Source organism: Helianthus annuus, chromosome 6 (genome assembly GCF_002127325.2).
Source record: "Helianthus annuus cultivar XRQ/B chromosome 6, HanXRQr2.0-SUNRISE, whole genome shotgun sequence".
NCBI lineage: Eukaryota > Viridiplantae > Streptophyta > Magnoliopsida > Asterales > Asteraceae > Helianthus > Helianthus annuus.
In genome coordinates, this window is record NC_035438.2 from 101458477 (window position 1) to 101530565 (window position 72089).

Here is a 72089-nt window from a genome sequence, read left to right on the forward strand (position 1 = left end):
CTTTCAATGTTGACGCTTTTAACCCCTCACATACGAATTTGATCATAACTTTCTCATTTTATAACGGAACTTTATGAAATTTACATCGTGCATTCTAGTGAGCATATTTTACCGTTACAAAGCCTTGGGTTTGTTAAACGGTCACTCAGAGGTATAACTTAAACATGTTGACACATTTAACCCCTGTAGTTTGTAATCTCTCACTTTCTTCCACATTTCGTTCCGTATGATCCATGATTTATTCGTTCGAAGGTACGAGCATCATGCAGGGTTATTGTAAAGTATATTTATCCCTTGTTGACATTTTGAATCCTTGAATTCACATATTTCTATGTTTGTCAACTTTTAGTCCCTCTGTAGTATTTATTATCACGTGCAAACTTATGACATGTGTCAATACATTATAGGACGCAAATTTTCGAGGTGTTACACTTACAGACTGTAAGCAGTGAGGACCATACGGTCCGTAAACATGTGCCAGTAACAGATTCCATGTTTAACCATTTCTTGACACCTAGCTCGAATTTGCCATCTTCCTTCTAGTTGAGACACCTCACTAAACACTTGTTATGATCTTACAACACACCCTAACACTTAGCATGATCTCATTTCTCCTCCTCAAGTGTAAATAGCCATCAAGTTCAACCTCATTTCCTTGATCATTTCTAATTCTTTCTCTCTATCATTCATTCCTGGAGTTTACTTCTTCTTAGAGGCCTCCTACTGAGTTCCAAGTCTTTCTAGAACACAAGGAAGTGTTCTTCCTTAGTCTATTTATTTGTTTTGGCTATTTACGAGCCAAAAGTCAAACAATTTGACTTTCTCTTTGACTTTCGGTTCTGACCATTTTGGTCAAGTCAAAGTTCAAACTGAACTTTGTAACGTGATCGTAATCACTAAGGTAATAATCCCTTGCGATTGCACCTTCTGATTACCACGTTTTTTAGGCGAAATGACAAGTCAAAGTATTAAGATTTAAAACTAAAAAATGCATAAAAATGCATTTTACGAAGAAGTGTTTTTGGGTATTAAAACTTAAAGTTTTGACACCAGATAAGTTTTATAACATTATTAGACAGGTTCCAACATGTCTAACTCGTCATTTCTAGTTTAGCACTTATTTTCTTAGTCGAAAGTCTAAACTGAAGATAGTTGAGACCTACAAAAAACTGGAAGAACTTAGAGCTGAAGATCCAATGTTCCTAAAAATGCAGTTTATCCTACAACTGCTGCTCTGTATCAAAAGATCCATACTCTCAAAAACCTTCTCTCATCCTCTTCTTTATTTAATTCCATTGCAAATTTAGTTGGCAGACCACAATCATCAAACTTATCTTCAATAATTCTTTTCTCAAGAAAACCAGCTGATCCAAAAATAGTAAAGTGGAAGTCATGCTCAAAAACCCAAGTATTGACTTTGATCAGATCAGATGGTAGTGTTGAAGAGATTAAAATGGATAGTGCATACAATCTGAATGCATACGATCTCCAAGATTTGTTAGACCTTCAACTTGAAAGGGATGGTGAAGAAGACATGTTCTCCATGGACTTTGAACTACAATTCAAAGGAAAAATCAGGGATATGTTGATGAGAAATAAAAATCAGTAATAAAGAAGGGTTTTGGTATCATCTGTTGTATAGGGAGATTGTTGGATCAACAGCTGTGACATTGTCTCCAATAGCATATTTAACCAGGACACAACATGTAGCAAAGGAGATGTTGCTGCGTAATACACTCTTGATTGAGCTTTGATGAAAGTTGTTGAGGCAGGTGATCGTGTGTTCGTAGTTAATGTTTGTTGAAACTTAAGTTGTATTCGAATTCTATTAAGTTTGTTAGACATCTTTTATATGTACTTATGTTATATAGTGGAGGGTTCAAATGAGAAGAATTTTTTTAAGAAGAAAAAAGAAGAAGTTTCAACCAATAAGAATGCTCCATTTTACTTCATTTAACATTTGCATTTAATTTTAATATAAGGGTATATTGGTAAACTTACAAAAATCATTAATTTGTATTCTTCCCCTTTAATAACTAACTAAATTAAATTTGTAACTCCTTTTTTCAAAATATATATTTTTTCCAAATTAAAAACCAACTTAATTTAAAGTGTAGAATAAATTACTAGTTGTGTATGATAAATTACGAGTTGTGTAGAATGTATTTCGAGGTGTGTAGGTTAAATTTCGACTATGTAGGATAAAATTCTATAATGTGTAGGCAATATGTATGAAAATTTTGATATGTGTAGGTTTTGTAGATTATATGTAGGATAATTAATGATTAGTTGACTAATTAATTAAAGAGTTAAAAATTAATGATATGAGTTATAAATGAAATAAAACTTTAGTAATATGCCATTTCTTCTTTTTCTTCTCACATTAAATTTCTTCTCAAATGAACCTTCCCCTATGTCTATAAACAGTTTTCATTATCAATGGGTGGATACTCCCTTTTTTCGATAGGAGAATGTAAATAGTCGTATGTAACTGATATATTAACCGATGATCTATGTTTATAGTTATCTTTTAGCTATAATAGATAACACGTTTTGGTAATATCTATACTTTCTATTAAAATATATTAGGCATAATTTTCTATAAAAACCATCCACAAAGTGCAAACTCAATTGAAGTGAAACGTGTAACAATGTGGACCACTAAAAAAATAGCAAACGTGAATGGATGCGAGACAATTGAAACATAATAACTAAATCAGATCTATCTAAAACCAAGTTTTGCACACGTGTCATTCATAGAACGTATTCTCAAATCTATATTTATCTTATATTAACTAAATAAATAATAAATTAATATTAAATATTATGATACTTTAATAAAATATTATCATCAAATCTAAATTATTAATTTAATATATTTTTAAAATAAATACCTCTCTTTCCTACTTATCTTATATTAAATATATAAATAATAAATTAATATTAAATGTTATTCTAATTTATTAAAAGTATATTTTTTTATTAATTGGTATACAAAACTATATTTATTCAACTCGTGTAAAACGCGGGGTTTATAAAAATATAACTTTTTTATTATTTACTATACAAAGTTACATTTATATAACACGTGTAATACACGAAGTTTTTAAAGATATAACTTTTTATCATTTGCTATGTAAAATTAGATTTATTCAACACGTGTAATACATGGGGCTTTTAAGGATACAATTTTTTTTTTATTATTTGGTAGATTTTCAACCCGACTATACACGGGTGTTTGAAAGATACGACGTTTTTAGTATTTAATATACAAAATTACCTTTATTTAATATGTGTAATACACATGGTTTTTAAAAATATAACTATTTTTTAGATCTATTCAACACGTGTAACATACGGTGTTTTTAAGGATGTAGTATTTTTATTATTTGGTAGATTTATTCAACCCGATTGTATACGGGTTTTTTAAAGATACGACGTTTTTAGTATTTAGTATACAAAATTACATTTATTTAATCTGTGTAATACACATGGTTTTTAAAGATATAACTATTTTTTGTTATTTGATATATAAAATTACATTTATTTAACCCATACAATATACGGGGTTCATAAAGATATAATTCATATATATGTATTAATTTGAAACATAACCGAAGAATAGTGAATTCACGGTAACGGCGTTTACAACATTTTGGGGGGTATTTTTGGAATTCTCACTATAAATGCCATGCGTCCCTGTCTTCTTCACCGATCTGGCTACACTGCCATCAACATAAACACATCGGTGGAGATTTCTTGAACCAGTACCAGCAACTACTACCTTGACTCATCTGAACCGCCACCACCAACGACATATCTGGTCGGAGAGAGAGGCGGTCGAGTGTGGCCAGTGGATCTTTGGTTCAACTTCCGTAGAGCAGCCTGATGGACTCACCACCATGAATCAGCTTGATAGGGTCCTGATCTACCTCATATAAGGACCCTCGGATTGCCGGTGTTACAAACAGAATAGCAATCAGGTGCTACAGTCGCACCGACATCAGACAGGTTGCTTGAGGATGAGATGAACAGGTGGGGGTGGGTTTAAAATGGTACCATTTGTGGTGGATGGGTAGTCGGCAGGTGGTGGTGGCGGAGTGTGGCCGACTATGGCATTGAGAACTAGGGCAGATAGTTGACTCAGATGATGACTCGGAAGAGAAGCACGAGGGAGAAAATTGTCATTTTCCCTGTCGACCTACCACAGCTTTAAGTAGAAAGAGATTTTGATGGAATATGAATGAAAATTAGTAGTTAAATGAAAAGGAATGAAAATTAGTAACTAAATGATAAAATGAAGAGGTGGGAAAAGAAAGTTGTCAGATAGAGATAAAACAATTTATTATGTTTCGGTGGTTGAGAAATTAATAACTTGAAGGTATTCTTTTCTAAATTGTTTTTTTATATATTCATATTTAAATAAACCGATGATGTCTTGGTACTTGAGAAATTAATAAGTTCAAGGTATTTTTTCTAATTTTTTTTATATATATTCATATTTAAACCGAGCAGGCGGTAAAAGATTTGTTGAACGCAGAGTTGTATTCGTAATAACGACTAAACAACACCAGTACCGATACCAGTATTTGTTTTTTATGGCTTTAATGGATACAAAACACATGTTGAGTAATATGTCGAGTTCCGGTATCATATTGGTACTATAATTAATTGAATGAATACAGACTGAAGACTGAAGGCCCGTCGCGAAGCGGCGAAGGGATCCTACTAGTTTTTATTATTTAATATATAAAATTACATTTATTTAACACGTGTATTACACTACACGGGGTTCTAACCTAGTAAATATACTAAAATAAAATAAATGAAACACAATAACTAAATAAATAGAGTAAACTGCCATTTTGGTCCCTGTAATTTGGGCACTTTTGCCATTTTAGTCCAAATCTCAAACTTTTTATATCTGGGTCCATGTGGTTTGCATTTTGTTGCCATTTTAGTCCAAAACTCAAAATCTCTGATTTTTGACTGTTTTAATATCCCTTTTTTGTCTTTATCTGGAGGGGTAGTTTGGTCATTTAATTTTCATTAAAGCAATTCATTTAATAAAAAACCCCCAAATATAAAACCCCCCCAGATCATCATCATCTTCAACCTCAACCCCCTGATCATCATCATCTTCAACCTCATCATCTTCAACCACCACCACCCCCCTCTCGCCGCCAAGCACCACCACCTGCCACCACCCTCTCGCACCCCCTGCAACCACCGCCCAACTACCCAACCCCACCCCCACCCCTTTTTCTTCTCCGACTTCACTTTTCAATTCTATTTGGTCTGCTTCTTCATCCCTCCTTCCTTCCCTAAACTGCTTCTCTCTCCTAACTCTCTCTCTCTCTCCATCACTTCTCTCTCTGAGTTCAAAACCTAAAATCAACAACAAAAAAAACCCTTTCTCTCCTCACTCTCTTTCCATCGCCTCTCTATCTCTTTATCTAAACCTAAAATCAAACAATTCAGACAACACATGACCTGCATCTTTCTATTAACCTCGTTAAAAGGCCGATTTACAAATAATTCAAATCCTTTATCTGCCTTTTTCCATCTCAAATGAATCCAAATTCGTTAAAATCAAGAAACAGAAAACTAATTTGATAACTGAAACCTTAACCTTGATTCTTAAATCATCATCTTTCTGCACCTGAATCGATACTAATCGCATCAAATCCATCTCAAAACAATCTGATCTCGTGTAAAAGGCCGATCTGTAAACAGTACCTTAACCTTGATTCTTAAATCATCATCTTTCTGCACCTGAATCTATACTAATCGCATCAAATCCATCTCAAAACAATCTAATCTCGTGTAAAAGGCCGATTTGTAAACAGTATCCTTCATCGAGGTTTTATAAACAATAATTAAGGGCCGGAGCTTCTGTGATTTTGGCATGATTCGATGATGAATATGTGTTGAATCCTTTTAGTTTCTGTGATTTTGAAGCACTTATGTAGTGAATCTATCAGTTGTTTGTTTGATCTAGAGAGAGAAGAAACGTGGTGGCTGGCGATTCTTAAACAGGTTGACGGTTAGGGTTTGGAGGTGGATGATGCGGCGGTGGGTGAATGGGTGGTGATGGTGGAAATAGGTGGTTGTGGAAGGAGGTTATGGCGGTGGTGGTGCTATAGAGAGAGAGAAGAAAGAGAAGGAGGAGGTGGCGGTGGTGGTGGTGCTATAGAGAGAGAGAGAAGAGAGAGAGAGAGAGAGAGAGAGAGAGGAGAGAGAGCGCTTGATCGAATGGTTGAGGAATTAAACTGCCATTTAATTTAATTTGGGGTTTGTTTTGTTTTTGTGAATGATTAATATACACACATACATATACAACAAATGAAATTTAAAAAAATGACCAAAATGTCCCTGCACTAAAGGACAAAATAATCAGTTTTCAACAGTCAAAATAGAGGGCTTTTGGACTAAAATGACAACAAAATGCAAACCACAGAGACCCAAATGTAAAAAGTTTGAGATTTAGACTAAAATAGCAAAAATACTCAAACCACAGAGACCAAAATGAAAGTTTACTCAAATAAATATACTAAAATAAATGCATGTGGAGAGACGCATGAGTTGCAGCAACTATCATCATCTTGAATTCAGATGTAAAGCTATGTGTTAACCATGGAGGGGCGCTATCGCTTATCTGGAGCGTGAGGTGGGATGCTGACCAACGATGGCAGCAAGGAGGAGGGGCCGAGGGGCACCTACCATTACAAGGCTTGGAGATACCGTGATGCCTACTTTACTTAGCGCACTTTTTGACATATACCACAATACAAATGGGGCAACCGAACCCGTGATTAGAAGTAAATTTGATTCTGAATACTGAATACGAAAATTATATTTTCTATTTTTATTTTATGAATGAAAAAGATGAGTTCACAGGTTCTTACAATATCATGTTCTTGACATGTTGGTAGTTGGTGAGATTGTGGCACCAAGGGTGTGTTACAACAACAAATTCGCAAGTCTTTTGAATATATAGGTTTGATATTGGTATGTTTTAGTTGAAACAATTCAGATGTAAAAACCAGATTAAACAACACACAATTGTATGATTGATTGTTTCTGCTTCACAATGGATTTCAGGAGCCAAGACGAAATCGAGGACTTGTCGACTTCATCCCCTGCGCCAATCGGCAGCAACGGGTTTGTTCGTAGCTTTGATTTGAATGCCCCGACTTACCATATAAACTCTCAGATTGATATACCAGATGATCACTTGAAAGACCGTCCACTCCCCATTTTCCTCAAGGTGTTTGATGAAATGCCTCAATGAATTTTGATAACACAAACACATGTCATTTGTTATATGAAGTTTCTTGTTTTATAATAATGCAGTTTGAAGATATAGAGTTTAAGGTGAAAATGAGCAAAGCAACACCTGGGAATCCGGTTAAAGCGGTTATGTCAAAGGTGGTTTCCCAACCAAAAACTGAACAAGACAACTATAAGCAGATTTTGAAGGGCATAACTGGAAGCATTGGCCCGGGTGAGATCCTTGCGTTGATGGGTCCTTCCGGTAGTGGTAAAACAACACTATTGAAAGTCATTGGGGGACGATTACGAGACAATATTAAAGGAACCATCACGTATAATGATGTTCCATATAGTCCAGCTCTTAAAAGAAGGTATATAACTTCATTAAAGCATATGATCAAGCTATATACTAACTACCGGTTGGCTTCATGTACAGGATTGGATTTGTTACACAAGATGATGTGCTCTACCCACAATTGACAGTTGAGGAGACTTTGATTTTTGCTGCATTTTTAAGGCTTCCGGGCAGCATGAGTCGAACACAGAAATATGAAAGAGTTGAGGTCATTATAAAGGAATTAGGTCTTGAAAGGTTTGTTAATAATCCTTGTATGAACTAGGGGTGCTAAACGGGTCGTGTTCGCGGGTTAGCGGGTTCAACCCGACCCGAACCCGAAAATTTTACACAAACCCGAACCCGACCCGAACCCGAAAATCGTATCATACATAAGAACCCGAACACGACCCGAAGTTTCGTGGGTTGACCCGAACACGACCCGTTCAACCCGAATTTTTTTATTTTTTTTAGAAATTAATATATTAAAATTAAAATTTACTAAAAAAACACAAATGTATATAATAATATCATATTTAAATTATAAAATCTATGTTAATTTCTCTTTTTAATTTATAATCATTGCATAAAATACACACCTCCATTTAATTTATCACATAAAATATATTGTAAAAAAATATAATATAGTATAAATGTGTTAAACGGGTCAACCCGCCAACCCGACCAGGTTGACCCGAACCCGACCCGTTAACCTAAACGGGTTCGCGGGTTCAACCTGAAACTGACCCGAACCCGTTTAGACTAAACCTAAACCCGCGAATTTCGTGTTAGGTTCGTGTCGGGTTTTCGGGTCGTGTCAGAAATTCACGCCCCTAGTATGAACTAATGTTTTTTTACTAGTTCCTTGTTCTTATCGTTTCGTTTGAAAAAAAAAAAAAAAAGATGCCGAAAAACACGAGTAGGAGGAGGATTCATTGGTGGGATATCCGGGGGCGAAAGAAAAAGAACCAGCATTGGATATGAGATTCTGGTTGATCCTTCGTTGTTGCTGCTTGATGAACCAACTTCAGGCCTTGATTCAACATCAGCAAACAAACTTATTGAGATTCTAAGAGAAAATGCTAAGGTGATATAAAATTACCTAATTACCCTTTGTTTTAATCCCATAATTTCACTAGAATGTCCTTTTTTAACATTTTAGATATTAATTGCATAAATAATCGTAATGTGTCTAACACTCAGCCAACTAACTATTTATCAGATTATTACAATTTCAAACAACAAAAACACATTTAAACATCATCTCTATAGTCTGCTCTTTTACCTTGGTTTATAAGGCGTCCCTGATGCACGAGGCGTTGAGGTAAACGCATCAGGGGCGATCATCGCTCATGTACTTTTGGGTCAAATTTAGTCAAAATTAGGGTACATAGGAGGTTTAAATGTAGAAACAACAACCTAAGACAAATGTTGTGGTTGTAAACAAAGTTTAGTTTGTTCTACAACCTCGGCTTTTGCGACCAAAAACCAAGTTTTCTACAATTGATTATTGAACTTTTTTTTATCCAAACACCCTCTATAAAAATGAATCGAAACTGTTTTAACGGGTGGTTTTTGTTCTGTTGATTCAGGCCGGGAGGACAATTATCACAACAATCCACCAACCGTCAAGTAAAGTGTTTCATATGTTTGACAAGATCTTACTGATATCCGAAGGCCACCCCGTGTACTATGGAAAGGCAAGGGAATCAATGAGCTATTTTACTTCTCTGAGGTTCATCCCTGATATAGCCATGAACCCCGCAGAGTTCTTGCTAGATTTAGCCACAGGTCAAGTAAACGACATTTCTGCCCCTGATGATATCGTGACTCCTAAAGGCACTTGTGAATATGAAAGGGCTGTCATCAAGGTAAAAACCTCTTGTATCCTCTCATTGTTTGAACTTATTGTGAATAATTTTGGTCTATATATCCTCCTATGCAAGTAGTATGTTCAACATAAGTATAAGATCGAACTTGATAGCAAAGAAAAAGAAGCAAATCATCAAATGGGAAATGCCCCGGAACATCTTCGGTTAGCAATTCAAGTGAAAAAGGATTGGACAATAAGTTGGTGGGATCAGTTTTTAATATTGTTTAAGAGAACTTACAGAGAAAGGTGGAGAGATTACTTTGATATCCTAAGAATCATTCAGTCTCTTGGAGTTGCACTCTTGTTAGGCCTTTTATGGTGGAAATCAAGCTACGCTACCGAGGCTCACCTTAGAGATCAGGTTAGATTTTACTCACAGGTCTTTTATCTCTAACCTGTCAACAAGTAAGATAAAAAGAATTAGATATGACGAAAAAAAGATTATACTTGTCAAAAACTTAAAATATTGTATATTAAAGAAACTAGATCACTACCGTTACAATCTAATCTTTGTAAACACACTAGTTATTTATAAATATATATTTATGAGATAATCTAACGAGTTAAACGGGTAAAAGAGTAAACATTCGCTACATAGAAAAAACGATAAATTTGTTGAAAACTTTCGATATTGTTTATTCAAGAAACTTGATTACTCATGAGATAAACTAATTTTGGTGATCATATTTGACACACTAATTATTTATAAAAAAAAAAAAAAAATAGTTCTTTTGGGAAATGGAAATGTTTTGAATCCCTTTAAACCGATATGCGACATGCTCGTTTTGCCAACTTTAGTGTAAACCATCCATTGTTAAAAAGAAGCTACATTTTAATATTTGTAACTACACAGATCGGCTTGTTATTCTACGTTTGTATCTTCTGGACGTCTTCATCAATATTTGGAGCCGTATACGTATTCCCGTTTGAGAAGTTTATGCTTGTAAAAGAAAGAAAAGCTGATATGTATAGGCTGAGTGCCTACTACGTGTGCAGCACGTTGTGCGACATGATTGCGCACGTTACATACCCAACTGTTTTCATGTCCATTTTATATTTCATGGTGGGGTTCAAGAAAAGCGTACAGTGCTTCTTCATGACAATGTCTGTGATCTTATTAATAGCCATAACCAGCCAAGTAAGTGTAACATGGTCCTACATGCATTTCGCAACATCTATCTATAGGAAATAAAGTAACAGGTCTGGGTTTTCCTAGGGTGCTGGTGAAATGTTTGGTGCTGCAGTGATGAGCATTAGAAGGGCTGGCATGGTTGCTTCTTTAATACTAATGATGTTTCTTCTTACTGGAGGCTACTATGTTCAGGTATTTACTTAAACCTAACAAATTGGTTGGCGTTGGACGTACAAATTGCTCATGTCAACTGTTTGTTGCAGAATATACCAAAATTCATGCAGTGGTTAAAGTATTTATCCTTCATGTACCACGGCTTTAGGCTGCTTCTAAAAGTACAGTACTCGGGTGATGAGTTATACGAGTGTGAAAGCATAGGAGGATGCAGACCGTTGCAGAGTTCGCCATCATTCGACACTGTAAATTTAAAAGGAGGGTGGAAAGAGGTCTGGATGCTGCTAGGAATGGGTCTGGGGTATCGTTTGTTGGCTTACATTTGCCTTCGTAGAAAGATTAGCCAATGCAATATTTGATTCGTATATTATGATATAACCTTTTATTCAAAGTTATCGTTGTGTTGTGTTGTGTTGTGTTGTGTCTGTGATTACACCCATAATATTACCTAATACACCCATTCATATAAAACTTTATTTTACTTTTCTTTAAACTTTAGTTTTATTTTTATCATAGATTTTTATTTAATATATAATAAGTTACCGCTGATCATCATTTTATCATAAACCGATACTAATATATTTTATCATAAACTAATATATTGAGGGTTTTATAATGTAATATATCTTTAAATTATACTAGTCTATCTGTTATGGGTTAACTAAAAAGTGTTAGCTAAAGTGTCACGTCATTGTCTTGTAGGCGGTAGAGATTTAACTGACCCATCCTTTAACAAGTGTGTTATGATTCAACTAAATTTCAGTTTTTTCCAGATTATTGTTTTCAATTTAATTCAAAATATATTATTTTACTTAAAAATAATAAAATTAAATGCTAACTATAAATGAAAGTTCCAGGAATCGATCACGGTAAAATGTTTAGAATGATGTAAACAAAATCTGTTACACAAATATAAGTGTGGAATACATATATATGGGTTTTGTATTCTCAGAGATACTAAATAAACTTTCTGATTAAAATTTGGCAGCACCACTATCACCTCCTTTACAAAAGCTTCAATCCCAAAGTTATGAAGTCCATGCGCATCACTACACTTTATATAGGCGTAGGACCCTGTGTACCGGTTTCAGACGCACGCACTACTCATGCGCTACGCAGGACTCTTGCGTGCGTATGAGTAGTTGTTTTACATTTTAATTCAAACAAAAACTTAAATGAAATGTACTGTCTAACAAAATGACAATTACAAAAGGTGACATTAGACATTACTGTACTAACAAACACCCCCATTCCAAAAACTCTCTTTCGATACTCTTTCATGTGCTCTTCAAAACTCTTTTTTGAGTTTGATCGGTCTTCGGAGGTCTTCGAAATTGGTATCTTGATGTAACACCCGATCACGTGGAAATTGTGGCGGAAACGTCGGGGAGTCAGATTACAAATTGTTCGCAACACATGATACTAATGTTTTGTTATATTGATTACATTGTTTTACAAACACAAAGAAGTACAAGTAAATGTTTTTAAATTTAAAAGCAATCTAAGGCCCGAGTCCATTCCTATATGTAGCATGCTTGAGATGTCGATACCTAAAACATATGTGAAAATAGACGGTCACATATGTTTGTTATTGCAATATATTGTCAACTACAAGAGTTGGCAAGTGAAAATAGATTTTTGTAGCTAATATATGGCAAAAAGTTTAGTATTGCAACACATCGTGTTTGATAGTAAAACATTGTGAAAAAAGTGTGTTGTGGATGGCATTATGTATAAAACCAAACAACTTGTCTTAACAGAAATTGTACATTGTACTTTGTTTAACTTGTACTTTGTTTCATCATAACATAGGATCTTCAAGTGATTTGAATAACACTATGATAGATAATAGAATAAAGGGCACTTATATATAGGAAGTAATACCGGCGTATCCACCATGCCCTTATCGTATTACTCTCGTTTCGTCATTCTAAATCACTTTTATAATTTATGTTATAACGCCACACAACTTCACACATAAAAATAGAAATCGAGATGTATTAGTGAAAGTGCTATTAGAAATCCAAACACGAATTTAGAATGGTACTTTGAGGATCCAACAAGGATTCTGGGATTCGTACTTTGTTTCACCACATAAGTTGCATATAAACACGTTACATAGAAACTAACCAAGAACTTGTGAAAGTACTTTTAGAAATCCAATCAAGGATTTAAAATAGTACTTTAAGTATCCAACAAGGATCTAACTATTTGTATAGAAAGATCCAACAAAGATTTGGGATTTGTACTTTATTTCGCCACATAAGTTGTACACACCAAGAGCACTTAGTAAACACATATGCCACAACGTAGTATTTGAGAAAAATTGGTTAGCACATATGAATCACCCCAAAACTATTTGAAAATGGAAAAGTTGGGACTATGTACTCACAGGTTGCTTAGATGATGTTCCTATACGTGCTCGCAAAGTTCAAGTGTTTCGTAGAAACAAGGATTTGTTTGTCAAAGTTTTGTTGTGATAATGTTTGTGGATGAATATGGGTTATGGAAGCATCGTAACTTTGAAGAAGTTTAGATGTTTTATAAGATAGGAATTTTGGCAGCAATCTGTGTTGTTTTTGTAAAAATACGTTAAAAATAGCAAACATTCTCAAACAATTATAAAAATTTCCAGTTTACTAAATAAAAGTGTATTCTATAACTTTCCTTTAGATCTTTTTGTTCGGAATCCGGAAATGGTCAAAACTATTGATCTTTACAAATTATTCAATTTTGAACTTTCGTTTGGTTTTAAACATTTGAGGGTCCAAATAGAGGTGTTTGTAGATGTATCATACATCGTTTAAACTACATTTTGATGAACTTAATCAAATGTAAGAGTTTACTTTGTTTGGTTAAGTTTTGACCAAGTTATGCTTGGTTAAAGTAACAACACAAAATCTGTCCAAAACAGGAAGTTTCCATCAGTAGTCTATTAAATGCGTATAGATTTTGACAGAAGAGTGAATAGAATGTGGCTTATAACCATATGAGCAAGGGATCTCATGTAACATGGTTGGTTAAACCTAACATTTTGATTGGAAAGTGTTTTGAAGTGTTTTGACCCGTTACGGCTAGTTTGTGCTAATTAACTAGTCGTATGCGCAAACACGGGTCCGAATGGTCGAATGGGTCCTATGATGTGTCCGACATGTCAAAATAGGTTTATTTATGTTATATGATCAGTCTTGATGTAAAAATGTAGCTCATATAGGTTTGATTAAGTTACAAGTTTTGTCCTTTATGTTTACACCAAATTACAGCCGTTGTCATTTAGCGCAAAAGTTGACAAGTTTTGTATTTTATGTTTCAAAATCTTGCACATTATGTCCTCTACGCCTAACTCAGTTAGTTTTTTTAGTTAAGTTTTTTTAATATTGGATTGTACATCCTTACTCCACCACCAGAATTCCCTATGCCCACTTATATCTCGTGTTGTAACCCCTAAAGTATACTTCGCCACATGAATAATGGTGGTAGCCATCGTCTCCTACATTTGGTTTGTGTCCCCATTAGCCGATGTTGTCAAGATGAGCTTATCTCTAAACATTGCAATCGTGTCGCCTTTCAAATCTCCTTGGACTCTAGCTCGTATTTTCCTCTCTCATCTAGTCTAGAAATATTCTCTTGACGACTAGAAGGTTAAAAAATAAAATAAAAAATAGAGTGAATTTCAAGGATTGTCCTTTATCTTTATACCCATTTTCAGGCGTTATCCTTTATGTTCAAAGTTGACGAGTTATGTCCTTTATGTTTTCATATCATACACGTTTTGTCCTTTAGGCCTAACCCAGTTAGTTTTTTCAGTTAAATTTGGTCATATGCTTTACACATGAGGGCATTTTTGTCAATTAAAAGGTAAGTTCAACGGCAGATTTGCAGCTCAAAGCTTCTGCAACCTTTGAATTAACAAAAATGTCTTCATGTGCAAAGCACATGACCAAATTTAACTGAAAAAAACTAACTGGGTTAGGCCTAAAGAACAAAACGTGTATGATATGAAAACATAAAGGACAAAACTCGTCAATTTTGAACATAAAGGACAACGTCTGAACATGGGTATAAAGATAAAGGACAATCCTTGAAATTCACTCTAAAAAATATATTAAGCAGGTAAGATGACACCAAACAAATGGGCCGGGTGAAGATATATTTGCATGGATCGATCTGGTGGCCATCGGATCTCTCACCCCCTTATTTGCGGTTGAATTCGAAAACCCTAGCTAGCGATGAACAACAGCAACGGCGGCGACTGTAGATACGTGATCGATCAAAATGCTTACATTAAGCTGGTCCTCCATGCCTTGAAGCACAAGACCTCAGCCGTTAACGGCGTCCTCCTCGGCCGCCTCTCCGGCGAAGTTGTTGAAATCGCCGATTCGGTTCCTCTTTTCCACTCTTCTCAGATCGGACTTCTTCCTCCTCTCGAGATCGCCTTAATTACGGTATTTGCCCCAATTAGTGCTTCCTGATTTAGGTTTTCTGTTTTGTTAAATTGTGAATTGCGTAACAACAGATAGAAGAGTATTACAGCTCTCAAGGACTGAGTATCGTCGGTTATTTCCACGCTAATGAGCGATTCGATGATCTCGAGCTCGGTACTGTTGCTAGGAATATTGCGGATCATGTCTATCGTTATTTCCCCCAAGCCGCGCTACTTCTGGTACGATCTCTATTATAACCAGTTTGCAAATTCATTTCTTGTTGTCATGATCTGATGATAATAAGTATAGTCTTCATTAATCTTTTGACGCACAGCTAGATAACAAAAAGCTTGGAGCCTTACGAAACAACAAGGATATGGCTCCTGTAATGCAGGTATGATCGATTGAATTTTACTTTCTTTCATATAGATTCTGATTACAATATGATGTTTCCTCTGTTCTGGATGTGTGTATAACTTCACATTTTCCACTGTGTTATATCTTGGATGATGACCTCTATAGTTTTATTCACTTTGGAACCGTTATAAAACTAATTTGATTGGTTCAAATAAACTACCATTCTTAGAATCTGTATGCAGTTTTGCCTTCTTTTAAAACGTCGATTCATTTGTTCCTAATTACCTATCCAACTTTTTTAAAAGCATTGGTCCTTTAGTTTGCCCCTGGATTTATGTTTCGTTTTTCTATTTGCTTAAGCTTATCTTAAAGCAATTATGATACCAATGGTGATAAATAATTCTAATCTGCCATTGTTATGTCCACAACGAGTTGATTTCAGTTGCATTTTTGCCGATTATTGCCTACTTTTTTTTCTTTTCAAAATGACGGTTAACGGCTTGTTAAATCGAAAAGAATGCTTGCTTATATGGTTATGTTCCATCCACTGATCCATGATCCTGCTACACCAATCTTCTTGGAATTGTGCATCTGAATAATTTGTACTATCTTGTTATTACATATTACACTTGTAGGCAAAAGATCAAATACAAATAATCTTAACATACTAAACATACAAATTGAAGGAAAACCCAAAAAGACAAGGTGGCATTTTTGTAATTACCACCAACTATCAAAGTTACAACCAAAAATACCTAAAAAACACAATTTTTTTTTAACATTTTTTATTAAAAAATCGCTACATTTCGTTAGCAAAAAAAAAAAAAAAAGTTTTTTTTTGGCTGCTACTAAAAGTAGCGATTTTTTAATAAAAAATGTTAAAAAGGTTTTTTGGGGTTTAGTTTTTAGCATTTTAGCTTGGGTGGGGGGGGGGGGGTTAGGTTTTTTTTAGGTTTTTGGGGGTTGGGGGGGGGGGGTTAGGTTTTTTTAGGTTTTTGGGGGTGGGGGGGGGGGGTAGGTTTTTTTTAGGTTTTTGGGGGGGGGGGGGGGTAGGTTTTTTTTAGGTTTTTGGGGGGTGGGGGGTTTAGGTTTTTTTTGGGGGTGGGGGGGAGTGGTTAGGTTTTTTTAGGTATATTTGTAGAGTAACTTTGATAGTTATTGATAATTACAAAAATACCACCTTGTCTTTTTGAGTTTTCCTTCAATTTGTATGTTTAGTATGTTAAGATTATTTGTACAAGAACTTTACCCTACACTTGTAATCTTGTTAAGACTATGTTTTATTTTCTGTCTTTGCGCAGCTTTATACACGAGACTCATCTAAAAGTTGGAAACATGTTGAGTCAAACGGGAACAAGCGGTTGACCACCAAGGAGCCATCTGCCAACATTGTCCTATTGGATTATATTTCATCCGAGAAATGGAATGATGTTGTCGACTTTGATGACCACCTTGACGACATAAGCAAGTAAGGAACATACGCTTCTCTTAAACAATCATCTAGATTATAAAATTTTGTGAAATTATTTTAAATTTTTATTTTATTTTATTTTATTTTATTTGGGCAGGGATTGGTTGAATTCTCAACTCTTTAAGTGACATTCCAATTTGGCAAGCAAAGATAGATCAAGACTCTTAAACGCGCCTTCTTTCCCCATCTCCTGTAACCTGTGTGTTGTTTTTGATTTATTGAGTTTGAATCGAACACGGATCAACTACTTTTTTAACTGTATCAGGAGCAAACATTGTCTTTTAGATTAAAGTTATGATTTACAAACAAGTTGCCGTCAGTTTCCTTTTTTTTCTAGAAACTCAGAAGGTTATACTTGAAGAATGGCTGAGCCTACTAGTTCCATATTTTTGTTTATCTTATTATTGGTTCAGCAAAGTGGTAATGATGTTTTTTTCTTCTCAGTTCTTTCTTACGCTTGTAAACAAACCAAACAAACACAAATTGGGACTTGTTCGTGTTAGTTCGTTTATTAAGAAATGGATGTGTCATTGGATTAATATTCTAACCAAATGTAAAAGAACAAATGTAAATGAACGTGTTTGTGCTGGCTCTTTAGTTGATTAGCTAAGGCATGGTTCGAAAATTTGATTTGACCCGTGCATGTTTAGCTAATTAGTATTAGGGTGTAGGGAGTGGTTAGACACTTGAAAGTGGTAAACTTCAAAATCAACCAATGTGAGTGTGCCATGTCATTCACTGAAAAAACGTTTAAACTATGCTCAAAAGTGTTGACAATGGTTAGACAATTCATGAATTGGTAAACTATTAAAAAAAAAGAAAAAGGTGTGATTGGTTAAGATGGCATGGACCCCACGCCACACACCCCCTCTCTCTCCTACCCTCCCTCTCCCCGATCGCCAACCTGTTACCGCACCTCCACCTTCGCCGCGTGGAAAACATGGTTGGCGGTGGTGTTCCCGCGCGGCAAACTTTTTTTACTGAACCAGTTACCGCCCACACCGTATCCCCTTACTTATATGTAAATGTACCTAAATGAATAAATATAAACAATTGTAAATGAGCAAACATAGCACGCACACGTTCATTTGTGTTTGTTTAATTAGATAAAACAAAAAATTTCTTCATATTCGTTTATTAAACTTCTCGTCAATTAATTCACCAAACATTCGGTGACAAGTGAGGTCAAGGTAAAAACACTAAGGTAGCGTTTGGTATGAAGGAATAGAAGGTGGAATGGAATGGTTCATTCTCATGGAATGAAAAGAAACATGTTTGGTTATCATGGGGTAATGGAATGGAGCATTCCAAAGGAATGTAATTCCTTCCAAATATAACAATTTTCATTCCTTGGTAAGGGGATGTTTTTTTTTCATTCCTTCAAGGAATGGAATGAAATATAAATTTATTATTATTATTATTATTATTATTATTATATTTATGTTTATATTTATATATATTTATATTAATACGAATTTTAATATATATAAAAAATATTGGTATTAATTATTTTACCATTATTATTATTATTATTATTATTATTATTATTATTATTATTATTATTGAGGCAATTATATTTTTGTCGTTTTTAATACAACTGTATTTCGTTAGTTCTTTTTTTTTTTTATCAAAATGTACAAAGTAGTGATTCATTCTATTCACATATGTGTAACCAAACATCACAATGGAATGGAATGATCCATTTCATTCCATTGTCCATTCCATTACCTCATCCATTCTATTCCCTCATCCATTCCATTACCCTATACCAAACAGACCCTAAATGTATAGAGACATGTCACAGGAACATGAATTCTTTTCACGTGTAAATGTGTGTTTTTAACAAATACTAAATATATAGTCATGTGACAGGAACATCGGGAGACCTTTTCGCCTTTATGTTATTATATTTTAATTTTTAAGTTATATTGATGCAAGACATTGAATGCTCAGAGACAAATGCTCGTTAATGTATGACATTGAAGATATGGGTTTGTTCCATCGTTCACAATCATGTTCATAATAATTCTGATGTTTTTATCTAAAATATATCAAGTGTTCGGTGACTAATGGTAATAATTATTTGTTGATAATATCGTTTATGTATAACAGGTAGGGAGAGAGACCAAAAGGGGTTATAGCATAGCGGTAATAAGGTGTGATGAAAAATGGTCTCTACTCATGAGGTTGAGGGTTCCATAGGGGTGCTAAGACGGGTCGTGTTCACAGGTCCAACCCGACCTGAACCCTAAAAATTTACATGAACCCGAACCAGAACATGAAAATCATGTCAGATATATGAACCCAATCACCACAAGAATAATCACGGGTTGACCTGAACATGAAACTAATATTCACCGGTTTATGTCCAATAATGGACAAAGGTGTAGATTTACGAGTAGGATTAGAGAATGTGTGAGTTAGCTAGTAAATTAAAAGGTAGGAAGAAAGCAAACGTCGCTCGATCAAGAGCCTGAATCCCAATACAGGGTTTGGTAGAGAGCCCGGATGGGAGGAAACATGAAATCATTTCATCCATAGTATAGTTGATAGTTAATTACATACATAAAAGAGATGAATTTATTAGACGAGTCAAAACATAACGACGGTTAAAGTTGGCTCATTTTATTTTCAAAATTTGATATGTAAATTACACATATCGTCCTTGTGCTATGCATGTGATTCAGACATTTAATACTTCTGGTATTTAGATGCCCCATTTTAATTTGGATGCCCTCTATACGCTACGTATAAAGCTATGCATGGCGTATAGGTTCATAAAATCAAGGATAGACAAATCTGTCAAAGATGTCAATTCAAACCATTATACGACACATATAGTGTTATATGATGTCTATACAAAGTAAGCTTATACGTCGCGTAAAGGCCTATACGTGACGTATAACAATGTGACACAAAGTTATGACAGTCTGGGAACATTATAGACCTCGTACCTTATACGCCACGTATAATTGTATACACAACGTATAGGGATTTGAGAGACAAGACAAACACCCAGTTGTCTGTCCTTGGGGGTTATTACCTCATACCTCATACTACAGGTATAGATCTATACAAAGCCTATACATGTCAAATTATAGTACAACATGTAGAGACTCGTTTTCATTCTCTAAACCTTCGTTTATTCATTTTCTCTCAATATATGCTATAGCTATAGGGTTTTGATTTTTTTCTAATCTATCAACATCAAAGTTCATTTATTCATTTTCGCTGAACGTTTTTGTTTACAAAATACTTACAAAATCATTGTTTTATGAGGGGTCTGGTGTTCAATCTTCTTACAAGAGAGGGCTGTGAAATTTTAATCAGGAAGAAGAGGTCATGTGTTCTTATCATGAGACAGGGCTACCAGACTTGAATAAGGCAAAACATCACTTTATTAATTACTGGTTAGGTTTACCAAAGTCTAACTATTACGTTGTTTCAGGAGTTCGTCCTTGAACCTCTTCCTGGCACAACCCAAAAACGAGTTCGTCTTTGGGGTCAACCTTCATACTCGGAAGAAAGCAATCCAGGGTATGTTTACATGGTCCAACCTTCTTATGTGGAACCAAGCAATTTGGCGTATGAATACGAGGTTTAATCTATGTACCTAGAACAAAACATTCCTGAGTAGAAGGAACGTTCAAACCCTAACAAATAAAATTCCTAGAAGTTCAGTAGGATCGTCATTGTTTTCATAAAACTATAAAGCTTTCCATATCACCTGAGCAGTGAATGAAAATGGTTAACCATTTATTACAACTCGAATGGTAGTAGACGTAGTTTCATAATCTATCATTGCACTTCTCTAGAATGATGAATATACACTACTAGAAAACTGTTATTATTCCTACCAAAATTTCCTACGCATTTCCTACGAACGAAAATGGCAACACATTTCCTACGAAATTCCGACGTATTAAAAAGGGTCTTAGTTTTGTGACAAAAAAAGCGACAAAAGAACGACAAATTGGTTTGCGTAGGAAAAGTGTAGGAAAATTCAGACCGATCTCCGACGAAATCCGTTTTCATTTTAACCATTAGTCGGAAATTCGTAGGAATTGTTATGCGTAGGAAAAGTGTAGGAAAATTCCGACCGATCTCCTACGGAATCCGTTTTCATTTTAATTATCAGTAGGAAATGCGTAGGAATCCAATTTATCATAAAAAAATTCATAATAAAATGAAATTACTGATATTAAAACATAAAGTTTTATTATTTATAACAATATATGTTATTTTTTAAAATAAATTTATTTATATCCGTAGAAAATGTGTAGGAAAATACCAACACAATTCCTACGAAATATGTTTCATTTCCTATCCGTAGGAAGTGTGTCAGAAATTACCGACAAATTGCTCACGGAATGGATAATTTTTTTTTGAATTATATATTGTGTTATTTTAAAAACAAATTTATTAATATCCGTATAAAATTTGTCATAAATGCCTGAACTCTGAGTCGAGCCGCTGATTTATCGAGCCAAGACAATCACTTCCATGATCGAGATTGTAGCCACTTATTATGGCGTAGTCGTCGAAAAACCGACTTGGGTCGGAACCTACCTTCTTCCGCCGCAAGTAGCTCCATTCTGACCCAGTGGCGAATTCAGGAATTTTCGCTACGGGGGGCAAAAAGTGGGTTGGTCAAAATGGGTCGGGTCAAACTATAGTGTTAGGGGTTGTTTGTTTACCTCTTAATGGGGCTCTTAATGGTTCAGACCTCTTACTAGTTCAGCACTTAATGGTTCAGACTGTTTGTTTCATGAGCAAATGTCTGAATGGTTCAGACAATTGCCTCTGAATGGTTAAGCGTTATACTGAGTCTGAATGGTTAAGACCTCTAATCTGAATTGGTCAGACATTTGCCTCTGAACGGTTAAGCTTTATACTACCTCTTAATGGTTCAGACCTCTTTACCAGTAAAGTGGATTGAAGTTTATTTTGATATCCATCTCAAAAAAGAAAGCAAAAAGAAGTATTGGGCCGGAGAGCTGGACATTAATAGTCTTGAGGGATTTGAGTTTATTTCTGAAAAATCAAGAGAAATCTATGTAAGTTATCTTTATCGTTTTTTAATAATTAGAACATTAGTGTATTAAGTTTTAGTACAACAACTAACAATGTGTTTCCATAAATTGTAGTTACGGTACAGAAGTGATATGATCAAGTTGCATGGGTCGGATCTCAACCAACATCCGGATGATCTTGATGTGTGGGTGAGAGTGGCAGGAGATAAAAAGGGCCGGATGTTCGGGGTAGGATCTTCGGATCCTAATTTCGCGATAACTGGGAAATTGTCTACATCTACCGAATCTAAATTATATTTTGATGCCATAAGGTCGCAAGAGGAGGTATTGTTTACTTCTTACAAAGTATCGCAATTCTATAAATTATATAGTTTTTAATAATTAATTAGTAGAAAACAATAACTTAGATTATTGACCCGTTTTAACAATTTAGGTTGAAAAAGTCCGAGTTGAAATGGAAAAGGAACTTGCAACTGAAAGGGATGCGAGACAAGAGTTGGAACAAAAAGTGCAACAGATGGAAAAAGAAATGAAAGAAAATGAAGAAAAGAGGCAAAAACAATTTGAAGAGTTTATGAAAAAATTCCAGCCTCCCGTTAGTCATTAGTAGCAGTTTTTTAATTATTCCGAATCTTTATGTTTAACAACGGTGATTTTGTGATTGAAACGGGCTCGGAATTTTTGTTATTTATTCCGAATCTATATGATAACAATGGATGATTTTGTAATTTAAACGTGCTCCGAATTTATGTTATTTGTTTTTGTCAAGTTTATATTCCGAATCATATTTATCAATATGCATTTTTTAGCAGGAAAAAATCAGGAATTTTTTTGTTTTTTCTATTATTTTTTAAATGTATCCGTAAGAAATGTGTAGGAAAAAGACTCAACAGGTTTTGTCAAATTCCATTGGAATTCTGTAGGAAAAAAAGATAGTTTCGTAGGAAATGCGTAAGAAAAAAGAATAGAAGTGTGTACGAAAAAAAACCAATTTTGTCAGAACTATGTAGGAAAAAGGAATATATTCCGTTAGAATTGTGTAGGAAACAAAACTAGTTTTGTAGGAAATGCGTAGGAAAAATGAATACATTCAGTTGGAATTGTGTAGGAAAAAAAATATTTCCGTAGGAACTGTGTAGGGAAAACGAATACATTACGTTGGAATTGTGTAGGAAGAAAAAACAAATTCGTAGGAATTGTGTAAGAAAATTAAAATTTAATAAATATTATATAATAAATATAAATATAATTGTTTTAAACACAAAATTTTAAAAAATAAATATTCCGTGGGAAATGCGTCGGAAAGTTAAGAAAATTAATTCCGTGAGAAATAAGTAGGAGAATTCTAACGAAACATTTTTGTGGGAAAGGAGTAGGAAAATCCGTAGGAACTGCGTCAGAAAAAAATTACCCACGAGGAGAATTCCAGTGGGAAATCCGTGGCTAAACGCAGTTACCCACGGATTTCCCACGGAAATTGACGTAGGAATAGTAGCAGTTTTCTAGTAGTGTTCTAGTAGTGATAGCTCAAATAAACATCTGGTCGAACTGTAATGCCAAAGAGTATTCTCGAACGAAGAAGATACTGTATGATCTGTTTGAATTTCACATATTGTTTAGCATCGGTTCCAACGTAAGCACAAGTGTTATGACATTCGTCTTTCTTTAGTTTTGCCATACCAACAACGATAACAATCGAACAAATTAGTCAAACACTTAGAATTTTTTTTTTTGAAATTTGCCTCACAGCGCAGGGACAAGTGCGCTATGAGCTAATCTAGCGCAGACACTAGGTGCGCTAGATTGAAGATATCGGTGCGCTATTCTACAATGTAGCGCAACAACCGGGTGCACTAGGGTTCCAATTTTCAAACAATTCCAGGTGCGCTGTCATTTTCAAGACATGAACTTTAATTAATCTCAAATTTCGTTCAAATTCTAAAACCCTTTAATGTTTGTGAAGCTAAACATCATGATTTAAACAATAATTATCAGGTGAGTTTAGCTCGTGAAGATCAATTTTGACAATCATTCAAACAATCCAATGAATCCTAGAACAGAGATGGTGGTAGTGATGATGATGAATAGATGATGTTTTTATTCGTGATGATACTTGAAACAGTACAATAATGATAAGAACGTTTTTTTATCAACAAACTTCTTGAACCTTTTGAATAATAAGTAGCTAGGTGTGAAAGTGGTTGTGTTTTGAAAAAATAAGTAATTTTTCTGAACATGTATTTATATGGTTGGAGGTTGCGCTATATTCTTAATGGTGCAAGGACACTTGCGTTGAGCTCTCAGTAGTACATAGCCAGTTGTGTTCCTTGCAGGTTCGCTATGTGTGTCTAGCATAGACAAAGGTGCACTAAACCACCAAAACCTTAGACAATATCTGAACTTTTTTCAAAACACTTTGTGATCCTCATTGACAAGACTTTAAATACCAACATGTTTTGCTTTTTAACCCTAAGGACCCTATTAAGTGTTGATGTGGTCCAAAACTATACATATAATAAAAGAAACCAATTGATGAACACGTGTCGATATGAGAGGCATCTATTTTTTAGTTTTCCCGCCATATATCTATGTTTATTTAAAATAATTTATCATGTTATCCCATATTTTAAGTCGACATCTATCTATAACTATATCTCTATATTTATATTTATCTTCTAATATAATCTTTATACTTAACTTTATTTTATTATTTTGCGAGTAAATTGCACAAAACGTCCTTTATATTTCCTCAAACTTGCAGGTTCCAACCCTAATGTTTTAAACTTGCAAAAAACATTCTTTAAGTTTATTTTTGTTGCTGGTTTAATCCTTTATAACTAACCAAATTAATTATCTCAGTTTATTTCCCTCACATGCCTAACATGTGAGGGTCCCACTATCGTTTAATGACCGACATCAACTAACTCGCAAAATGGAACGGAGATGTGGTGCAAACGCAAAACTGCCTGAAACCCAAGCCAAATTGCCTCTGTTTTCACCGGAGATGTAGTCCAAACACAATTGGATCTCTTAAATTTATGGGGCCATTCACATGGAGCAAGCCCCTTTTCATTCCAAGCTATCAACATCCACTCGGAGGAGAGATCCAGCCCGCGTTTCGCTGACTAAATGCCAAACAAGGCATATTTGCAACTTGATAGCCTCACGTTACTTTTGTATGTGATTTCAAATTGAAGAGTGCATATTATTTTTTGTAATTGTTTTCCCCTTTAATTTTGATTACTTGATTGAGATTACATTTATTAAATAGGGAAGAATAAAAACTAATATTTAGGTACAAAGCAATGGGTCATGAATGGGTAAAGAAGAAATAAGTGGATTTAATGGACTGAATGTATATTTTAGTGCAAAATTTACGTTTATTTGAATGGTGAATAGATTCATTTCATACTCAAAACTCAAAAGTCTCTAATGGCGGTGGCTGAGGGCCAACTCAAAAGTCTCTAATGGCGGTGGCTGAGGGCCTGAGTCTTTTTATTTTTTACACTTAATAATAATAACTATTTAATATTTATTAATCCGACCACATGTAACACAGACGTTTTTAACCTGTTAATAAATTAAAAAACAACAAAGTAAAATGTTATAATATTTGTATTACACAAGTTTATAACCTAATAATAGAAAAATAAAAAACAAAGTAAAATATTCTAATATGTAAATAGTATATCAAAGTTCTTTTTACCAAAAACGTATTTTGACGACTGTGTGTGTGAAGAAACAGTGATCTAATTAGGGAGTTAATTAGATTGGTTTATGTTCCTTTCATGTTGGTTAATCTTCTTAAAGGTATTTAAGCTCCGACTTGGTGATTTATCCTGCAAAACAGAACACCGTTACTCGTTAAGAGGGGAATGTGGGGGTTTCCCTCTTAACCAGGCTCCGGCGTGAGAATAAGCGACTGCTTTGAGAGTAATTAAGTGTAAAGAGTGAGAGCCAAGGGAATAGAATGTTTAACCTGAGGAATGAAGTCTCTATTTATAGCCGGAGAGGTGTGAGGGGTTATGGGCTGATGGGCCTTGGGCTAGAAGCGGACAACAAAACGGATATGCTCTTTGTCTCACTGGCGTCGACCGCTTAGTGGCTTCTAGATGCTCGTTGGTGCTGGCGCACCTTGATTGGAGCCACGTGTCATTGTTGTCGGCCTTGTTGTCCTTCTGTCATCAGCAGACGAGTGGAGATCGTGGGACAGTTGTCTCCGTCCTCTGATTGGTGCCATGTAGGCATCCTTGTGTACTTCTCGTCAGGCGATCGTGGCGCACGATTAACCAGAGCCTGCTAGACGCTCATTGGCTCCTTTTACTGCCACTTGTACCTTATGTACCACTGTAGGTAGCCGCGCGCTTCCCTACTGAGTGGCTCATTTCTTCCATTGTTTTATGCTAAGTGCTGATATCTGGGCCTCTTGTGAGCCTTGCCTCGCGCGGGGTAAAGTACAACGCGTGTGTGTCGCGCGGGGATACTGTTAATAAGTTTTCTGAAATAAGGATTATGGTTCCGCGCGCAACCTGGGCGGAGGTTTGCGCGACTTTTTGGGACCATACCCCTTCAAGTCCCCCCAGTCCAGTGCTGCACCATGCGCAACGCAAGTGGTTGTAGCTCTGGACTTAATAAAATTAGGAGAAATAAGTGTAATAGGGGACATGTTCTTTTGATCCTGATTGGTGTGGAGCATGTGGAAAATGCTGTTTTCAATTGCGCAAGTACCAATGCAGGACTTTAGAGATTGCCGTTTGTCTGATCAGGCGCGCGGGTTTATTGGAGGTGATATGTAGCTGGCGCGGCTCATGTAACTTCTGCATGAAGTTACTTGCAACTTTTATGGCGGGAAACTTCGAAATTTGAACTTCTGACAGGTTGGTGAGATAAGTCGCTGAGGGCGACGTTTGAGTTGACCCCTGGCACGGGTGTCATCATGCCGCCTGCGGCGGTTGCACTTCATGTCAGGAGAGTGAGGCCCACGCGCGCGTGGTAACCGTCACCCCTGGTTTTCCGCTTGACGTGGCAACCTCTCGTTGGCTGGCCTAGCGGCGAACGCGGCACGGTTACCCATCGCATTAAATGCGATGGGTATATATATCCGAAGAGAAGGTGAGAGATTCTCACTTCTCTTCGTTTCTTCTCCACTTTTCTCTCAAAAACTCTTTGAATCTTCAAAGTGTTCTTCGTCTCTTCAAGATTTCTTCAAATCTTCAAACTTTTCTTCAAGCTTTTTTCCAGATCTTTCTAAAAAGATGAGTGAAGAACACCAAGGGGCTCCTGTTAGTGAGGAAGGACCAGTTCCTGTCCTTAAATGGGACTTAGGTCTCTTCGAACAGATTGTTCGTAGTTTCAGATTCCCACCGGAGTGGGATGCCCGGTATCCGGCTCAGGGCCAGACCGCGGCTGATGCACCACCCGGTTACATTACCCTGTATGAAGACTTCTTTCTTCAGGGTAATTTCCGACTGCCGGCGACCAACTTCCTAGGCAGTATCCTTTCTTACTACAATTTCCATATATCTCAGATGAGCCCTCCCGGGATGGTGAGGGTACGACACTTTGAATTTTTGTGCCATTCTCATGGCGTCGAGCCATCGGTAGATAAGTTTCGTGCTTTCTACCAGTTGCAGAGAACGATGGGGTTCTTCTCGTTTGCAAGCCGGGGCGCGACAAAGAAGATCTTGTTGAATCCTCCTAAGAGTTTCCACGACTGGAAACCCAAGTTCTTCTTCATCAGGGAAGAAGTCTTGCCGATTGCCATGCCCTTTAGGGACTGGACCGAGGCCATACCGAAGGAAGATCTTCCCATCCCAAAAACTGCTCGGTGGTACCAGCAGCTAACCCCAACCCCAAATCGGGTGTTTGGGGAAAATGTGTTAGTTGCTGCTAAGATGAGTGACCAGTGGTTACCTAGCAGCAGGGAGGTTCCGGTTTTGAAGATCGGCGATCAAGGTTAGTGTCTTCTTTATTCTTTTTCTAAGTAGGATTTCTGTAATTGTCACTTACTTATCTCCATTTGTAGAAGCGCAACTCTACCAAGCTGCCTTCTCTACCTTTGGTGGCTCCATGGGCGGTCGCCCATTGCGCGATGACGAGGAGAGCTGGTATGACCAGATTAAAGGAAACTTCATGTTTCCTGCTGCTGATGCTTTCGCTTCACCGCCGACCGCTACTGAAGGTGCGCAATACCCTAAACCTCGTCCATTGCGCTCTGTGACTCTCGCTGGGAAAGAGACTTTCTATCTTTCCAGCGAGGAATCCGTAGGTTCTTCCAGCGGCGAGCTAAGCTCTTGGTCTAAAATCTTTGCAGGTGTGTTGCGCGACCTGGGGATTGACCCCGAGGAGAAGAAGAAGAAACCGGTGAAGAAGAAGAAGAAGGTGGAGCCTGAGGTGACCAGTAAGGGCACTGGCCCTAGTCGCGCAACATCTGCTGCTGTCAAAGGTACTCTTCGCCTTCGTCAACGTGACTTAGACGACTATGTGATAATCAGTGACTCATATGAAGGTTTATCACATGCAGCTAAGGGGAAGACCGGTGCTGGTGGGTCGAAGAGTTCTGGGAGCGCGGGTTCTCGCAACCCTGAAGCTGGCGCGACTCCGTCTTTCCCAGAAGATGAAGAAGTAGAAGAGGAAGAAGCTGGTGCCCAGCTTATTGGGCGGAAGAGGGGTAGGAGCGAAGCCACGACTGGTGTGGCTTCCGCCCCTACATCTGTTGTGATTCCCGTGGTTGGGAATACGAGCAAGCTGCGCTCGTTATACAAATTTTCTCCTGGTAAGTTCTTCGCTTCTCTTCTTAATACTTTTCTCTTTACTCAAATGCACTTGCTTTATTTTTCAGAAATCAAGAAGAAGACCCCTGAGAAGGGTGTCACGTTCAGTGAGGCTGCGGCGAAAAGGCCCAAGATTACCGTCAAGTCCACTGACGCTGCTGCTCAGGATGCCGCGAAGGCTGCTGAGGCGCAGCGAAAGGTGGAGGAGGATCGGAAGAGAGAGGAAGAGAAGAAGAGGGTTGCCGAGAAGAAGAGGAAGGATGAAGAAGAAAGGAAGAGGAAGGAGGAGGAGAGAAAGAGAAAAAAGGAGGAGAGGAAGCAGAGGGCAGAGCAGGAGAGGTTGGCTGAAGTGGCGAGGAAGCAGGCCTTGGAGAAGGAGCTAACGGCGAAAAAGGCTATGGATCAGCCTCTTAAATCTCCAGGTCCTGAGGTCACCAAACCAACCTACACCGGTCCTGTTATTACTTCCAAGGGTTCCAGCCGCTTCTCCTCAAGCGGCGCGAGCTCTGGTGGAGCTGGGGGTTATAACCCCAATGTGATAGGTGCGAAGGACACCGTTGGGGATATTTACTACAAGACTTACAATGAAGAAGAACGTGGTGACACTCCTCATCAAGCCCCCTGGAGTTTAAAACAGAAAGATACCTTCATTGAGTTCAGCCCTGCGCGCGAGTGGTTCTTGAACTCCTTTACACCTGCTGAAGTCAATCGGCAAAGGGCGAAACCTCACGAAATGTTGTATCGTACTTATATCCTTGGCGAGGCCAACGCTCGTGCTACCAACCATCAAATAGTTCGCGAATGGCGAACGATGGTTAGGGAGCGCGCCGACTGGGAGGCTTATCGCGAGCGTATGCTGAAACGTATTGCTGAATTTGAAAAATCTAAAGCCGCGTTTGGTGAGGAGAGAGCCAAGTTTGAGGCTGACAAGAAGGCTGAAGAGTGGGGCCGCGAGGGGCTGCAGAAAAAATTCCACAATGTTGAAGAGCAACTGGCCAAGGAGAAGGCCGATTTTAAACGTATTTGTGCCCAAGACAACGAGCGCGCCTATGCGGCTCGACAGAAGATAGTTGATCTTGAGGCTAAAGTTGCTGACTTGACCTCGAAGGTAGAGGAGGCGCAGGGAGAGAAGGCTGCCAAACAGCAGTTGGAGGTTAGTCTATTTGTTTTCCTTTATACTTGCTATTTTGTTAATACATCGGCCTAAGTTGTTTTGTCGGCCTTCAGGTTGAATTGTCTGAGGTCAAACTACAGCTGTCCAGCAAGGACAGAGATCTCCACGCCAAGGACGCTGAGATTGCGGAGCTCAAACGTCGCTTAAACGAGCAAATTGACAGATGCGAGTCGTTGGAGATCGACCTGGAAGCCGAGAGGGTTAAGGCTGCTACGGCTGAGGAGGCGCGTGCTGTTAGCACTGCTGCGCTGAATGTGGCCCAAACCAACTACTCCGAGGCTCAAGGCATCGTTGATACGCTTGTCTCAGAAGCTGAATGGATGCGCACTCGTGGAGTAGTGCTGGTAAGTGCCTTTGTCTTATGCTTTTTCTTGTTGAGAGTTTTATCTTTAATGCTTTTTGTTTTTTGTGAAGGTTGCCAACTCCATCCTGAATGCGGGCGAGCTAGACCGCGCCGTAGCGGCTCTGACAGATGCGGCGCGTGCGGTGGGTCATCGGGGAGGCTACCTGGAGTGTGCCGATCACGTTGAGCAGATGCTTGGGCAGGAATTTGACATAAGTCATTGCTCAGTGACGGAACATGCTGATGCTGCACTGGCAAGTGCTGAAAACTCCTATGACAACCTTTCCTTGCCTATCATGGAGTTGGTTGTTGAATCGTTGAAGAAAGACGACTGGTGCCAGCGTCTTAAGGCAGTCCTCGATCCACCAGTTACCGTCGAGTTGTCCGACGAAGAGCCAGCTGGTGATGATGGCGGTGATGGTGATGATGATGGCAACGATGATGATGGTGAAGAGGACGGAGATGATGGTGATGATCGACGCGATGAATAGGATAGTTTGTTGAATAGGTGGTTGATAGGCATTTGTGCCTTTGTAATTTCTTCGGACACTCTATGTACAATGCTGCGCATTTGCGCAAGTTTTAAATGAAATGAAACATTTTGGTTTTTTCCGTTGCAATTATTGCATTGCTATAAAAACTTTATGTTAAATTAGCTCGAATAAATGAAAGCGTTTTTTAAGTATTAAGGTATCCACCCGGTCTCGCGCTTTGTTCGCGGAGGACCTTGGAGGTGGTTTGAACAACCCTGAAATGCTGGAGCGTTTTCGCGCTAATCAAAAGTTTAGCATGCATTTGTAACGAAAAAATGTAATAGAAAAACATATCGTATGTTTTCATTCAAGTCAGAAATGGGCGCTTAGGCCTTCATACATAATTGCTAATGGCTTGTAGCCGGCGTAGTGAATTGAAAGATGGCGCAAGGCCGAAATAGATTACATGTAACATTTGCGCAATTGTTGCGCATTCCAAGTTCTTGGTAAGATGTGGCCATCTAGGGTGCGCAATTTGTAGGCCCCTTTGCCCAGGACCTCATGAATCAGATATGGGCCTTCCCATTTAGGTGCCAATTTCCCTGGACGTTCCGCATTTGATGCTTCATTGTCGCGAAAGACGTATTCCCCTGGGTTGAAGGTACAAATGCGAACCCTTGTGTTGTAGTACCTTTCCAACTGGGTTTTGTATTTGGCCTCTCTGATTCTCGCGATTTCGCGTCTTTCTTCTAACAGGTCCAAGTCTAGGCGCCTTTCCGCTTCATTGTCAACTGCGTTGACCGTTGTCATGCGTGGCGAGGGCAGGCCAATCTCCGCCGGAATGATCGCCTCTGAGCCATAGACCAGGCTGAAAGGGGTCTCGCCGGTACTCGTCTTTGGCATGGTCCGATGAGCCCATAAAATGCTTGGGAGCTCATCAACCCATCCGCGCCGCCTTGTTCCTAATCTGGCCTTTATCCCTTCGACGATGCATTTGTTCACACTTTCCACTTGTCCGTTGCCTTGTGGGTGCGCAACGGATGTGAAAGTGTGTTCGATGTTCATCTCCTTCATCCATTTCTTAAGATCGTCCGAAGCAAAGTTGGTGCCATTGTCAGTCACGATCTTGAGCGGGAGGCCAAATCTGCATATGATGTGTTCCCATATGAATTTGCGCACAATCATAGCTGTGGTGGATGCAAGGGCTTTGGCTTCTACCCACTTTGTGAAGTAGTCGACAGCTACTATGATGAACTTTACGGCTCCGGGAGCATCCGGGAAGGGTCCCACCATGTCAATTCCCCATTGCTGAAAGGGCCATGCGGTGGATACGGGGATAAGATCATTTGTAGGGCGCAGCGTTTTTGGAGAGTGCCTCTGGCAAGAGTCACATTTGCGGATCTCCTTCATTGCGTCAACATGCATACCAGGCCAGTAGTAACCGGCTCTCATGATCTTCGCGACAACCATCCGTGGTCCGGAGTGGATGCCGCAAATCCCTTCGTGGATTTCCCTTATCAGATAGTTCGCATCCTGGGGGTCCACACAGCGCAGTAGTGGCCCTAGGAAGGATTTTCGGTACAAGACACCGCCGTTCATTTCGTATTGCAGGGCTTTGTTTTGGATCTTCCTTGCTTCCGCTTTGTTTTCGGGGAGCAGCCCTTCTTGCAAGTATTGGATGATCGGGGTCATCCACGATGGTTGCCCTGTTTCGATCACATTCACCTGTCGCAGCAATACTGACGGGTTCTTGAGTACCTCTATCCTTACATCCTTGGCGAGATGTTGAAAGGAAGTCGAGGCGAGTTTGCTCAGGGCATCTGCGGACTTGTTTTCTGAGCGATTGATATGTATAACTTTGTGGGATTTGAATTGTTGGAGCAATTCTTTCGCTTGTTCCAGATATAAAGCCATGACTTCTCCCTTCGCGTCGTATATGCCATTTATTTGACTGGCTATCAGGAGTGAGTCAACATGTGCGCGCAAGTTTTTTGCTCCCATCTTGATGGCGAGGCGTAAGCCTGCCAGAAATGCTTCGTACTCAGCCTCGTTGTTGGTGTTTTTGAAGTCCAACTTAATGGCGTAAGTAAACTCGTGATTCTCTGGGCTCACCAGGCGCAATCCTGCTCCAGCGCCATCTTCATTTGATGCCCCGTCGGTGTAAAGCATCCAAGTTTCATCTGTTGTATCTTTCTCGGGAGTCTCTATCAGCTCGCACTCCTTGATTTTATCGGCCGGCACTTCTGTGATGAAGTCGGCAAGGACCTGCCCCTTGATGGCTGGGCGCGGCCTGTACAAGATGTTATGGCCGCCCAGTTCAATGGCCCATTTTGCCAACCTGCCTGATGTCTCAGGCTTCTGTAGTATGGTGCCAATGTGGAAATTTGTAAGCACAGTTATCACATGGCCTGTGAAGTATCGGCGCAACCTTCGGGAGGCGTGTAGCAGTGCAAGAACCAGCTTTTCCATTGTGGAATATCTTGTTTCCGGGTCAGTAAGTACCCTGCTGACATAGTAGATCGGGGTTTGTACCCCGTTTCTGTCGACCAATAATACTGACCCTACTGCCTTATCCGAGGAGGACAAGTACAGTACGAGGGGCTCCTTCTCAAATGGTGCAGTCAGGGTAGGGAGTTCGATCAGACACGCTTTCATTTGTTGAAAAGCTGTTTCGGCTTCTGTGGTCCATTTGAACTCTTGCTTCTTCACACAATTGCGCAACGTGCTAATGAAGGGATACGACTTTGCGGCGTGATTGGAGAGAAAACGATTAAGCGCGGCCAGCCGGCCGGCTAGTCGTTGCATTTCCTTGATGTTTCTCGGTGAGGGCATTCGCTCAATAGCTTGTACTTTCTCTGGATTCACCTTGAAACCGCCGTTTGTGACAATGAAGCCTAGAAACTTCCCCTCTTCCATGCCAAAGGAACACTTGGCTGGATTTAGCTTCATATTCACGCTGCGCAATGAGTTGAATGTTTTCTCGATGTCTTTCAACATTTGGTCTTCCTCAGGACTTTTAACCACTAGATCATCGATATAAACCTCAATATGCTTTCCGATGTCACCTGCGAAGGTCTTGTCCATCAAGCGTTGATATGTCGCGCCTGCATTCTTCAGGCCAAAAGGCATCTTTGTGTAGCAGAAGATTCCAAGATCCGTTCTGAACGCTGTCTTGTCTTCATCTTCTAGCTTCATCTGCACTTGATGGTATCCTTTGTAGCAATCCAAAAAGCACTTCCATCGGTATGGCGCGAGAGAATCTATTTTTTTATCGATCTCAGGCAAGGAATAGCAATCCTTTGGGCACGCCTTGTTGAGATCAGTGTAGTCTACGCACATGCGCCATCCGCCATTTGATTTTTCGACCATCACGGGGTTCGCCACCCAACTCTGATATCTTACCTCTCGAAGGATCCCGGCTTTGAGCAGCTCACAAACCTGCTCGTTCATTGCTTTTGTCTTGTCTGCCCCTAGGCTGCGCCTTCTTTGGACCTTTGGCTCGACAGATGGGTACGTGTTTAAGCAATGCTCGGTGATGTTGCGCGGGACACCGGTCATGTCTGCCGGTGTCCAGGCAAATATATCCATGTTTCGAAACAGCAGTTGCTTTAGACGTGTTCTGATGTCTGACGAAATGGCGTGGCCAATTGTCACAGTCTGCTCGGGGTATTTTCGGTTTAAAACCCATTTCTCTGGCTCGGTCGTGGAGACCTTTGCCGCCTTTGTTGGGCGCAGCTCTTCAGTTGACATTACTTCTTTCTTGGCATATATGATTGCTACTCCTGTCTTGGTTGGGAAACCTATCGCAGAATGAGGCGTTGAAGTCACCATGTTTAGCTCGCCTTGTGTTTCCCTACCAATAAGCACATCATGCCTCGATTTCACTGGCATTACCATGAAGTTCACATTTGTTGTTCTTGAGTGTTTCCCGTCAGAGAGCGTGACGGGGAAACTGATCTGTCCGAGAGGAAAAACCATCTCGTTGCAAAATCCAGACAAAGGATAATCGACAGGTTCGAGTCGCGCTTTATCCTCTTCATCCAACTGATTGAAACACTGTTCGTAAATGATGTCGGCAGTACTTCCCGGGTCTATGAATATGTAGTCAGTTTCATAATGCCCGATTATGCCGGTGATGACCACAGGACGTGTGGCGCGAGGTCCGCCACGCACTACTGGAAATATAACTTGCTGCTCTTGCCAAGAAGGTTCATAAGGACGTTTGCCTTTCTCTTTCGCGCTGTACCTGGGTCCGTTGACCATGTGAGTCTCTAGTCGTCGGACCTTTTTGTGGTTCCCTTCATCGTGGCGCTGGAGTTGACGGGTTTCCTTGCGTACATTCTTCACTAAATGGCTTAGCTTGCCGCTTTTGAGCGCTCTCTCGATTTCTTGGCGCAAGCTGTAACAGTCGTCGGTCAGGTGCCCTGAATCTTTGTGAAAATCGCAGTACAAGTTAGGGTCTTGCCCTTTCTTGTTTGTCATTGGCCTTGGCGCCTTGAAATCGACATTCTCCGTCATCAATACCTCCTTTGGAGTTTTTGTGAGCGGAGTCCAGTGTTTGTCACGATTGTCGTCTCTGACCGCCTTCTTGTAACCGATTCGGTCAATCGTTTCTCGCGCATCTTCTCTGTAACGTGGCCTGTCGTCACGGCCTCTTGGTCTCTCAGACTTCCAGTCATGACTCTTGTATTTGTTACGCTTGTTGTTGTTATCGCGCGTGCTTCCTCTTGAAAATCGATCTTCTGGGTAGTAACCCTTTCCACCAGCAAGGGACTCCTCAGTTTGCGCGACGATTTTTGCGGCTTCCATTAGTTTATCCCACTCCTTTGGCATTCCATCTTTGCCTGTGATGGTTCTAATGAGACTATCGCAACGTATAGCCTTTTTGAAGTGGCAGCGCATGAGTTGCTCACTGACGCCGCCTATTTCCAGACACTCTTTGTTAAAACGCGTGATGAAGTCCTCCAGACCTTCACCATCTCTTCGCCAAATATCTTCTACTTCGGCTGTGTCACGTTGGTAGCGACGTTGTTGGCTAAAGTAGCTTAAGAATTGCGTCTTGAAATCTGTCCATGATTTAATCTTCCCGGGCGGAAGGCTGTCAAACCAGGCGCGAGCCGCTCCGGTAAGAGTTTGAATGAACAGGTGGCACCACATGGGCATGTTCCAACCTCCCATGCAGCCCACACTCGTGAATGTTCTGACGTGATCGTCTGGGTCAGTCAACCCATTGAATTTCCCAACAGTTGGGGGTAGCTTCTCTCGTGAAAGCGGCGCGAGTGCAATTTTCGGGATAAACTTGGAGTGTTCCGCAGCTTCCGCTGGTCTGTATGCCAGGCGGAAATCTCTTTCAGCTTCTTCTGTGTAGCCAATGTGTTGTCTTGGCTTGTAGTACTCATGGTTTTTTGGTAAACGATTAAAGACTGACGATTCTTCGTCACCTTCCCATGTGGGATCGTATGGGTCCGTTTCTTCCCATTCATTGTTCATGTTGCGCGGCGTGAGCCGGCTGTGAACAGGGCCTCGTTGAAGGTTCGACGGATATTCATAGTAACTATCCGTTTCCCCTCTTGTATCGCGCGTGTCTTGTACGCTTAAACGTCTTGTTGGGGGAGGCCTGTTGGTTCTGCCTTGTATATTGGCTGGTGGGGGCATTTGGCGCACCCCCTGACTCTGAGGGGTGACCAAGGACGGTTCTGCCGTCAAAACTGCCTGCTGCGCGATGAGCGATTGGTATGCTGCATTGATAGTGGCGATGTTCTTGGCATACCACGAGGCTGGGGTTTCACCTTCTGGTAAGCCAAGTAATGCAGATACATTTTGAGGTGGCGCTGTGTTCGAAGGTCCTTCTCCGTTTCCTGGGGTGACCACTTGGGTGATGCGGGTGAAGCTCCCGCGCGGACCCCCAGTATTGTTGATTTCAACTTCGCCGATTTCTTCGATTTGTTGGGCTTGGAAGTTTTGGATTCCCTCGCCCAACGCCGTGTTAGAGTTGGTTCCGAAACCGAACTCTGGGATGATTCCTTGACCAGTCATAGCCGAAGGAAGAAAGAGACGTCAAAGGCTCAAATAAAAGAAGATGAGGGTGGTTATAGAAAAAATCGGTGGGCGCCAATGAAGAAACAGTGATCTAATTAGGGAGTTAATTAGATTGGTTTATGTTCCTTTCATGTTGGTTAATCTTCTTAAAGGTATTTAAGCTCCGACTTGGTGATTTATCCTGCAAAACAGAACACCGTTACTCGTTAAGAGGGGAATGTGGGGGTTTCCCTCTTAACCAGGCTCCGGCGTGAGAATAAGCGACTGCTTTGAGAGTAATTAAGTGTAAAGAGTGAGAGCCAAGGGAATAAAATGTTTAACCTGAGGAATGAAGTCTCTATTTATAGCCGGAGAGGTGTGAGGGGTTATGGGCTGATCGGCCTTGGGCCAGAAGCGGACAACAAAACGGATATGCTCTTTGTCTCACTGGCGTCGACCGCTTAGTGGCTTCTAGATGCTCGTTGGTGCTGGCGCACCTTGATTGGAGCCACGTGTCATTGTTGTCGGCCTTGTTGTCCTTCTGTCATCAGCAGACGAGTGGAGATCGTGGGACAGTTGTCTCCGTCCTCTGATTGGTGCCATGTAGGCGTCCTTGTGTACTTCTCGTCAGGCGATCGTGGCGCACGATTAACCAGAGCCTGCTAGACGCTCATTGGCTCCTTTTACTGCCACTTGTACCTTATGTACCACTGTAGGTAGCCGCGCGCTTCCCTACTGAGTGGCTCATTTCTTCCATTGTTTTATGCTAAGTGCTGATATCTGGGCCTCTTGTGAGCCTTGCCTCGCGCGGGGTAAAGTACAACGCGTGTGTGTCGCGCGGGGATACTGTTAATAAGTTTTCTGAAATAAGGAGTATGGTTCCGCGCGCAACCTGGGCGGAGGTTTGCGCGACTTTTTGGGACCATACCCCTTCATTAACTGATTACATTATATTTATTCAAGTTGTGTAGTACATGTGCTTATTCAACTTATGTTATACACGGGTAATTAAAGATGTAACTTTTTTATTATAAAAAAATATTTTTAATCAACCCGTGTAATACACGGGGTTCTAACCTAGTTATACATATATTTATATAAATATTTCCTACATTTTAAATAATTTTAGGGTTAGTTTGTATTAATTATTACTTCTAATCGGTTAATATTAGTTATTTAATATTAATAGGCTTCATTTAAATTTAATTATATGAACTAATATGAGTTATAAAGGTAGCCTATGGGCTATGAATGACATTGATAAAAAAGAAGTTGGCATCTGTTGATGCAACAAACACGGGACCAAGGATGGTAGCTAAGTTGGTTAGGCAAAAGGGTTGAAGGGTTCAGTTTTGCCTAACGCAGGTTGCGGGGTCCCTCCACGTTTGCAAAACGTGGAAGGAGGTTCATTAGTATGTAATTGTTATTTGCTTTGAAGTTCCTTCTCTGAGGCAAGCTCGAATCCAGAAAAGAAAGCAAATAGAATGAGTGTGTGGTGAATGTGATGAAGAGTAACTTGGAAGTGATCAAGTACTCTTTGAATGACCAGAGATTAAGGAATCTCTGTGTTTCGGAATGTCCCAGGAGTGAAAATGAGTTGTCTTCTTATAGGGGAAGACATCTCCTGAAATGGCATATACAAGACTAGCGAAACCTGTTTGCAATGGAGGGTTTCCCCTTTTGGGGTTGAAGGCTTTGGACCCCTGGTTAATAGAGTGTACTTGTGCAGACCTGCTCTGAGTTTGTGGGCGTGAGTTGGTGAGGCGAGTTCTCAGATGTGACTGATTACTGTTCCTCGCTTTTCTCACTTTGCAGCTTTTCATCCGATGAACCTTTCAACCTTTTAAGCTCTTGCATATTAGTCATTTTATTTAACCTTGGGCTACCCCCGTCATCAGCCCCCCAAGTCAGAGGTTTTTGGGGTAGTATGCTCAAAGACTTCTGACTTTTATGCATATGTTTTAAAGGTTTCAAGGGTTCGTTGCTTGGAGGCTTGAAAGGCTTGAGGCAGTTACTTTTTGAATTTTGAATTTTAAACGATTGACAGTTGATTTGATTGATGTGTGTCAGGCGGCGGTTTTGCAGGAGCCATTTATTTACCTTTATTACCCCTGTTTTAAAATCATATTTATTTTATACTTGTAAAACTTTTTCATTTTACTCACAATCATTCCAAGTTTCTTCCTTTAGGTTAGTTTTCTCTTCCATTTTCGTTTTTACTTTCTTCAAAAATGGGTGCCCTTAAAGATTTAGCAAAGTCATTCTCTCGAATGACACAAGAGGAAGTAGACTTGTTTTGTTTGGAATATGGTATTGATAAAAAATTTAACCCAACTGCCCCTGCTTGCGATGTTCCTGTTGACAAACCAAACCCTGGTTCGATCGCCTTGTATTGTCGTCATTTTCAGTGGTCTAATCTTCGTTACCCTTTTTCGTTTTTTGTTTTGAACTTGCTTGAGTATTATCGCGTTTCTTTTGGTCAAGTTCATCCGAAGGGGATGGCTAGGGTTTTGCACTTTGAAGTGTTGTGTCGTGCTCTTGGGTATGATCCCTCTTTGTTGCTCTTTCGGAGGTTTTTTCGTTTAGCCAAAAATGGTGACTGGTTCACCTTTGAGACATCAAAGGTTGATACTTGTCTTATTTCGTCCATGGTTACAACGCTTGGGTCCTGGAAGGATCGCTTTTTCTGGGTTTCTGAATCTATCGTTCCTTTCAAAATGGTGTGGAGGCATCCGGATGCTGTTCTTAATGATCCGGAGCCTTCTGAATCTGAGTTGAACGATGCTTTTCTTACAACCATTCGGGGGTGCCCTTCGAGGGTTCGTCCCTTTCCCGAACATTTGTTAGTGCTTTTAGGGGTTAGTAATATTTGGGGAAAAGCCGATCGGGATCCGGTGTTAATGAGAAATGGCATTGGTATGCATTTTCCCCCTTATGCCTTTTCTTATTTTACTTTGCTTATGACTTATTTTCTTTTGTTTGTGTTTACCAGTTATGTCTGCTTTGGACTTTATCAAGAGTGACGACACGTCTGATGTTGTGTTTGAGGATGCCCCGTCTGTTCCGGGTGAGAATGTTGTGGTTAGGACTTCCGAGCAAAGGTTTGAGGGCACGGGTTATGCTAGTGTTGCCAACGTTAAGGGTTTTACCAAGTCTAATGCTCCCAAGTCTTCAACTCGCCGATCTTCTCGTCGTTTGTTGAAAGCTGGTCCTCAATCCACTTCTACTGAGCCAGTGGATTTGAGTGATGATATTGAAGTTTCGGAGGATCAAGTTGAAGCGGGTGTTGAGAAGGACAAGGAGTTGGTTGTTCATGGTAAGAAGGTTCGAGGCAAGAAGGTTGTCCCTGTTCAGGAATCTTCAAGCAGGGACGTTGAAGGGTTGAACCCTGAAGGTACTTATGTGCCTGCTTGGCTAGTGAAGAATGATGACACCTTCAAGGATGCTGCTGTTTGTGAGGATGCTCTTAGTCATCTTGCTCCTCCTTCTGTGCACAAAACCATTGCTGAGATGGATGATGACTTGATGTTGTCTCGCATGGTTTTAACCACCTGTAACCTTGCTGCTATGCTTCCTCAAGGGATTACTCGCTTTCGCCAAAGGATGCAGGAATATGAGGACTTCTCCAAGAAGAAGGATAAGATGAAATTCTCCCTAGCATCAATGAAGAAGGAAATAGCTGGGTTTGCAGAGAAGGAAGCAGCGTGGCGGAAGGAGGTTAGTGATTTGAAAAAGATGCATGATATTGAGATGGGTGATCTGAGGAAGAGCTTTGAGGCTAACTTGCTAAAGCTAAAGGCTGAGCGAGAGGCCTTGGCTGTTCAGCAACAAGCTTTTCGCGAAGAAAAAGAAGGGTTGAAAGCTTCGGTTGGCCAAGTTACTGCGGACAATCAGTGGTTGATTGAGCATGGTTTCCAGCAGGTTGTCACTTACCTTTTACATTCCAAGGAGTTTAACTCTGCCCTTGGTGATGTTTACACTAAACTTTTGAACCTGGGGAAACATCAAGGCCTTACTGCTGGTTACAAGCTTCATGAGTCTGGACAATCCTTGGAGAAATCACCTATGTTTCGCCCCGAGGCTTCTGATATCTTCAAAGCTTCTGTTGAGCAGATGGAGAGGCTAACCTATCCCTACATTCATGAAGTTTCTTCCTGCTTTGGTAAGCCTTTATCTGTTTTACAGGATTTGAAGCCTGAGGGGTTGAATAAGAAAGTGTGTGCTGAGGTTTTGGGTTCCTTGTCAAGGAAGAGGTCTTACTCTGGGGATAGTGACGATACCCTCTCAAGTTTGCCTGATGCTTCAAAAGATGCTGGTTTAGAGACCTCTGCGGTTGGTGGTGATGAGGGTGCTAAGGCGAAGAAGACTAAGAAAGCCAAGAAGTCTAAGGTTGAAGGTTCCAAGCCTTCTGCTACCTGATGTTTATTCGTAGCTTTCTTAGCAAACACTTTATGTCTGTAATGTTTTAAACAATATTAGGTTTTTAGGAACCCTTAAGGTTCCTGTGGTTGGTTAGGCCTGTATGGCCGTTTGAACACTAGTTTTATTTGCAAGTTACTAGGACTTGCTTTGACTTCCTTCTGAAGGTCTTTTATGGCCTTCCTAATTATGGTATGATGGTTGCTATGTTGTTTGTGTTATGTTTGTTTACTTATTTTGCTTGGTTTGTTTTGTGGGTTTTCAACCCTTCAAGCCTTTTTGTGCAGTTGTTAATGGGTTGAAGCCTTTAACCTTTCGAGCTTATTTTCTGTTGGCTTGAAACCTTGGTAGCTTCTGGTTTGGTTTGCATGTTTAATTGATAAGTTTGTTTATTTTTGTCAGTTATTTTTATTTTCTTGCCTTGTCTTTGTTTACTTTGTCTTTATGTTTTTTACACTTTAAAGGGTTCCGTGCTGCAGACACTTTACCTTAGTGTTTATTAACATCAAGACGTAGTATCTATCCTTTTCCTTATTTCTTTGTAGTTTGCTTGATTTCGTAAGTCTATTTGTTGATTATGTTTCTAAGACTTAAGGAACGATTGGTGTAGGCTGTTCAAACCTGTCTATGAGACATTATTGTTTTTTCTTAATAAATCTCATGGAGTTGTATTGATCTAGGAACTCACCCCTTATATAGGTCCATTCAACCCTTGAACCTATTGAGTGATATGGCCTGGGAGCTCATCCCCTTACATGGCCCTTGCCATGGAGTTTTTTGCTAGGTTCTCAACCTGATATTAGGATAGAAAGACAAGTTTGATAAAATGACTTCATTCATTCAAGCAGTATCTGCTTTTACAAAAGGTTTTTGTTTTGATACAAACCAAACTTTCTAAACATAGAACTTTCTCAGGGTTTTTCCGTTCCAATGCCTTGGAAGCCTTTTGCCTTCTGAATCTCCCAGCTTATAGGATCCGCCCTTGTGTGCTTCGAGGATGGTGTATGGACCTTCCCATTTTGGGCCTAGCTTCCCTTGATTTTCTTTTTTGCTAGCTTCGTTGTTTCTGAGGACTAGATCCCCTGGCCTGAATCGTTCGTTCTTGACCTTCTTGTTGTAGTAGGCTTCCATCTTTTGCTTGTATTTGGCTTCTTGTATTGCCGCTTGATCTCGGGCCTCCTCTAGGAGTTGTAAGTTCAACATGGTCTCTTGCTGGTTTACTTCGGGATCCATGTTGACAATTCGTTGGGTTAAAACTCCTATTTCAGCGGGGATTACGGCCTCGGATCCAAATACCAAGCTGTAAGGTGTTTTCTTGTGACTTGTTTTTTCTGTTGTTCTAATTGCCCATAAAACGCTAGGCAATTCTTCAAGCCAATTACTTTCATACCTCCCCAATCTTGTTTTGATGCCTTCCACTATGCTTCTGTTGGTCCTTTCAACCTGGCCGTTTGACTGCAGGTAAGCCACTAAGCTGAAGATTTGGTTGATCATGTATTCCTTGCACCAAAGGCTGAAGGGTTTCTCGGCAAATTGTTTCCCATTATCGGTGACAATTACCCCTGGCAACCCATAGCGGCAGATGATATTTTCCCAAACAAAGTCTATGACTTGCTTTCCTGTGATCTTGGCAAGGGGTTTAACCTCTGGCCACTTGCTGAAGTAATCAATTGCTACCAATAGGAATTTTACTTCCCCTTTGCTTGGAGGGAATGGCCCGACAATGTCCATTCCCCATTTATGGAATGGCCATGCCGAGGTTATGGGAACCAGGTCATGTTTGGGACTTTTTGGTATTGGGGAATGGATTTGACAGGCATCACATTTCTTCAGCTGCTCAACGGTGTCACGATGCATTGATGACCAGAAGTATCCAAGGTTCATGAGCTTTGCAACCACCGACCTAGCTCCAAAATGAGCTCCACATATTCCTTCATGCACTTCCTTAACCAAATACTTGCTTTGTTCAGGGCCCACACATCTTAGCAAGGGTGCAAGGTAACCTTTTTTATAGAGGGTTTCTCCTTGCAACACATATTGTCTTGCTTTGATCTTTACCCTTTCGGCTTCCGTTTGATCATTAGGTAGTTCATTGTCTTGAAGGAATTTTTTGATAGGAGTCATCCAATTTGGATCTTCCTCGGTGACTACATCTTGCACTTCCAATTCATCAATCGACCGGGCCTTTAACACTTCAACCAACACCTTTTTCGTGAGGTGGGCGAACGTGAGGGATGCCAATTTGCTCAAGGCATCGGCCTTTTTGTTTTGGGACCTTGGAATCTGTTTGATGTTGCATGTCTGGAAGGTGTTCATTAACTCCTTGGATTTTTCTTTGTACCTTCTCATGTTGGGCTCCTTGGCGACATAGCTGTCATTAACTTGGCTTGATACTAGTAGTGAATCAGTGAACACTTCAAGCTTTTTGACTTTCATTTCTTTGGCCAGTCGTAGGCCAGCGATCAATGCTTCATATCCAGCCTCGTTATTGGTGGTCTGAAAATTAAAACGGAGAGCATATGTGAATTCTATCCCCTCAGGGTTGATTAGGACTAAACCAGCTCCTGACCCTTCAACGCTTGAAGCCCCATCAGTGAATAATTTCCAGGCTTCAGGGTTGGAGGGTTCAGCGGTTGTGGTGTTTACTTCTTCAGTTGTTTGGTTTGGGACTTCAACTAGGAAGTCAGCCAGGACTTGAGCTTTAATGGCTTTTCGTGGGACGTAGGTGATGTTATGTTCACCTAGTTCCATTGCCCATTTTGCTAGCCTTCCTGAGTTCTCAGGTTTTTCAAGCACATTCTTGACAGGTTGGTCAGTGACCACTTGTATAGGATGTGCTTGGAAGTATCTTCTAAGCCTTCTGGCTGTTTGAACCAGGGCTAGAGCGAGTTTTTCGAGGGGAGGATATTTGGTTTCAGCTAGTTTTAGAGTTTTGCTGAAAAAATAAACGGGTACCTGAGCCTTGTCTCTTTCAATAGTGAGAACTGCACTGATGGCTTCGTCGGCAACTGAAAGGTACACCGATATGAGCTCCCCAGTTTCTGGTGCTGCAATATCTGGTAGGGAAGCTAAGTGCTGCTTCATTTGGTTGAAGGCTTCTTTAGCTTCATCGTTCCATCTGAAATCTTTTTTATCTAAGCAGTTCTTGAGCGTTTTGTAGAATGGTAGAGACCTTTCGGCTAGTTTTGAGGTAAAACGCTTCAAGGCTGCAAGCTTCCCATTTAAGCTTTCAACCTCCTTCTTGGTTCTCGGTGGTTTAGCTTCAAGGACTGCTTTTACTTTATTAGGGTTGGCCTTGATACTTTGCTTTCCGACGATGTGACCCAGGAATTTTCCTTCATCGAATCCAAACGAGCATTTTTCCGGGTTGAGCTTCATGTTGATCTTTCTAAGGTTTTTGAAAGTTTCTTGGATATCATCAAGCATTTGGTATTCCGTTTTGCTCTTAATCACCAAGTCATCGACATATGCCTCCATGTTTCTACCGATTTGGTCTTCAAAGGCTTTATCGACGAGACGCTGATAGGTGGCACCTGCATTTTTGAGGCCAAAAGGCATCTTTTGGTAACAAAAAATGCCTTTGTCTGTGTGGAAAGCTGTTTTTTCTTCATCCTCTTTCTTCATGAGGATTTGGTGATAACCTTTGTATGCATCAAGAAAACATTTAAACGGATACCCCGTGAGGGAATCAACCTTGAGATCAATTTCCGGGAGCGGGTAGCAATCTTTGGGACAAGCCTTGTTAAGATCTTTGAAATCTATACACATTCTCCAAGAGTTGTCGGGTTTTCTGACTATAACAGGATTTGCAATCCATGATTGGTACTTGACCTCTCGGAGGATACCAGCTGATACAAGCTTTTCAACCTCCTGGCAAGCTGCCAGGCTTCTCTCGGGTGCCAGGCTTCTTTTCTTTTGAACCACCGGCTTGACATCCGGTGGTATTCTTAACTCGTGTTCAGCAATGCTTCGGGGGATCCTAGTCATATCTTCAGGAGACCAGGCAAACACATCACTGTGATGCTTCAGCAGCTTTTCAAGGTATGAAAGAGTCTCTTGGGAAAGGTTGGGGTTGACCCTTACTCGTTGCTCAGGGTATTTAGGGTTTATGACTAACCCTTGCTTGTCTTTCTCACCATTTGAGCTTTCATCCTCGATCAGGTAAGCTTCCTGAGAGGGTTGAAGGGTTGCTATCCCTCTTTCAGTAGGAAATTTGACTGTGCCATGGCCGACAGACACTGCCATGTAAAATGCACATTGTCCAGGCCTCCCTATGATTACGTCATAGTTGGAAGGGATGTTGATAACCACAAAGGTCAGTGATCGGGTTCTTTCTTTTGATCCCCCCTTAAAACAAACATCAAGGGTTATCTGCCCCAAAGGCTTCAAGGTTATATCGGCGATACCTTTTATGGAGGTTCCAGAGGGTTGAAGCCTTGAACGTTCCTCATCACTTAATTGGTTGAAAAATTTCTCAAACATGATTTCAGTGGCTGCTCCCGTGTCTATGTATGCTTTACATGTTTGTAATGTGCCCACGGTGGCTTCAACCACAAGGGGACCAGGAAGTGGGTCCTTCCTTGTTGGGGGGAAGCAGACACACTGAAGCTCCCAAGCTTCCAAACGCTGCTTTTTGTAAGGAGCCTTTTCATCAGAATACACCATGTTTACTTCATTCCCTTTGCCTTCAGCCATCTTGTCTCGAACCCCTTTTACCAAATGAGCGAGCTCTCCTGACTTAACGGCCTCTTCAATTCTCTTTTTCAGTTGGAAGCAATCATTGGTGTGATGTCCCTTTTCTTCATGGAACTCACAGAACTGCGTGGAGTTCTCATTTTTTCGACTCTTGGGGAGAGGCCTGGGAGGTCTAAAGTTTTGCTTGACTTCTTCCGTTGCCAGGATTTCTTGAGGGGTTTTGGTGAGGGGAGTGAAACTCATGCCTTTATCTCTGCCTGAAGGGTTTCGTCCTTCAACCCTTCGAGGGTCTGAACCCTTTGGGCGTCTGTCGTAAGAGTTAAAGTTTCCTCTCTTTCTGGCTGGGCTACTGCTTCGCCAGCCAGACCCCCTTTTCCTCTGTTCCTTGATATCCACAGCTTCCTCTCCCCGAATGTGAGCTTCGGCCCTTTCAAGGGCTTCCTCTAAGGTTTTGGGCAGAGATTTTTGAAATCTCGTGTGAGGTATTTGGAGGTTATGGCGTTCATAAAACCGGCCACTCTCATTTTCTCGTCAGCCCCTACATAGGTTAGTCCTTCTTTTTTATACCGTTCAATGAATGCCCGAAGACTTTCATCGTCGCGTTGTTTTATCTGGAAGATTACTGTTGCGTCCTTAACGTATCGCCTTTGTTGGGAGAAGTTTGCCAGAAAACCTCTGCTGAGATCGTCAAAGCTTCGAATGCTTTGAGCAGGTAGGTCATTGAACCAGATTCTGGCAGATCCAACAAGAGTCTGCATGAACATTAGGCAACATTCAGCATTTGACCATTTTTCTATTCGAGCAGCACCAGTGAAGATCTGGAGATGATCTTCGGGATCTTCGGTCCCATCATACGTTCTGATGTGGGCTGGCATCTTGATCTTTGACTGAAAATCATAATCAGCTATCTGCCTTGAGAAGCAGGAAAGGTTACTTGGCTTGTAAGGTTTAGCCAAGTCTTCTTCAGGTCTTGTACCTACATTGTTGCTATTGCCATGGTTCCCCTGGGTGGCTAGCACTTGATTGATGAAGTGTTGCCATGGGAAGTTGGCCATCATCTGAGACATCATGTTGGGTATGAGATTGAAACCCTGAAGGCTTCCTGGACCAACTGAGCAGTTTACCCCGAGAGGGGTGCTAGTAACAGCACTCCGTGCTAAAGGGAGCACGAACAGAGCTTGTTCCCATGTGGTAGCTAGAGAAGCAGGACAGCTGGTCACTGGGGACTTTAGGAGTTGGTCAAGCGTTAACTCATGTCCCAGAGGAGTGCCACTAGCAAATGGTTGGGAAGAGAGAATAGGATGAACAGTTGGATTTGTCATAGTGGATAGATAAGGATGAGGGTTTGAAGGGTTGCTTGGACCAGCCTCACCTCTTGTAACAAAGGGTGGTAGGGGTGGCCCAGGAGACAACGTTGGCTCAGGTTCGTCGTAATCTAGACGAATCCTTACCCCCTTTTCCCTTTCTCTACTCACATGCTGGTTAAGAAGTGACCTTAACTCGAGAAAGTTATTAGCGACCCCCTCGGGGGTAAGTTCAACACGTGCCGGGGTGTCCGACACTCCAACGTTGGGAGACGGAGCCCCAGATCTGGATGGGGTTGGTGTGTTGAAGGTAAGGAACTCGGGTGTACTCCCCGGAGTTGAAAACGGTGTTGTTATAGTTGTGTGAGCTTGGCCACTACCCGGGGTGGAGGTGTTAGGGATCTGGTTCACCTCTCCCGGGGATCCACTTTCTGACATGGTGGTTTTGAGTGAAGGGAGCTACACTACTAGGTCTTTTTTGAGAAGAAACAGCGGCGTAGCCCCACGGTGGGCGCCAACTTGTTGATGCAACAAACACGGGACCAAGGATGGTAGCTAAGTTGGTTAGGCAAAAGGGTTGAAGGGTTCAGTTTTGCCTAACGCAGGTCGCGGGGTCCCTCCACGTTTGCAAAACGTGGAAGGAGGTTCACTAGTATGTAATTGTTATTTGCTTTGAAGTTCCTTCTCCGAGGCAAGCTCGAATCCAGAAAAGAAAGCAAATAGAATGAGTGTGTGGTGAATGTGATGAAGAGTAACTTGGAAGTGATCAAGTACTCTTTGAATGACTAGAGATTAAGGAATCTCTGTGTTTCGGAATGTCCCAGGAGTGAAAATGAGTTGTCTTCTTATAGGGGAAGACATCTCCTGAAATGGCATATACAAGACTAGCGAAACCTGTTTGCAATGGAGGGTTTCCCCTTTTGGGGTTGAAGGCTTTGGACCCCTGGTTAATAGAGTGTACTTGTGCAGACCTGCTCTGAGTTTGTGGGCGTGAGTTGGTGAGGCGAGTTCTCAGATGTGACTGATTACTGTTCCTCGCTTTTCTCACTTTGCAGCTTTTCATCCGATGAACCTTTCAACCTTTTAAGCTCTTGCATATTAGTCATTTTATTTAACCTTGGGCTACCCCGTCATCAGCATCAAAGGAACAAAGTGGAAAGGAAGTTTACATGGCGATTAATTGGAAAAAGAAATGACAAACATAGTGGACTTTTAGTGTTAAAAAGACTATTATGCCCTTGAGGGTTCAGAATAACAACCATTGTGCGACCGCCAATTATTTCATGATTTTTTGTGACTTCAGCTCAACATTGATACGCAAGACTAGGCACATTCTCTCTTTTAACATTTTGAAAGACTCATGAACGGTAATTATAATAGTATTTAGAGAAAAATGCCCGGATAGTTTTTGTGGTTTCGTCTTTTTTCACTTATAGTCCCCAATTTTCTAAAATTACCTGAATAGTCCCCAAGTTTTCAATTTTTGTTCCCGGATAGTCCCTGGCGTGGATGGAGATTACTTTTCTCAGTTAAGTTGGTGTAAAATGACTATAATGCCCTTACTATTCAAAAATACATAAATACCCCCTTTATGAGAAAACAAAATAAATTGATTAGGATTTAAATGAATATACATTTATGGGCCCATTTATTATTATAAAAACAATATAACAAGCCACTCCCCTACATTATCCCAGATCCCCCTCACTGCCCTCGTTCGTCTCTCTAGCCGGAAATTGACAATGCCGGTGATAGATGATGATGGTCATGGAAGGACAATGGTGGTGGGAAGGTGTAATAAACGGTGGTTAGGGGTTTTAGTGGAGGTTTGTGGTGGTGGGTTGCAACAGGATACGGTGGAGGTGCAGCGACGAAGGTGGAGGTGTGGTGGTGGAATCGGGTTGCAGGCGATGTTGGTGATAGTTGGTGGTATCGGATTGTGGTGCGACGGTGGTAGCAACTGGGGTTAAAGGGAAAGTGAACGGTGGTGACAGGTGCTTGAAGTCACCGGCGCCGGTGGTGACAGGTGGGCAATCATCGACATCAGTCTTTTGTTAACCTCTTTGGTTGTACGACTTGGGTCGGGAAAATGGTCTTCGATGCTACTGTTTTGTTTAAGCGACTTGGGTTTTGGTTGTGGAAGTCGAGTCGCCGGCGACTCTGGTTTCGGTCGGGAAAACAATCTAGTGGGGGTGCTTTGCTAAGTATAAACTATAAACATTTAAGATTTCGATTGAACAGATTCGTAATAAAAATCATAGGTCTAAAAAGAATCATATAAAACTGATGAACCTTAATCCACTTCTAACTATCGAATTTAATTTTATTTCATCTTGATCAGGAGTGAAGCGAACAAGATGTACAACGTGTTTGTTTTTTATTTGTATTATTATATCTTATTAGTGGCCGGAATCTTGTCACCGACGACTCAGGGAAGATGACCGATCGGCCTGAGGTTAAGGAGAGAATGGGGAAGAAGACATAGGTTGCGGTGGGGTGGGTAGGTAGGGCCCACATGTATTTTTTTATTCCTTTAATGTTTTATTTGTTGTTTTTTAATAGTAAGGGCGTTATAGTCATTTTTGTGACACCCCAGGAAAACCAGTGAACGATATAACTTACCTAGCTTCCTCAGTGAGTGCGTACCAAATTTCGGGACGAAATTTCTTTTAAGTTGGGGATAATGTGACAACTCGAATTTCCAAGATTTCTATTTCGCATTTATTGCACGTTCTTGTATTATTTAGTCGATTGATTTCACAATTAGTTGTTATGGAATTGTATATGTTAATTGTGATTGTGCATGACTATGTGTTAATTGTGATAAACTTGTCAAATGTATAAACTTGGTGGTGAAACTGTGAAATTGATTGAGATGGTGTACTTTTGTAAAATAGAATATTTGAGGGTGTGAAGAGTTATTAGTGAAAACTTAATTATACTTAACCCTAATCCCCTTTTCACTAATCATTCTCTCAAAATCAAAACACGTACTTGTAACTCTCTAATCCTCTAGCAAGCATCATCACCAAATCATTGGCACAAGATAATCATCACACTTGATTCCTCTTTCTCTAGAATCATTCAAGGTAATTGTTAATGATTGTGCATTGATTATTTGGTTGTATCAATTCTTGACTAATTGTTGATTGATTGATGCTTATAAAACCCTAGTTCTTCATGTGATAGGTTGTGATTTTGATTTGATTCTGAATTATTGATGATAATGATTAGTCGTATGATTGATAGATGGTTCCTGTAATGATATAGTTTGATTATTGTTGATCATGAGTGGATTGATTATGATTCTGCCGTCACTGTGTTTGATATTAGGGTTAGAAACCAAGAGAAATGTAACTGATTTGATTCATTTGATTCTGTATTGGAACTCACGATTTCTGTCAGAGTTTCATAACCTTGATCCTAGTTGTCTGAGTTTAATATGATGTTTCATGTCTGAGTTTATTGATGAATCTATGTCTGAGGTTGTAATGGAAAATAACTAAATCCGAGTTTCAAAACAAACATGAGGGATCCGAGTTTATTGACACCTTATAGATCCGAGCTTACAAGAAACAATGTGGTCCGAGTTTAATGGGGCAGCCTATGTCCGAGTATACTTTGATGTTTCTTGCCCGAGTTTAATAAGAAACACAAGTGTCCGAGTTTAATGATATGTGCAAAGGTCCGAGTTTAATGATATGTGCAAAGGGCCGAGTTTATTGATTAACACATGGTCCGAGTTTATTGATTATCACATGGTCCGAGTTTATTGATTAACACATGGTCCGAGTTTATTGATTAACACATATGTCCGAGTTTAATGGACATCATATGTCCGAGTTATTTGAGAATGAAGGGGGTCCGATCTTTTAATTAGGGGTAGGGGCTGCCCGAGTTTAAAAGGGGGGGGGGACCCTTGGTCCGACTTTGTTGAATGGACAAGGGAGTCCGAGTTTGTAGAGGGGGTGGCCCTATCCGACTTTTACCCCACACACACTTGTCTGATGTTGTACAACTGTCTGATGTTGTATGATTGCCTGATGATGCGAAAATTGTCTGATGTTGCATGATTGCCTGATGATGCGAAATTGTCTGATGTTGTGTAATGATCAGTTGAAACAACGAACTGCATGATATATTATGCTAATCCTGTTAAGCTGTGTATGATACTTTGATTCCCTGACTTCGTTAAACGTGTGAAGTTATTTACACTGTTAAATGCATAAAGTGTGTTAATAGTGGCCACTGGATTAATATACAAGTAAGATTAAACCGTGAAATCAGGGACGCTACGCATGAATTACGTGAATAGGATTGACTGCTTACATGATGTATTATTATATGTGAATGGTTGTATGATATTGAATGCAACAGTATGATCCTGCATGTGTGAACATTTTATGTAATATTATCGTGTACACAATAAACACACAAAGCACCGATGCTTGAATATCGAGGATTGTAAGCCCTAATTGAATGAATCGTGTGCAATATATCCTAGGTCTTGGGTAACGGACTTAGAGATTTATAAACCCTAGAAGCAATAACATACCGAGCAAACCAAGGTGAGTTCACACAGCCAAGGCATGGGGTTCCCAGGGTGGGAATGGGATTTGAATATTTACTGGTACTTGTCTATAATGGAACGTGGTGATGTGATTTGATGAACTATGGTACATACTCCACTGTTAGAACTACTACTAGACTAGTAACACTTATTGAACTGATCTTCGCACACCTGCCAAGGGTTGGCCGCGATATTATGACTGACTTCGCACACCTGCCTTTGGAAGGCCGCGAACTGTAATTTACTAATCTTCGCACACCTGCCTGGTAGGCCGCGATACGGATAAACCTAGTCTAGAATTTACGGGATGAACATCCCCTAATATCTTCGCATACCTGCCTGGGAGGCCGCGATGGAAACTAGTACGATACATGACATAACGAACGAACATACTACTACTCACACTGTACTACTACTGAACTGTTAACTGTGAACTCGCTCAACTAGTTGTTGATCCTCTGTTACATGCCTTGCAGGTCGTTAGATACTTATGGAGCTTGCACAGGGAGGAGCAGGTCGTTGTGGAGCATGGATTATGTTCTGAAACTTATTGAACTTATGTTACACATTTGGGTTTTTCGTACTTAAGCTTCCGCTATACTTTAAAACTATGATTATGTTTGAACACCTATCATATTGAATGACTGGTTTACATTTATTATATTTGGTATTAATTACATGTTCGATATGATTGGTGGCTTGATCCTGGTCAGTCACGCTCCCAAGCGGTGATACTCCGCAGGTGGATTTTGGGGGTGTGACAATTTTACACCAACTTAACTGAGAAAAGTAACCTCCATCCACGCCAGGGACTATCCGGGAACGAAAATTGAAAACTTGGGGAATATTCAGGTAATTTTAGAAAGTTGGGGACTATAGGTGAAAAAAGGCGAAACCACATGGACTATCCGGGCATTTTTCTCTAGTATTTAAAAGAGTTTTTTTCCTTATGTTTCAACTTTTGTTGCTCCAGTCCTTCTTCTTTGTTAGTATACTTATTATTTTTCTATTTGCCCCCCTCCTCACCCCCGAGCGAAAGACAGGCAAAAACGAAAAGGGAAGTGCAACAACTTATTTTCATTTTTGCTACCCCCTTTATTTTCGTAATTAGTAATTTTAGCCCCTGTTCCATTTTACATGTTATGAAAACTAAACCCCTCTAATTTTCAACATTCTAGCTTATCCATGTATCACATATAATATACGTTTTTAACCTATTAAGTCTTTTACAAACTTAATTTTCGTTCAATAACTTTCGTTCGCTAATTTTTTTTAAAAGCTAATTTGTCGTTGGCTTTAAAAACTTTGTAAAACCTTTTTTACTTCCACAAGTCTCTAAAGTTTTGAGCTTACACCTACAGGTTACATTGAGATCATCAAATACGTCTAAACGCACTTTTCCATATTTTTAACGCATTACGTTAACGATTGGACTAATATATTCGATACTTGCGATGTACCCACGACGCAACGCACACGGATCATATTTTTTTCATATTATTAACGCATTACGTAACAACTGGACTAATACATTTGGTATTTACGATGTACCCGCGCCGTAACGCGATATTTAGTCCCTTATGCTTTTTCTCTTTGGCCCCTTTAGGTTTGAACTTTTGTTGCTCTTCTTTGTTAGCATACTTGTTATTTTTCTGTCCCCCCCCCAAAAAAAAAAAAAGAAAAAAAAAAGAAAAGGGAAGTGCAACAACTTCTTTTCATTTTTGCTACCCCCTTTATTTTCGTAATTAGTAATTTTAGCCCCTACTCCATTTTACATGTTACACAAAATAACCCCTCTAATTTTCAACATTCTAGCTTTGCTCATGTATCACATATTATATATACGTTTTTAACCTATTAAGTCTTTTACTAACTTAATTTTCGTTCAATAACTTTCGTTCGCTAATTTTTTTAAAAGCTAATTTATCGTTGTCTTTAAAACTTTGTAAAACCTTTTTACTCCCTCAAGTCTCTAAAGTTTTGAGCTTACACCTACCTACATGTTACATTGAGATCATCAAATACGTATAAATGCGCTTTTTGATATTTTTAATGCATTACGTAACGATTGGACTAATGCATTCGATATTTGCGATGTACCCGCGCCGCAATATTCTTTTGGACATATTAGGACTTTATTTTTGGGTTTCTTTTTTCGGTTGTTGTAGTGAGTATTGGTACCATAATAAGGCATAACAATACCAATCGAATTTCTCTTTCGGTTGTTACATAAAGTGTCGGTATCATACTAACTGAATTGGTACCGATTGAAAACCTGCTGCGTAGCGCGGTTTATCCCTCTAGTTTACAATATTTGCGATACATCTTTGGGCCCAGTCATGGAATTAGTGGTTGACTACAAATTAAATGTTTATTAATAGATACTAGAGGTAAGATACGTGTGCAAACACGGGTGGTTTTTAGAAAGCCATGCATAACACATTTTAATAGAAAGTATGGATAGGTATATAGATATTGTACCAAAATGTGTTATCTATTATAGGTAAAAGACAACTATAAACATAGATCACCTGTTAATATATCAGTTACATACGATTATTTCCATTCTCTTATCCAAAAAAGAGAGTATCCACCAATTGACAATGTAAACTGTTTATAGACATAAGTACATATAAAAAATGTCTAACAAACTTAATAAAATTCAATACAACTTAAGTTTCCACAAACATTAACTAAGGTTCTGGGGTGTGCAACTACATGGACAAACAGTAAAATGTCCATGTTTTCATATTCAAACAGATCAAACACAGATTCATTCAACAATTCCAACTAATCATAATCATCATCATCATGCAAAATTACTCTATTGATTTGGTGAATTCTCATGTTCATAGAAATCATTTAAACGTGGACATCAAAACATTCATCAACACTTTATATATCATCGAACACCTTGCTACATACTAGATCGTTACACTTTGCAAAAATACAGTATACTAGTTCATTATTCGTGAATCATATGGAAGATTATTAAAATCATCAAGTCCCATGTAAGCCACTTATATCATGAACGAATTCCCAATCACCTTGTCGCAACCCCGACCCCTGCCCCGGGAGCAAGCGGCCGCGGGATCACGCTCAGAGTGGGTGGTATCGGTGTTTATTAATTTGGCAGCGGAATACATCAGGACCGTAGTTAGAAAATATTTTTATCAGAGTTAAACACCAAACTTTTATAAATAATAAATGGGACAAAATCCAAGTTTCATTTGACAATACATTTGTAGGGGTAAACCCTAATTATTGAAAATATAAACTCCTTTTTATTTAGGTAACTTCTATAGCCACAACTTTAAGCCTTCAGTGCTCTCCAGCTGACTTCTATTTGGCTTCACATTAAGTTACCTGAAACGCGTTTTAAAAAGGTTTTACCAACAAGAAATACTGGCGAGTGCATCCCAGTTTAATCAAAACAACTTTTATAACTTTACAGTATTGAGAACGATTACAATATTTATATCTACACAGTTACTCATTACTGTTAATCCTGACTTGTGGGTCATGTTACTCATTGGCTAACTCTTTGTCCAATAGTAACAGATTTCAAATAATGTATACAAAACCCCAACATACCGACAGTAATTGTAGAATACATAGACTCAATCACTGTTAAGTATAATTGAAAATATTTGAGGCTTTTACAAAAAGATGTACAAAAGTAGATGTACTCACATTGTTGACTTAGGTGATACTACTATAGCTTCCTGGTGATTCTCCTGGTTATTATCTATTAAAATTTGACAATGCACACATGTTAGTAAGATAACCCAAATCACATTAACCGTACAACAAAAGACAGAACTCCAACGACTGAGTCAGGCAGAGCCTTGACATGCGTTACGGAGTCGTAGATCAATCGGATGTAAACCGAGACAGAACTCCAACGACTGAGTCAGGCAGAGCCTTGACATGCGTTACGGAACCCTAGATCAATCGGGTAGGGTAACAAATATGTGATCAGGGGTTATAATACTTACAACGAGACAGAGCTTCGCTTTTTAGGGAGTATTATTCCCGAGTAATATTGCTATTATAGTGTCTGAGAGAAGAAAAGATGTTGAACGGTGAGAAATGAGGCCGAAGGCCTCTATTTATAGCCTGACCGAAGATGGCTCGCGCCCCGCGACGGATACAGGGTCGGCCTTCGTCGCCCGCGAGGTAGGCTGGCTAGGCTCTAGCCTTGTTGAGTCAACCGGGTGGCTTCGACGTGTAACCGGACACGTGGCGGACTAGGGTCCGGCCTGGTGTCACTACGTCGCGCCCCGCGACAGCTATGGGGGTCCGGGTCGCGGCCCGCGGCAACCCTATATAATTGTTTGATTTGATTTTTATAAATATTAAGGTACTTTAAGGCCGTTTCTCATATACGGGGTATAATAGGAACGTTTTAGGGTTACGTTAAGGGGTTTTAAGGAGGGTTGTTATATCCTTCCCACCTTGATTTAAATCTCGTCCTCGAGATCTACTGGAATAGGTGTGGATATTTCTTTTGCATTTCTGATTCGAGTTCCCAAGTGTATTTCTGGTCCTCTTTTGGAATTCTATTCACTTTGACCAGAACTAATCTCTTGTGTTTGAGATTCTTGATCTTTCTATCTTCAATCTGAATGGGTTTCTCTATAAACTTAAGTTTCTCATTTACCTCTATGTCCTGAAGAGGTATTACTAATGATTCGTCTGCTAAGCACTTTTTGAGGTTACATATGTCACACCCCCAAAATCCACATGCGGAGTGTCACCGCTTGGAGGCGTGACTGACCAGGATCAAGCCACCAATCATATTGAACATAGCATATAAATAAACGCAAAACCCAAACACAATATAATTGGTGTCCAAACAAACCATAGTTTAAGTTGTAAGCGGAAGCATAATGTTTAAAACCAACGTATAAGTTCAAAAGTATGATAAATGTTTAACATGGCATATGACTATCCATGTCCCACAACGTCCACCCCTCCTCGTGCAAGCTCCTAAAATACCTAACGACCTGCAAGGCATGTAACAACGAGTCAACAACAAAGTTGAGCGAGTTCGCAGTTGGTTGTTCAGTTTTACCAGTTCGTTTTGAAATCATAAGCTGTTTCGTAAACCATGAGTTAACCAGTTCTTTTGTTTCCCAAACATATTTATAGTTGGTGGGGGCTTCCTATGTGAATTACCAGTTTACCCTATTTCCCAAACATAACCATAATCAGTGGGGGGGCTTCCCCTGTGAACCACTAGACCATACTATATCGACTACTAATGAAATATAAGTTATGCCCTACATCAGTGTCTATCATCACTGACAGTTTGCCATAGTCCATTAGTACACGCCCGTTCGAACGACACGGTGTGAGGTTTGTTAAACCTAATAGCGCTATTAACTAATGACCCGCTCGCCATCGGCCTCGGCGATTAAGTCGATATAAAGAGGAGGGGCTTCATGATAGAGTTTTGTCTAGTAAGTTAAGGTTGTTGTCCTACCCAAGGAGGACGAACATGCGTAGTTCTACCCAAGGAGAATACGCATGAGTTATAGTGGCATCCTACCCAAGGAGGATGGCCGTACATATCCTACCCAAGGAGGATATGTAGTTTCCGTTTTAGTTTATTAACCCATTCCCAACCCTTGGGAATTCCATGCCTTGTAGAAAGTGTGAACTCACCTTGGTTTGCTCGATATGCTAAACTATGTGCTCACAAGTAATCAATCAAGTCCTATAGTTATGCACGTATACATAATCAGTTTAAGTTCGTAAAGTTTCACATGAAATCAATATCACAGATTGTGTTTGGCAGAAAACATCATATAACACATAAACAGTTAGTCAATCCATACAAGTTTCCAAGGTACTTGCAAGTTCCTTAACTACGTTATCATGCTTAATAGGGTCAACATATTTTAACGGAGTTAAATAACTTAACGGTATTATCATACTAACAGAGTTGCATGCATAACTTAACAGAGTTAATATGTTTAACAAAGTTACATGCCAAGCAGAATTAACATACTTAACAAGATTAACAACTAACAGTGTTAGTTAACTAACAGAGTTAACAAGCTAGTAAAGTTATATTCTTAACAGAGTTACTAAGCTTGACAGAGTTAACAGACTTACCGATTTAGTAAACTAACAGAGTTAACAAAGTAACAGATTTAGCATACGAGCTACATATCATTAGACAAAAACCCTTAGGTGGGCGAAAACCCTATTTGGCGAAATCACCATATGGCGAAATCACCCAGGCGACGAAATCCCAGGTGATTTCGTCGGCTTAATGTTTGACGAAAACACTAGGTGTTTTCGCCTGAACCCTTGTGATTTCGTCTGCTCATGATTTCGTTGGGTAGTGTTTTCGTGGGTGGTGAGTTTTCGTCGGTTACGTCATCATCTTCACCATCAGTTACGAATTCACAGAGACCCTAATTTCATCTAACAGTTACGTTGTCTTCATCACACAATCATTCAATCAAACCAAGTCATATAATCATATGAATTACTAAATCATTATCCCATTCTGATTATTATTCAATCATCATTCAACATATTAGGATCACCCATATCAATCAAGCATAGACAGTACGTATAACACAACCAATCATACATCAGATTATAAGAATCCTTATCATACCCATCTATTCCGTCCATAAACAAAATTACCTAACAGTTACTTCATAATATCAAACAAGTAATCAAAAGTGTTTTTAATCAACTAATCGAATAAGGATTTACACTAACCGTGATGAACGGATAAATGACTGGATCGATCTGGGAAATTCGGGGAACACAAGATTGCCGTCGGATTACACAGGAGAGCGAGATGTGAGAGGTGCCTAGGGTTTGCCAAATACAGTTCACGTAAAGGTTGGGAGTCGAAATACTAAACAGACCGTCACTGGGCCAAAGCCCATTCTTGATTTCGTCGATCAGTTAGTGTACGAAAACACTAGAGTGTTTTCGCCACAAGGGGTGTTTTCAAGTGGGGGGGGGGGGGTATTTCGGCTAGGGGTGATTTCACAGAGGGGTGTTTTCGACAAAGGTTTCATGTTTTAAATTATAAAATCATAATATTAATACTAAATATATTCTATAACATGCACACCTATCATATACACCAAGAATATATATAAAACGCGATTGCAAACAAGTACAAGGTTAAACCGAATAGAGACCTTGGAAACTCGGGTTATCACATTATCCCCAACTTGAAAGAAATTTCGTCCCGAAATTTAGCACGTGGTTACTGAGGAAGCTAGTTGTGTTGCGTTGATTCCTGGTTTCCTAGGGTGTCACATCATCCCCCCGTTGATTTGGAATTTCGTCCCGAAATTCCGCAGTAGCTTCAGCCTCAGTAGTGGTTGCACTGTTTCCGAACAACTGGGGATACTTGAGTTTCATTTGGTCTTCTCGTTCCCAGGTGAACTCTGGGCCACGACGGGAGTTCCAATGAACTCGAACAAGAGGTATTCTTGTGCGCTTAAGGACCTTAACGTCTCGGTCTGTGATTTCAACTGGTTCCTCGACGAACCGCAACTGGTCGTCGATAGTGAGCTCCTTCAAAGGAACTATGTGGGTCTCATCTGACAGACATTTCTTCAGATTTGACACGTGAAATACGTTGTGAACTCCACTGAGTTCTGTTGCTAGGTTCAGTTTGTAGGCCACCTTGCCTATTTTCTCGAAGATTTCGAACGGTCCAACGTAACGTGGGTTAAGTTTACCTCGTTTGCCAAAACGAACTACACCTTTCCACGGTGAGACTTTGAGTAGCACTCGATCCCCAACCTGGAACTTGAGTGGTTTCCTGTGCTTATCAGCGTAGCTTTTCTAACGGTCATGAGCTGCCGCCATTTGTTTCCGTATCAGAGCAATCCTTTCCGTTGTGTCTACAACAAGTTCTGGACCTGTGATCTGACTATCACCCACCTCTGGCCAACAAAGAGGTGATCGGCATTTACGCCCGTTCAATGCCTCAAACGGAGCGGCCTGAATACTGGTGTGGTAACTGTTATTATACGAAAACTCCACTAACGGGAGATGCTTTTCCCAGCCGTTGCCAAAGTCAATCACACATGCCCTAAGCATGTCTTCAAGGGTTTGAATAGTGCGCTCAGACTGCCCATTCGTTTGTGGATGATAAGCGGTGCTCATGTCTAAACGTGAGCCAAAGGACTTGTGCATTGCTTGCCACAGTTCCGAATTAAAACGTGCATCAGGATCGGAAATAATGGAGGTTGGCACCCTGTGCCTCGAAACCACTTCCTTTAAGTAGATGTCTGCTAAAGTAGAGAACTTGTCTATTTCTTTGATAGCCAAGAAGTGTGCGGACTTAGTCAATCGATCCACTATCACCCAAATGGTGTCGTTTCTGCGTTGAGATCTAGGCAGGCCAGTAACGAAATCCATGGAAATTTGCTCCCATTTCCATTGTGGTATCTTTGGTTGTTGAAGTAGGCCTGATGGTTTCTGGTATTCAATCTTGACTCTCGCACAAGTCAAACATTTGCCAACGTAGGTTGCTATGTGGGCTTTCATGCTAGGCCACCAGTATGTAGTCTTTAAGTCGTGGTACATCTTATCCGAACCAGGATGTACCAAGTAGCGAGACTTATGTGCTTCATCCATCAATAACTCACGTAAGTTTCCATAAAGTGGGACCCAAATACGCCCCGTCACATAGTAAGCGCCATCTTCCCTTTGTTCTAACCGTTTCCTTGATCCGCGTAAGGCCTCAGCCCTGACGTTTTCTGGTTTCAATGCTTCAACCTGAGCTTCTCGTATCTGAGCAGGAAGGCTAGATTGGATGGTGAGTTGTAACGCACGCACGCGTTTAGGTGTAGTCTCCTTTCGACTGAGGGCATCGGCCACCACATTGGCTTTGCCCGGATGGTACTTGATCGCGCATTCATAATCATTCAGTAACTCGACCTATCGACGTTGACGCATGTTTAATTCTTTCTGTTGGAAGATATGCTCGAGACTCCTGTGATCGGTGTAAATGGTGCACTTGGTACCGTACAGGTAATGTCTCCATATCTTAAGTGCGAAGATAACAGCTCCCAGCTCCAGATCGTGTGTAGGGTAATTTCTTTCGTGAATTTTGAGTTGGCGCGATGCATAAGCGATGACTTTATCTCGTTGCATCAATACACAACCAAGAGCCTGAATTGACGCGCCACAATAAACCACACAATCGTCTGTGCCCTCTCGCAATGAGAGAATAGGTGCGCTGCATAGTCTTTCCTTTAAATACTGAAACACTGACTCCTGGGCATCGCCCCAACGGTAGGTGACACCTTTCTGAGTTAGAGAAGTGAGAGGTTGCGCCATCTTGGAGAAATCCTTGATGAGCCTTCTGTAATAGCCCGCCAAACCCAAGAATTGGCGGATTTCTGTTGGTGTACGGGGTGCAGGCCAGTTCTTGATTGAGTCTACCTTGGATGGATCAACATGGATCCCATCCTTGTTTACCACATGGCCTAGAAAGTGAACTTCACGAAGCCAAAAGTTGCATTTCGAAAACTTGGCATATAACTGTTCTGTTCGAAGGAGTTCTAAGATAAGCCGTAGATGATGCTCGTGTTCCTCCTGACTCTTAGAGTAGACCAGGATGTCGTCGATGAATACAATCACAAACTTATCCAGTTAAGGCTTGCACACTCTGTTCATAAGATCCATGAAGACTGCAGGTGCATTCGTCAATCTGAAAGGCATAACTAGGAACTCGTAATGCCCATAACGAGTTCTAAATGCTGTCTTAGATATATCCTCATCACGGACTCTCAGTTGATGGTATCCTGACCTCAGATCAATCTTCGAATAGTAGCTCGACCCTTGCAGCTGGTCGAATAAGTCATCAATACGCGGAAGTGGATAACGATTCTTTACGGTCACCTTGTTGAGTTCGCGATAATCTATGCACATACGGAAGGTACCGTCTTTCTTCTTCACAAATAACACTGGAGCTCCCCAGGGCGAAGAGCTAGGATGAATAAAACCCTTATCCAAGAGCTCTTGCAGTTGCGTGGACAGTTCTTCCAGTTCTGATGGAGCTAAACGATAAGGCGCTCGAGCTATTGGCGCTGCTCCAGGAGCTAGCTCGATTTGAAATTCAACCTGACGGTGGGGTGGAGACCAGGTAATTCCACGGGGAAAACCTCAGGAAAATCACACACAATCGGAATATCTTCGATCCTCTTTTCTTTCTTCGAGGTGTCAGTAACGAGGGCTAGAATAGCAGTGTGGCCCTTTCGCAAACACTTCTGGGCTTTAAGAAAGGAAATGATGCCCACCACAGCACCACTCTTGTTACCATGAATCACTAAAGGTTCTCCATTTGGACGAGGAATGCGGACGATCTTCTCCTTGCAAATGATCTCTGCTCGATGTTGCGATAACCAATCCATATCAATAACAATGTCGAAACTACCCAAGACAATAGGAATGAGTTCGATAGAGAAAGTCTGACCAACTAAGATGAGATTACAACCCTTAACTATGAGGTGTGGCTTCTAAACTTTTACCGTTTGCTAACTCTACGACATGCTTGGTGTTCAAAAGTGTTGGTGTGCGCTTTAACATTTGACTGAGTTTTAAGGACACATAACTGGTATCGGCACCCGAATCAAATAAAACAGTAACATAAAAGTCGTCAAGAAGGAACTTACCCATCACCACGTTAGGATCATTCCTTGCTTCACCCTGACCGATCACGAATACACGGCCCCGGGCGCCATTGTTTCCATTGTTTTCCCCGTTGTTGTTTCCATTGTTGTTCCCGTTCCCCTGATTATTGTTGTTGTTATCCTGATTCTGATTTAACTGGGGGCAATTTCTCTTGAAGTGGCCTTCAGCACCACACTGAAAGCATCCCCTGTTATCCTGCTGTTGCTGCGGCTGATTTTGTGGAGCCTGCAGTTGCTGTTGTTGACGATTCTGATTCACAGGTCGCGCACTCCTACAATCCTTGGCTTCATGCCCAAACTTGTTACACCTCAAACAACGACCCTTGTTGCACTGCCCACTGTGATGCCTGTTGCACTGGTTGCACTTGGGGTGGTTTCCCCTGTATCCACCCTGCCCTTGACTACCAGAAGATTGCTGACCAGGACTCTGGTAGTCATCAGTCTTTCGCTGCTGAGACTGAGACTGAGTCGATGTTGAACCCTTGCTGGAGACTCCATCCCATTTACGCTTGTTGTCGCCGAGGGCATCAGAAGTAGTAACTGTAGTAGTAGCACCAATACGCTTGGGCAGTTTGTTCTGTTCCACTGCCTGATCAGTGAGACGATGAGTAAGTCGAGTGACTTGCTGGATGGTGCCAAGATTTGCCGCTGTCACATGACTCTGAATTTCTAGCACAAGACCCTTGAGATACAACTCGATTCGCTTGATGGGAGGATCCACCATAGTAGGACACAAAATTGCCAGCTCATTAGACCTCTTCATGTATGCTTCGATTTCTGACCCCGTCATCTTTAAGTTGAAAAACTCCACCTCTAGCTTGTGGATGTCGTCACGACTACAATACTCCTCCTTGATCAATTCCTTGAAATCATTCCAGGGGGTGGCGTTAGCAGTAACAATCCCTAGCATTTGAACCTGAGCGTTCCACCACGTGAGCGCTATACCTTCAAGAGTACCAGTAGCATACTTCACCCTACGAGCCTCAGGACATTCACACATCTCGAAGACAGACTCGAGCTTCTCGAACCAGTGGAGGAGGCCTACCGCTCCTTCAGTGCCACTGAAAGTAGTAGGTCGACAATCCATGAAAGTTTTGAAGGTACATGCAGGAGGCTGAGCATGTTGACCTGTTATGTGTGTAAGAAGAGACAAGTTAAACACAAGTGTTGGTTTACATGAGTAGGATCTAAAGATCCTAGAGTAAGTTGCAATGGCAGGTTATACCTCCTGCCTGAGCGGCTGCGAGTGCTGCAGTAACTTGTTCATTGATCAGAGCCGTTAGCTGGGCTTGAGTTAGGTTAACGCGTCCACTCATGATCTTCGTACCAAAGGAAACACGAATGAGAGATGTTCACAAAAGTGCGATGACAGAAGAGAGTAAGCACACATGTGTTTTCAAACAATAGTTGTTACGTTCATCTAAGCATACCATAAGCAAAGTTCTATGTCACTAGCAAGTAGGCAAGTAAAACATAAACCATATCACCTATAGTGTTGAGCCTTGCACGTGGAGCGAAGCGTCGTTGTGGATCGTTGAGCACTGTACAGGTTATAGTCTGGTTTTAACAAAAACTTTTTCCCTTTATTAAAACCAAGTTCACTATAACCAATGGCTCTGATACCAATCTGTCACACCCCCAAAATCCACATGCGGAGTATCACCGCTTGGAGGCGTGACTGACCAGGATCAAGCCACCAATCATATTGAACATAACATATAAATAAACGCAAAACCCAAACACAATATAATTGGTGTCCAAACAAAACATAGTTTAAGTTGTAAGCGGAAGCATAATGTTTAAAACCAATGTATAAGTTCAAAAGTATGATAAATGTTTAACATGGCCTATGACTATCCATGTCCCACAACGTCCACTCCTCCTCGTGCAAGCTCCTGAAATACCTAACGACCTGCAAGGCATGTAACAACGAGTCAACAACAAAGTTGAGCGAGTTCGCAGTTGGTTGTTCAGTTTTACCAGTTCGTTTTGGAATCATAAGTTGTTTCATAAACCATGAGTTAACTAGTTCTTTTGTTTCCCAAACATATTTATAGTTGGTGGGGGCTTCCCATGTGAATTACCAGTTTACCCTATTTCCCAAACATAACCATAATCAGTGGGGGGCTTCCCTTGTGAACCACTAGACCATACCATATCGACTACTAACGAAATATAAGTTGTGCCCTACATCAGTGTCTATCATCACTGATAGTTTTCCATAGTCTATTAGTACACGCCCGTTCGAACGATACAGTGTGAGGTTTGTTAAACCTAATAGCGCTATTAACTAATGACCCGCTCGCCATCGGCCTCGGCGATTAAGTCGATATAAAGAGGAGGGACTTCATGATAGAGTTTTGTCTAGTAAGTTAAGGTTGTTGTCCTACCCAAGGAGGACGGACGTACGTAGTTCTACCCAAGGAGAATACGCAGGAGTTATAGTGGCATCCTACCCAAGGAGGATGGCCGTACATATCCTACCCAAGGAGGATATGTAGTTTCCGTTTTAGTTTATTAACCCATTCCCAACCCTTGGGAATCCCATGCCTTGTAGAAAGTGTGAACTCACCTTGGTTTGCTCGGTATGCTAAACTATGTGCTCACAAGTAATCAATCATGTCCTATAATTATGCACGTATACACAATCAGTTTAAGTTCGTAAAGTTTCACATGAAATCAATATCACAGATTGTGTTTGGCAGAAAACATCATATAACACATAAACATTTAGTCAATCCATACAAGTTTCTAAGGTACTTGCAAGTTCCTTAACTACGTTATCATGCTTAATAGGGTCAACATATTTTAACGGAGTTAAATAACTTAACGGTATTATCATACTAACGGAGTTGCATGCATAACTTAACAGAGTTAATATGTTTAACAAAGTTACATGCCAAGCAGAATTAACATACTTAACCAGATTAACATCTAACAGTGTTAGTTAACTAACAGAGTTAACAAGCTAGTAAAGTTATATTCTTAACAGAGTTACTTAGCTTGACAGAGTTAACAGACTTACCGATTTAGTAAACTAACAGAGTTAATAAAGTAACAGATTTAACATACGAGCTACATATCATTAGACGAAAACCCTTAGGTGGGCGAAAACCCTATTTGGCGAAATCACCATATGGCGAAATCACCCAGGCGATGAAATCTCAGGTGATTCGTCGGCTTAATGTTTGACGAAAACAGTGGGTGTTTTCGCCTGAACCCTTGTGATTTCGTCTGCTCATGATTTCGTTGGGTAGTGTTTTCGTGGGTGGTGAGTTTTCGTCGGTTACATCATCATCTTCACCATCAGTTACGAATTCACAGAGACCCTAATTTCATCTAACAGTTACGTTGTCTTCATCACACAATCATTCAATCAAACCAAGTCATATAATCATATGAATTACTAAATCATTATCCCATTCTGATTATTATTCAATCATCATTCAACATATCCGGATCACACATATCAATCAAGCATAGACAGTACGTATAACATAACCAATCATACATCAGATTATAAGAATCCTTATCATACCCATCTATTCCGTCCATAAACAAAATTACCTAACAGTTACTTCATAATATCAAACAAGTAATCAAAAGTGTTTTTAATTAACTAATCGAATAAGGATTTACACTAACCGTGATGAACGGATAAATGACTGGATCGATCTGGGAAATTCGGGGAACACAAGATTGTCGTCGGGTTACACAGGAGAGCGAGAGAGAATGTGAGAGGTGTCTAGGGTTTGCCAAATACAGTTCACATAAAGGTTGGGAGTCGAAATACTAAACAGACCGTCACTGGGCCAAAGCCCATTCATGATTCCGTCGATCAGTTAGTGGATGAAAACACTAGAGTGTTTTCGCTACAAGGGGTGTTTTCGAGGGGGGGGGGGTATTTCGGCTAGGGGTGATTTCACAGAGGGGTGTTTTCGACAAAGGTTTCATGTTTTAAATTATAAAATCATAATATTAATACTAAATATATTCTATAACATGCACACCTATCATACACACCAAGAATATATATAAAACGCGATTGCAAACAAGTACAAGGTTAAACCGAATAGAGACCTTGGAAACTCGGGTTGTCACAACATACATGAAATACATCATGTAATTCTTCCATTTCCTCTAGCAGTTGTAGCTGATAAGCTACTGGTCCTATTCTTTTGATAATCTCAAAAGGTCCAACATACCTGGGGCTTAGCTTTCCTCTTTTAACGAATCTGACTACTCCTTTCCATGGAGAAACTTTAACAATACCTTATCTCCAACTTGAAATTCCAAAGGTTTTCATCGGTATCTGCATAACTCTTTTGACAATCTCATGCTGCTTTTAGTCTTTCCTTGATTTGAATAATCTTGTCCGTTGACTCTTGCACTATCTCTGGTCCAGATAGTTGTTTTTCTCCAATTTCTGCCCAACAGACTGGAGTTCGGCACTTTCGTCCATAAAGTGCTTCAAAAGGTGCAGCATAGGGATGGGATTGGTACAGTACCCGTACCTATACCCGTACCAGTACCGAAAACACCGGTACCGAATTTGAACAAAACTAGGTACCAAATACCGTACCGAATATATAGGTACGGTACGGGTACGAGTACGGGTACTGGTACGGGTATTTTCGGTACAGTACCCGCTTGGTACCATTTTGTTTTTATTTAATTTTTGAGCACTTGTATGAGTACTAAATAGGTAAAATTGACATGAGTACCAATATAGTACGAGTGCCAAATAGGTAAAATTGGTACGAGTACCAATACGATATGGGTACCATATAGGTAAAATCAATACGAGTACACTATAAATACCATAATATGAAATAAAACATAATACAAAAAGCCTTTTAAAGGTATACATAGAATACGGTACCAGTACCCGTTTTTACCCGTACCCGTACCCTTACCAATACCGAAAGTACCGAATACCAAAATCAATAAAACTGGGTACCGATACATGTACCAAATAACTAAAATCGGTACGGGTACAGGTACGGATACAGGTACGGTACGGGTACGGGTACAGGCACTGCAGCATTAATGCTGGTATGGTAGCTGTTATTATAGGAAAATTCTATTAATGGTAAATGATCATCCCAATTTCCTCCAAAATCAATTACACAGGCTCTAAGCATATCTTCCATGGTCTGAATTGTCCTTTCACTTTGTCCGTCTGTTTGTGGATGATATGTTGTGCTTAGATTTAACGTGGTTCCCATTGCTTTTTGGAAACTAGTCCAAAAATGAGAAGTAAAACGGCTATCTCTATCAGACACAATAGATAAAGGAATTCCATGTAATTAAACTATTTCCTTTACATATAACTTGGCTAACTGTTCCATACTGAAAGTTTCCTTCATTGGTAAGAAATGAGCAGATTTGGTTAATATGTCAACAATCATCCAGATTGTATTATTACTGTAACACCCCGTGTTACGAAAGTCAAAGTACAAGTCAAAGTCAAAGGAAGAAAAGATTGCTAATTGCGATCTATCACCCCTTGCTTAATTACTGATTTGCGCTTCTTGACTTGTAATCGAATCCTTTATTTAATTGCTTTAGTTGTATTATGTGGAGTATCTATAATAATCGAGGTTTAATCGCATGTTTATCGCTTTATCGCAAATCGCATCGCAATCACAACTTGTTTAATAGGTTTTGTATATTGTTTTGCGTGTATGTGCTATTTATGTGTTATTTGTGCATGTTTACTTTATGTTTGTGGTGATTAATCGAAACGCAATCGCAATCTATCGCAACGGAAACAAGTCGCAAACGCTAAACGCAAGTTATTTATGATGATTGTATATTAGATATAGTATTTGTGTGATTATTATTAATCTATCACATCGCTTAATCAATACTCGTTTAAACGCATCGTAACGCTTAACACGCAAAACGAAACACCGAAATCCAACTCGCCGGATCACTCGATCGGATGACCACCCGATCGGATGGCCATCCGATCGAAGTGCCATCTGATCCGACACATGTGCTCCTCTTTCCTCTTTTGGCAACCTATAAATACCCTTGTCACATCACCAACAGTGATATGACAGCTCTCTCGTTCGACCAGCACGCTCAAGCTCACTTTTCCTTCGATTTCTCGCGATTCTTGTAAGTTTTCAACTCAAATCTTGTACTTCTATGATCTAAACAAACTTCTTCATCACTTTCACCTTTGAATCTTAACTTTTAACCGCGAAATCAGCGGATTTGAGGTGTTCTAGGATGATGTCATCATGTAGTTCTAATGAACTTCAAGATTTGGCTTCATACCACCAAGAACAACTCAGATCTGAAGGATTTCCACATGATTAAACATTGTTTTCGCATAGATCTAAATATTTTCAAGGTTAAAAGGATTGAAAGACGGTTTTGTAACTTTCTTTCAACTCTTTTACACTCAATGCACTCAAAACCGATAGAATCGGAACTCGTTCAGGCCTTCTACTTCTTTCTAATGAAGTGTCGATCTGAGATCTGATTTCCTATCAAAGAGACAACCGATTTCGGGTTGAACATGAACCACCATCACAAACAGTAAACTGGTTGGAGTGGGGTAATTCCCACTTCAGTCAGAGGACCTAAACTTGATGAAGTTCCGTTGTTTAACACGTTGTCATACCGTCTCGAGCAAACCGCAAAAACTACCAAATCTTAACAAAATTCCAAGTTTGCAAAACAATCAGACCCTTGGACGGATTGCCGTCCGATCAGATTGCCATCCGATCGGATTGCTATCCGATCGAACGACAATCCGATCGGATTGAACTTGAGCTTTCACACATAAACATTTTCAAACTTTCAAAAGATCTGAATGTCAAACGGATTGCCGTCCGATCGGATTGCCATCCGATCGGTTGACATTTGGATCTCCAGCACTTAAACTTTATCAATTTTCAAAGATCAACAATTTCTAACGGATTGCCATCCGATTGGAAGACCATCCGATCGAATGACCATCCTTCTGTGAACTTGTTCTCAACTGAAATGTCTCGTCAATCGGATCGCTATCCGATCGAACGACCGTTCGATCGAACGACCTGAAGGGTAGAGATACTTCTCTGTTTTCAAAATGCTACAACGAAAACTTCAAAGCCATCATACACAAACACATCCATCCCAAACGAATGTTAATCTGACCGAATGGCCATCCGATCGGATGACCATCCGAACGGATCGACATCCGATCGAATGACCATCCGATCGGATTGCCATCCGATCAGATTACCATTCGTCACTTAGTCACTTTTCACCGATTAACGCGCCGTTCATCGCTTATGCTATCGTTAACTGTTCAGGCTAATCTCCCAGCGCTCCCTTCAATCCAAGAGAGTGTTTACTTCTTAAACGCTATCTGTGAGTATACTCGAACCCTTTTTGCTTTACGCACTTTTGGGTGTTACATACGTTACTTATTCAAATCACAATCGACAAACAACGCAAACACTATTTATACGCTGACCATTATTACATGCTACGTGTTATTCGATGAATGCTTATATGTTATGTTTACACAGTGCTTGTTGCTTGACACCTTAGCAACGATAGTACTATAGTTTGGACTCAGCACCTGTCATGGACAGGGGTTGTTAAGGGCTTTCTCGCAGTCACGTCTGTGCATATTTCATTATTGATAACCTACTAGCCTTCACTTTGCTACATGTTACATGCTGGTTATGCGTAAACGATTTCGAAATCTATTATACTATTAAACTTGTATGCTCACCTTTACACTATGTGTATTGACCTCTATTTTAACGTATGTGATAGGTGCTTAGGATGCTTTTGCTTGTTACTTGTTGGAATCAAGGTAGGATGGAGTCTAGAAACAAATCAAATAAAATCTGAGTTGTCGAAACATGTTATTTGTCTTTGAGATATTTAGTCTGTAATCACTATTTACTTTGGTATGTTATGGTATGGGACATAATATTTAAATATCTGGTAATTTAGTTATTATGGATTCTCCTGGACAATCTGTTTCACTCAGTGCCGCGCTCCGATGATTCCACCATTGGTTGGGGTGTGACAGATTGGTATCAGAGCCATAACTATAGGGAATTAGGCAAGACTCGACCTAGTCCGGGTCGATGTCTTAGAAACGGACCTAGTCTATAGTCTAAGTACCAACAGACCGCCTTGTGCGCACCCGGTAGGGGTTCCGCATGAGCTTAGTGTTATTCTTCGATCGACTCGCAATTATGCTATACCATCACACTGCCTTTCCTAAGGCAGTCACACTGCACTATTTTCGAAAATGAACGAGTGATTAGATCGAGAGTAGGTGTGAAAACCGCAAACTCTCGATTAAATCGCTTGTTGGACCCGCATTTTTGCTATAAACAAGAGAATTTGCGTTGAATCAGGAGTGAAATCCGTACTTCGACGCAAATTTTCTCTCTAACTCTCATGATTCTATCACACAAACAGGAATAGAGTTGTTAAGTTAGGGGTGAAACCCGAATCTTGATGACTTATTCCGTTCTCAATTTTGGTTTTACAAAACTCACACCAAAGTCTCGATGGATTCCAATGACTCGAGTTGCGTGAATAACCGAAAGGATGCGTGCCATTCACCGTATGATGGTGATAGAGCACAGTCTATTAGGCCAAAACGTATACCTGTAGTCCTTGAGAATAGTCGAATCACTTTGGTTAGTCAATGTCTATCAAGCCGAGACACTCTATTTTTCGATTTCAAGCTCGAAGTCGCTGATTTTATGTGTTCCGATTCTGAGCCCACAACTGCTGACTCTGATATTTGGTGTTTTTATGTGGATTTTATGTGATTTATGTGGTTTTACATGTTATTTGTTAGCGTTTTGAGGCATTGATGGTTTCAATCTAACGTGTAACACCCCGTGTTTCGAAAGTCAAAGTCAAAGTCAAGATTGAAGTCAAAGGAAGACAAGATTGTTAATTGCGATCTGTCACTCCTTGCTCAATTCCTGTTTTGACTTCTCTGACTTGTAGATAGTCTATTTTATGCTCTTACGTTAGTTGTAATATGTGGAGTACTTATTAATAATCGAGGTTATTCGATGTTTATCGCATGTTTTGTCGCTTATCTTTTATCGCAATCGCACTCGCAACTCGAATTACGCGTTCTGGATATTGTTTTATGTGTGTGTGTGTGCCTTATGTGTTACTTGTGCATGTTTATTTATATATGTTGTGGTGATTAATCGAAATGCAATCGAAACTCAATCGCAATCGAATCGTAAACGCCAAACGCAAGTGAAATAGGATGATTGTATGTTAGATATAGTAGTTGGGATTAAAAGTAATTTGAATAGGAACTCTATCGCATCGCAATGCTCGCAATCGCAATCGAAACCGCACAACTCGTCGCACTGAACACTTGAATCAAATGGCTAATCAATCGAGTGACCAGCCGATCGACCAGCCACTCGATTGGGCTGCCCACTCGATCGACCAGCCAGATTCCACCCTTTCCTTTTTGGGAAACCCTATAAATACCCCTGTCAACATCACAACTTACCACTTTTGCACTCTCTCGTCCAACCAGCGCGCCAATCTC

At 40.2% G+C, this 72089-nt stretch overlaps 3 protein-coding genes across 5 annotated transcripts; all 3 read left to right on the forward strand.

Annotated features, from left to right (window-relative positions):
* The first annotated feature begins 6569 nt into the window (after positions 1-6569).
* On the forward strand, positions 6570-11199 carry LOC110937051 (ABC transporter G family member 26). 3 transcript variants are annotated; one of them, XM_022179460.2, is made up of 11 exons: positions 6570-6821; positions 6936-7011; positions 7105-7270; positions 7357-7646; positions 7712-7867; positions 8513-8696; positions 9202-9480; positions 9559-9843; positions 10336-10620; positions 10699-10806; positions 10878-11199. In XM_022179460.2, exons 4-11 carry the CDS (start codon positions 7384-7386, stop codon positions 11145-11147), a joined length of 1830 nt encoding a protein of 609 aa, XP_022035152.1. In that variant the 5' UTR covers positions 6570-6821; positions 6936-7011; positions 7105-7270; positions 7357-7383; the 3' UTR covers positions 11148-11199. The 3 variants fall into 3 exon arrangements, with proteins under 3 accessions (XP_022035152.1, XP_022035151.1, XP_035830474.1); XM_022179459.2 differs by having other exon boundaries at positions 6594-6821; positions 6901-7011; XM_035974581.1 differs by having other exon boundaries at positions 6594-6821; positions 6901-7270.
* Positions 11200-14908: 3709 nt separating this feature from the next.
* On the forward strand, positions 14909-17400 carry LOC110937050 (ER membrane protein complex subunit 8/9 homolog). Its single transcript, XM_022179457.2, has 5 exons — positions 14909-15233; positions 15305-15451; positions 15547-15606; positions 16871-17037; positions 17138-17400. The coding sequence occupies exons 1-5, from the start codon at positions 15018-15020 to the stop codon at positions 17166-17168; spliced, it is 621 nt and encodes a 206-aa protein (XP_022035149.1). The 5' UTR covers positions 14909-15017; the 3' UTR covers positions 17169-17400.
* Positions 17401-21935: 4535 nt separating this feature from the next.
* LOC118479609 lies at positions 21936-22680 on the forward strand. Its single transcript, XM_035974219.1, has 3 exons — positions 21936-22097; positions 22188-22397; positions 22507-22680. The coding sequence occupies exons 1-3, from the start codon at positions 21945-21947 to the stop codon at positions 22678-22680; spliced, it is 537 nt and encodes a 178-aa protein (XP_035830112.1). The 5' UTR covers positions 21936-21944.
* The last annotated feature ends 49409 nt before the right edge of the window (positions 22681-72089 follow it).

What these genes read in the sequence shown, in the direction of transcription:
- LOC110937051 (XM_035974581.1), top strand. Translation starts at nt 7,070, where the DNA reads ATGATTGATTGTTTCTGCTTCACAATGGATTTCAGGAGCCAAGACGAA. An exon ending in CACTCCCCATTTTCCTCAAG is followed by an intron (nt 7,271 to 7,356) that starts GTGTTTGATGAA and finishes ATAATAATGCAG; the next exon opens with TTTGAAGATATAGAGTTTAA. An exon ending in AAGGAATTAGGTCTTGAAAG is followed by an intron (nt 7,868 to 8,512) that starts GTTTGTTAATAA and finishes AAAAAAAAAAAG; the next exon opens with ATGCCGAAAAACACGAGTAG.
- LOC110937050 (XM_022179457.2), top strand. Translation starts at nt 15,018, where the DNA reads ATGAACAACAGCAACGGCGGCGACTGTAGATACGTGATCGATCAAAAT. An exon ending in ATATGGCTCCTGTAATGCAG is followed by an intron (nt 15,607 to 16,870) that starts GTATGATCGATT and finishes GTCTTTGCGCAG; the next exon opens with CTTTATACACGAGACTCATC. An exon ending in CACCTTGACGACATAAGCAA is followed by an intron (nt 17,038 to 17,137) that starts GTAAGGAACATA and finishes TTATTTGGGCAG; the next exon opens with GGATTGGTTGAATTCTCAAC.
- LOC118479609 (XM_035974219.1), top strand. Translation starts at nt 21,945, where the DNA reads ATGGTTCAGACCTCTTTACCAGTAAAGTGGATTGAAGTTTATTTTGAT. An exon ending in AAAAATCAAGAGAAATCTAT is followed by an intron (nt 22,098 to 22,187) that starts GTAAGTTATCTT and finishes CATAAATTGTAG; the next exon opens with TTACGGTACAGAAGTGATAT. An exon ending in CCATAAGGTCGCAAGAGGAG is followed by an intron (nt 22,398 to 22,506) that starts GTATTGTTTACT and finishes TTAACAATTTAG; the next exon opens with GTTGAAAAAGTCCGAGTTGA.